The sequence below is a fragment of the Spea bombifrons genome, chromosome 1, assembly GCF_027358695.1.
Source record: "Spea bombifrons isolate aSpeBom1 chromosome 1, aSpeBom1.2.pri, whole genome shotgun sequence".
Lineage (NCBI taxonomy): Eukaryota > Metazoa > Chordata > Amphibia > Anura > Pelobatidae > Spea > Spea bombifrons.
In genome coordinates this window covers 105262166-105334254 of record NC_071087.1, presented here as the reverse complement: position 1 = coordinate 105334254, position 72089 = coordinate 105262166, and the positions used below count along the sequence as shown (strand labels likewise).

Genomic DNA, 72089 nt, shown 5'->3' with positions numbered 1-72089 from the left:
TTTTTATTCAAATATAAACATGCATCTATGTACACAAAGATTTCACTGAGCACCTTTGGCTCATATGAAATTAATTTTAACAAAACAACTATGAAAAAGCAAGCGGACTTCTAGTGAATGGAGAAAACCTGTGTTTACAGTACATGTGGGTGGGCAGCCCCAAATCTGTTTATGTATCCTGGCTTGAAGAGAATCAACATCATACATTCCAACTGCTGGGAACCAGATGAGGAGGTACAGGGTGAGTAGCTGTTCTCTAGTGTGTGAGGCTCTAAATATTCTCAACTGTTCATCAAAATACAAAACCAGTTTACAAAACCATTTATGGTACAATTTGTGTTGTTAGTGTGGTCATCCAAGGGACCAAAGACTAGTGGGTCACTAAATGAGGACTAAAAACAATGTTACTTTGGTCAGTTTATAGTCCAATAAATCGTAACAGTTCTATTCAATAAGTTCAATCAGCTGGTCCAGATAGGCCATTGGGCACACTGAGCAAATGTCCAGTGGCCCAGTGCCCTTTCTGCCTTCCATTTGCCATAAATTCAGCTTGCCCATCTGATTTAATGCACTAGTAGGTGGTCACCCACTGTTCACATGTGACCATACACTGCAGGCCAGGTGATGTCTAGAATGCGGCCATATGATTTTTAAGCCATTGGCCTTAAAGTACCAGGGACAATTTTCATTCCCAATCTTTTCCTTAGTAAGTGATCATCTAATCCAGGCATGTCCAAAGTTCGGCCCGAGGGCCAACTGCGGCCCGCGTTCCGGACTGATAAGGCCCCACAGATAAGTTGCCCAAATATAGATCTGTTTTTTTTTTATATTAAAGGCAGAGTGATTTAACACCTGTTTAGATTTGTCATCCAAGTCACAAAATGAAAAGTATGCCGTTTTCAATAAACTTTGCATAAAATAGTTAATTTGCATCTCATTTTAATGGTTCAAAGAATGTCAGGCAAAAATGGCCGGCCCTCGCACATGTTCACTTCATCAAATCTGGCACTCCTCGAAAAAAGTTTGGACATGCCTGATCTAATCATTGGATCGTTTACATCCATCATTATGGAATGTCCTGATTTAGAACACCGGTTAACACCTGTCTATGGCCACAGACACCTAAAACTGTAAATAAATGGCACACTAATAAAATTTTGTCTATTTTGTCTATTTATATATTCTAAACACAGTTTTTCCACAACAACAATTCAGCTACTGTGCAAAATTAGTAATATTCTAATATTTCGTATTTGCAGCTATAACAGCTTCCATTCTTCTGGGATGGAGTGCTTTTATCCATTTATCCAGTAGAGTGTTTATGAGGTTAGGCATTGATGTTGGATTAGAAGGCCTGGCTTGCAATTTCCATTCTAGGTAACATTCTCCGGACAGCCACCAAATCCACACTTGCCAGACAGAGACGCATGTGTCACCTTCCACCGGCGGGTCCGCCCTGGGACATCCGCTGCTGCCGTGGGTGTGTCACGTGCCCCGCTCCCTTGGGTTGGGGGACCCTCGCTGGTGCCTGCCATCGGGTCGTCCCACACTGCTTCCCATCAAGAGCCTCGTTCCTTGCCGTCCTCTCTTGCCGTGGCCCCGGTCCCTCCCGCTGGATATCTACTGCAGGGGTCCTGGGGACACTCTTGTCCTGTCTCCTGTGCTGCAGGCCGGCTAGGCACGCGCACACGCCATGATGGCTGCTTACTAGCCCCAAACACACGGAGACTGTGACATCACGCTAGGGAGGGGGGCTTCAATCATACACTGATTGGCTAATTAGCAGGCTCAGCAGAATTAGCAGAATTAGTTTGGCACCAGATTTAAACCCCCTATTCACTCTATTCTGAGCCCTTGTGTGGTACAACCTATATTTTTGACTTTGCGTGTTATTTACTGATTTCCTTTGTTCCTGACTACTCTCTCTGATCGCTGCCTGGATTGACCTTGGATTGCTTTTTGGACTTCGCCTGTTTTGCTGCCTGCATCGACCTCGGACTGTGACCTGTTTATTTTATTGGCCTTTTCCTCCTGTCGTTTCTCTCGCACCTGGGAGCTCAACATTCAGGGAAAGGTAGCTGGAGGGTGAAAACCTTATTGTTTCTATTTTATCCACTCCTTTTCTGCATACGGGACCCGTCTCTTTTTGGAACATTACAGCGTGAACACGTTTCCACTGTTTCAGGGTCCAGTGCCGGCGTGCTTTACACTACTTGACCTGACACTTGGCATTGTACTTGGTGATGTGAGCCTTGCATGCAGCTGCTCGGCCATGGAAACCCATTCCATGAAGCTCCCACAGCACAGTTTTGTGCTGATCATAATGCCAGTGGATGTCTGGAACTCTTTAGCTATGAAATCAGCACAGTCCTGTTCACCACTTTTAAGCACGGTGCACCTTAGCACTCGGTGACCCCACTCATTACGTGGTCTTCTGCTTTGTGGCCAAGTTGCTGCTGTTCCTAAACGCTTCCACTTTCTAATAATACCACTTATAGCTGACCATAGAATATCTAGCAGGGATGAAATTTCACAAACTGACTTATTGCAAAGTTGGAATCCTATCAAATACCACACCTGAATTCATTGAGCTATCTATCTATCTATCTATCTATCTATCTATCTATCTATCTATCTATCTATCTATCTATCTAAATCTTGCTGTTAACCTTCCTGTTAAAGCACAAAAAAAAAAAATCCACCCTCCATTGCTGCCTCCGAATACCAGGTTGCTAAGCATAAGGTCTTTTATGGTGGGTTGCCATGGCAGCCGATGTTAACAAAATCAGAAATCCCATTACCTAGTTAAATACTGAGTCTGTTGTATAAAAGGATCTGAACTAATTCTGCCAGTTGAAAAGAGATAACAGAAGAAAGGAGAAGCAATGATAAATTGGGAACATTAATAATGGAAACTAAAGTTACAGTGACTTATTGATTCAGTTTAAACAAGTTTTTTTGATGTAATGTGTAGAAAATAAAGGAAAGCACCCTCTGTTACAAAGACATATTTGGAACAGGGAAAGAACGAGAAACATTGTAAACTCATGGCAGATGTATTTGACCTTAATAGGGAGGATTTATACTATCCTTCCTGCATTTTTGGCAAAAATAATTTTTCCATAAAGATAAGTTTATTTGTTTGAATCAAGTTACCTATGTGCACTTAGTGACCTCATATTCAAGATTGTCCCTTTAGTGTTTTAATTTACCCAGACCGTGACCTTTTTATTGTTAAGTGGTTCATTTTAGAGGTGATCACATTGCAAAAGGATTCTTCAAGTGGCAAAATCCAACTAAAGCTTCAGGAAGCAATGCAGTAATGGCTTTCCTTGTGTCCAGGGCCGGCCCAAGACATAATGCCGCCTACGCCATAATCTACCCCCCCTTTGTACTTACCTTTAAACAGTTCTGCGCGGCGAGTCTCCCAGCTTTGCCACGGTGCCGGCTTGTAATGCTGAGCGCCGGAAATTGACGTCACTTCCGGCGCTCAGCATTACAAGCCGGCACGAAGACCGAGCTAGAGGGCTCGCAGAGGAGAGAGAGGGGCCCCGAGCGGGTACTGACAACTTGGTAAGCGAAAACCACTCGGCACCCCTCTCTCCTCCGCTAAAAAAAAAAAAGAAAGAAAGAAAAAAAGCGCCGCCGCCGCCTGCCTCAGCGCTGCCCAGAGTGCAGTGTTGGGAGCGTGAGGCGTTTGTCTCGGGTGCCGGCGCTTCACGCTGAGCGCCGGGATAAACGCTGAGCGCTCCCAACACAGGAGTTGAAGGTAAGTGACCTACAAAGGGGGGGGTAGGGAGGGAGTGGGTAGATCGTGAGAAGGGGGGGTAGGGAGGGAGTGGGTAGATCGTGAGAAGGGGGTAGGGACGGAGAGGGTAGATCGTGAGAAGGGGGGTAGGGAGGGAGTGGGTAGATTGTGAGAAGGGGGGGTAGGGAGGGAGAGGGTAGATCGTGAGAAGGGGGGGTAGGGAGGGAGAGGGTAGATCGTGAGAAGGGGGTAGGGAGGGAGAGGGTAGATCGTGAGAAGGGGGGTAGGGAGGGAGAGGGTAGATTGTGAGAAAGGGATAGATGGGTTGGGGGTGGGGGGGCCCTTAACAGATTCTCGCACCGGGTCCCTGAGGTTTCTAGTTACGCCCCTGCTATAATTATTTTTTATTTAAAACAGTTCCAAATAGTCCCTCTGGTTTAAAATGTGTTAAGAATGAAACATTCTATAACCTTTAGGCCCAAACCAGTAATACTAATGGATAGAATTAAGGTCTATTACTACAGACCTCCACTTCAGTGCTCATGGTGCTCATACATGGCTTCAGTTTTGACCAGTATAACAAATGTCTCTAGGAACAGACTTTGTTCTGAAAGGTAGGCGCCAGGCAAGAGTGCACATATGCTGGGAGCAGAATAGATTGCCCACTCCTGGAGGAGCAGGGCCAGCAAGTGACCAGTGAAACTGAACAGGACCAAGGTAAGAGATAGGAAGATGGGGGGGATAGGTAGTATATAATAGATAGTAGGAAAAAGACATAAAAAGAAAGGTGTAGGGGAGAGAAAATGAGAAGAGAGAAAAGGGGAGAGATAGAGAAAAGGGGAAGATAATGAGAAAGATGAGAGATGGGAAAAGGGATTAGAGATAATGAAAAAGCGTAAAAAGTATAGAATAGATAGTAAGAAAATGAAGAGATAAATAGAAAGACATAGGGCAGAGGTAATGAGGAGGAGAGAGATAATGAGAAAAATAGAGATAAAGAAAAATAGGAGGAGAACTAAAGAAGAAAGGGAGAGATGAGATAAAGAGAAAGATACAAGTGAAGGGTAGCGGTGGTGGAAGGGAGAGATAAAAAGCACAAAAACAGATAGCGAGAAAGGGGAGAGATAGAGAAAAGGAAGAGAGATAAATAGAAAGGGAGAGATAGGGAAAAAAGGAAGGATAAATAGAAAGCGGATGAAAGAGAAAGGCGATAGATAAAGGGGGTGATGTAAAAGGGAGAGATGACCTTAAAGGGGAGAGATAAGGGAGACATTGTAACAAAAATTGTTTTGAAAGTGTTTGTATGTTAAGTAAGTATGTGTAAAGGAGGCCAGCAAAATTAGGTTTTGCCTAAAGTGGCAAAAATCCTTGCATTAGTCTAGTCCACCTCTGGATAGAGCCGGAAGGGTACAGACACCTGTTTATCTGTGTCAGATAAAAAATAAGCCTTCAAAAATATTATGTTATTTTAGTTTTTTGCATAAAATGTTTTCAGGCAGGTGCATCATAAGCATTTGTATTTGTTTAGCCCAATCTACTTGACAAACACCCTAACTTATTTCCATATTTCCTATGATAAACAATAGAATGATTAAATCTAAATCATCGAGTCTGACGCACATTCTGGCTATTCCTTCTATGGAGGAACAGACTTCATTAGCATCCCCATAAAGAATCAGCTCAGTGTTGTGTTTGAGTAGGGAAAAACATACTAAATATTGTATGGCTGACAACATTAGCAGCCTCCAGGTCTGCAGACAAATAATATTTATCGGAATATGATGCCATAAAATCAGTTTGTATCGTACAATATTGTGTACAGCACATTTTTATCTTTAAATGTTTTTTTTCCACTTAGACACTTAGACAAAAGTGAGAGAAGAAAAAACTAATAAGAAGCTTTTTTCAGTGTCAACAACATATACCTGTTTTTGTCATGTGACAATTAAGTGTCCCCTGCAAATATTGTCAATGAAACAACATTTTACATGGGAAAGTTATATCTCAGAAAAAGGTTTAGACATTCTACAATACTAAGAATGATGTTTCTATTGTGGTTCCATGCGTCAAAGGTTTACTATATTTTCATGCATTTTCAACCACCGTTAATCTTTTGAATCCCTACCAGCTGATCCCACCAGTCAGATATTCTAAGGGTTAATTCACATAGACGCCTGATGCTTTTTATCTTACATTTTTTTTACGTAAAGCATATAAAGCCACTACTGGCTCTGCAGTCCACAGGAAATGCTTGTGCTAGGCTTATTTATCTTGTAAGTAACATTTGTTAACCGCGGATTAGTTGAGCAGGCCCTTGTAATTATGGTTGCTTTTCCATTTGTGGCTACCTGCATGAGGTCGGTGGATCTTAAATTTACAGAATGGCCACCCATGGAAAAAAAAAGAAAGGGAAAAAAAAGAGTCATTGAATAAAGCTACATCTCTGTGAACACTACAGTAGATGATTATCCCAAAATAAAACCCAGTAGCCAAAGAGGTTTTTGCTTTAAGCTTCACAGTCATTTTCAGCTCCTTAGGCAGTTAGAATGTCAATAAAACCCGGGTGGCCTCATATTAATGCTCTCCCGTTAAGTCAAATGTATGGAATCCTTTTATTTTTTTAAAGACACTGTTCATTTAAGTTCCAGAACTGGTTTCTTTGAGGGCTTTCATGGCCCTTTTGTTACAGTTTATTTGAAGTCTGTTTACGCCATGAAAAAAAAAAATACTTTTCTTACTATTGTTGGAACAAAATCATGACTGATTTCAGTAATCTGTCCTCTCTTTCTTTTCCTCTTTGTAACCCATGCAGGAATAAAACATTTTAGGTTTATAACGGCCATCATCTGGGTTAAATTGCAAAAAAAAAAGTTGCAAAAGTCAATGTACACTCTCTAATTGTAAAGTTGTTTTGGTTTACTAACACAAATATGTGAGAAACAGCACAGTAACATGAAAAAAGGTTCAATGCTGTATATTCTATTGTATTCCCTTATTCTGGATTTGGAATCCTCCAGTTTCTTGACATTTAGATGCTCATGGTCCCTCCATGATAATATTGACACTCTCTGTCTGTCTCTGGGATTGTCAGGGAGGTGGGGTCCTTAGATGGTTCCAAGCTATACAATGAGGTTTTCCATTTTGCTTGATTCCCTGCTGGGCCCTGCTTTGGACTAGAATTATAATAAAGATGTTAACTAAAATCATGGTTCATAATAACCTAGGAGCAAATGTTAATGTTGTCTGTCCCTGTTACAGCACTACATCTGTGCAGATGCAGATCCCTCTGTCCCTTCTTCTTCCTCTGATGTCCCTCATGTTTCATGAGCTCAGAATTACTGGGTATGAGTGTATCACAATGTTCTACAACCCTAGTGGTCACAATAATATGTATAAAATGGATGAAAATATTTTTATAGATTACATTTTATAAATTAAGTACTTGATTCTCATTCCAAATTCCATATTTATTTACATAAATATCAATAAATATCAATAAATAGGTCTCAAAGTCCCATCAAAAGGCCATGACTCTAACCACACACTCTAAAACAAAAGTGGCTTTGGCTGTTTGAAATTATATGAGGTATGTCAAAATAACAATGTACAGCTTGTATTTAGCCCTACAATTTCGGATGAACATATCAACCTTTTTTCCCCAGAATACTAATATGTTTCGTATAATCAGAGCCAGCCCTTACATGGGTCTTGTTGGGTCCATGGACCTCAGGTGGCACTTTTACAGGGTCTTTTCCGGATAAATTCATGGAGAACGAGAAGTGTTTCTGTACCTCTCTTCCTCTGTGAATCTATCTGGTCTCTCACGCATTTCCGCAAAAAGGTGAACCAATGTAGACAGCCGCGTCCTATTCCTCTTGTCGGGAGAGAGGGTATCTCGGGAAGCCCTTTTGTGGAAGTACACCAGGAGCAGCGGCATACTGCAGGGGTAGATCAGGGACGCAGGAATGTAGCAGGGTTACGTGACCCCATTTCTAAATGCAAGGCTGCTCACAGCCGGAGGGAAAGCTGTGGTTTAGGTAAGAGGGTCAGTGAGGGAGTATGCATGCAGGGATGTATGTGTGTGTGAATGGATGTGTGTGTGTTTAAACATGGATGTGTAAGTGTTTGTGAGCATGGATGTGTGTGTGTGAACATGGATGAATATATGTGTGTGAGCATTAATGTATATGTGTACGTGTGTGTGATAGGGAGTATATATTAATGTGACTGTGTAGGGTGTAAGTGTGTGTAGGGTGCAAGTGAGAATGTGCATGTGTGTTGGCATAAGTGTATAAGTCTGTACAAATGTAAGAGTGTGTGTAAAAATGAGTAGCAATGTGTATTTGAGTTACTAGGAGGGCATGGGGTGCCAAAATATAGAACCTGTGAGGCCAAGTTCACAAGAGAAGAACCAGATCTATGAGAAAGGACAAAGAAGCAGGTGGCAGAGAAGGTAAAAAGACATTGAGACCATGAATGTGAGTGTGCAAGAGTGAATTTATAAATTGTGATATAACTTAATGGATGTGAGTGTGGTTTTGGTGGTCATGGTTGTGGTGGTGGTGGAGGGGCTGCATTTCATCCATGGACCTAGGCAGCACAATTATTATTATTATTATTATTTTTTGTTTTATATCGTGCCATCAAATTCCGTAGCGCTGTACAATGTGTTGACCCTACAGTATTTATGATGAATAAACTCACAGAAATAAATCATTCAATCAGTTATACAACACCCATGCTGCAGGATGGTACTTGTGATGGTCACTGACTTGAGAAATGTAAATGTCCTAGAAGACAAATATCTGGTTTGGTTACCCTGTCGCAGCTCTTCTCATTCCTATCTGTCTTTTATATGGTAACAGTCTGACTAGTATTAAGGGCAATCGGGCAAAATTATACATGTATTCTGACATACTATATATAGCTGCATGTCTAGCTAACCAGCAAACAATGGACTGGATCATAAACTTTGGCTCTGTAACATTCTGCTAACCTATTGAAATATATTTCTTGTGTTTTATATATAATATGTACAATGACAACATTATACAACAAAATGTCATCTTTAGCGGTTACAGCCTCACCTTTCTAAATGGCTATAGTATAGTATTTCAGGAAACTGGCCATCTAGTGGACATCTTAATATTATATTCTGTTTGTTTAGTGCAGGTGCTCTTTCTGTTTCAGACACGGAAAATTATATTCCTCGTGGACCCGTTGTGAGATCTAGGGGTCGAATAATAGTGCTCTATTAAACTCATTAATACTTTGTAGTTTATCAAACTTTGCAATTTCTCTCTTACCAGGCCTTGGCCCTTTAATTTCGTAGTAATTTTATCATAGTAGTTGAACTTCATCTAAGGGATAATATTTCTTAGATGTCTTCACATTAGAAACAATTTCTTTGGGATAAAAGAATAATTTAAAACAACAGAATGAAATGAAATATCTGAAGTTAATCCATAGCTATTGTAGTAAGCTACGTATCAATGGCTTTTATCATTTATCATTTTTATTACAACATTTACCTTCAGATTGCAGCCTGCTTTCATGTATCCATATTTAATTCACTGCAGCAGTATTCAAAATGCTTGAGACGCAGCTAAACAGATTTAGTTCAATTACATTAAATAGGATGGTATTTACTTCCCAGATGCTGCCATTACTAATACAAGTAATATGCTTTTTAAAAAAGAATATAAGAAGTAGGATAAACATTTCTAAAATTAAAATTGGGGATCCACTAGAAATGTGGCCATTTAAATGTTTAACATTTTATTTCCTGTAGTTCAAAAATCTAATCCACCAATATGTTGTCATCCATACACTGAGAAATCGGGGACACGTTTGTAAATTTGTGAGCACTTTTTGCCAAAAATAAATGTTTAGGGATCCTTTTGAAATAGGATTTGAATAATAAAACCTTCAATATTGGGAAAGAATTTTCCTTCTTACTCATAAATGCTCGCGTAGCACGAAGTTACAAGAAACTTCCTATAAACTTCTTACTCGCTGGTACCGGACCCCTGAAGCGCTTCATGGCGCCTTTCCGGATGTGCCCAATACCTGTTGGAGGTGCATGGAGGGGGTGGGTACGCTGCTGCATATCTGGTGGGAGTGCCCGAAGATAGTTCCCTTCTGGAGAAAGATTCATGAGCTCTTGCCGAGATTCACGGATTGCTCCATCCCTTTCTCACCTGCTGCCTTCCTTTTGCATTACACCACTAGCTCGATCTCCAGTTATAGGAAGTCGGTGGTGCCTCATCTTTTTAACGCTGCAAAAGCGTTAATTCCCCTTCATTGGAAGGACCCCGTACCTCCTTCCTTCAAGGGGTGGATTGTGAAAGTGGAAAGCATTAGAACACTGGAGGAACTAACTATGTCCTCTGATGATCAAATTGAGAAATATAATCAAATGTGGTTCTATTGGATGGAGTATGTTGCAAGCCCTGATGCTCGGGCCATTTTGGGACTCTAGACTTTAGCTGTAGGTATGGCCCTTGAGGTACTTGAGGTGCTGCTGGAGACGCTTTTCCTTCTCTTTTCTCTCTCGCTTCCTTTTCTCTCTCTACCGTCCCTCCCGTTATTCCATACGATCCCATTTCCCTGCTCCTCTCCCCTTCCCGCAATCCCTTGTCTTGTCCTTTCTGTTCCCCGTCTGTGAGGTCCTTCAATCTGGTCAGCTCATTCCCCATTACTGCCAGTCACGGGTTGTGCTTTGAGTATGGTTACAAGCATGTACTACTGTAGTTTTGTATATGTATTTTATTTTATTTTATTTTGTACTTCCTGTGATCTCTTTGGTGACTGTATTACACGCTGCCAGTCCCGCTGCGTCGGGACTTCTTTTTCCCTTCCCCTTACCTCCCATGGAATACTGTACTTCCCCTCTACCCTCTCCCTCACCTACTGTTATACTTATACTTGCGAAAACCCAATAAAAATATATTACCCAATAAAACTTTCAATATCTCCAAAAGCGTTCTTAAAATAATTAATTCCTTTATTTATTTTATTATGTTGGAAAACGGTTTCTCAGATTTTTTTGGAACTATGACAAGAAATAGACTTGTGACTGGGTGAAGGGCAAAACACATTGATTTCAACACTTTTTTATTGTTATTCTGGCTATAACATAGGGATACATGTGGCTACATGAAAAAAAAACAAGATCTGGGAATGTAGCTGCAAAGCTCATTACTTGGAAGATAACACTTGGTGTAGACATGATTTCATAATGAAGGACTTCTCTTTATATTTCTTCCCCACTCTTTTTTGTAGCCTTATTGTTTGAGGAATGAAACCGTGGTTACTGTATGGATGACCGTTTGACAGTTTTTGGAAATGGAGTTAAAAGAATTATCGTTCCCCCACGGGACCCCTACTGGCCTGTGAACCCGATACTACAGGACCACCAATTACAATGGGCTAGAGAAGGAGCCCACACTGGCAGAGGCATTGATGTCTCTCGCGACGCATCAATGAAGTCTACACACTGGGTCTGGATAAGCGTTTTGGACATGATCCAAGAGTGCCAGCAAATTGTTTGAAAAATGCTGCAAATAAGGTTAGGTGTATATTTGTATAATTACAATTCATAATACAGTGCCATATTTTTCCCCAAACAGCTTACCGGTGTCATCTTTGCTCTCAAACAGCCTGCCCAGGGACCCACCAAGACCCATGTAAGGTCTGGCTCTGCTGCAGAGAATGCCATTTGCCTACACAAACATTTTATGAATATTTCAAAATATCTACCCCACATCATATCTATATAACACTTTACTATTCTTGTATTTTTATGGTATATATAAACTTACATGTCCAGGCATGAAAATATTTTGTGGTTTAGCTACAAGTGTATCACAGTCATAGATATTAACACTTATAGATCGCATTGGATAATACACCATGTTAGGACTTTTACCATTCCAAGAGCTGAATGCCCTTTAAGGGATAATGCTGTGTGTGGGGTTTTTTTTTTTTTTAAATCTTGTATAATATAATGTGATTTGGAATGAAGGGGGGGAAAACCTTTCATTTTTCTTTTAAATAGGACTTCTCCTCTAAAGAGGAAGTCATCTAAAGTGTTCACACCAGGTTATGTCCGAAGATAAAAAAATAAGATGTGGAAGTGGAAACAGAAGTAGAAGAGTGGCAGAGTAAGTGAACAGGATTGAGAGTATGGCAGAGTTAGTCAGAGTATAAGTGAAAGGGCTTGCGGATTTCAGACTAAAATTCTGAGCTTTTTGCTCAGATACAAGAAGAATGAAGGGCCCTTTTCCCGCGGGAATTTACAATCTAGGTGTATGAATCGTAATGCACACGTGAACCATGCCTCTCAAGTAATCTCAAAAGACCTACAATCAATCCAAGGGTTCACTTACTTTTTCCACCAGCCCTGTCAATGTTTAATCATTGTTTATGTGTTATTAGCTTATGCACATTGTGTTTGCCTATACATTACGGATCACATTATAGGAAAAAAGAATGCAGAAAACCAGGTAATTTCAACTGGTTAATTTATGTTTTCTTGCCACTGTATCTAATCAGTCACTTATTCTGTATCCTCTTAGACATAGTCATATTTGCCAAATATATTAATGTTATTGCCCACCTTGGATCTCCCTAATATTCATACCTGGGAACTCTCCGGGTTTGACACGGAGTTTGCCAGGTGAGCGCCGCTCCTCCGGTTCTCCGGGTCAAGACCCGAATCATCCCACCAATTTTTTTCATTAAATACATTGTAACATTTATGCCTTCCATGTAAGTGGCATTTCATAAACATTTTTAGTGTTCAGAATTATAATAAAATCACTCACAAGCCCACATACTTATTGAAGTCATAACATTTCTGTATATGTTGGACATAAATATATGCAGAATGAGTCTTCGGTGACAGTGATATATTGAACATTTACTTCTAAAAGATGGAGTAGTGGCCAGTATGTATGAAGTTTATTTTTCAAATCATAGTGTCAGGGTACAGAGCCAGCGCCAAAAGTGGATGGGACCACCTAGAAGTAGGCAGACAATAGGCAGGGCCACCCACCTGCCTTTCCTGACTAGCCACTTTGCTGTGCTATGTGTGATCTGCAAAGAAGGCAACAGCACAGACCTCCATTACTTTTTAACTTTGTCTGGATTGAAACTCCTTACTAATTGGTCTCCCCCTCTCCTGCATATCACCACTCAAATAACCTGAACATTGCTGCCATCCTAATGCCTTTGCACCTGCCTCTCCACTGTGCCAATCACTCCATTGGCTCCTTGTACCCGCCATAATTATACAACTCTGCAACCCCTATATCTCTGTTCTCAAATTTAAATATTCTTCTAACCACCCTTTCCTTTCCTCCCTACTTCCTACCACATATAATACCCCCTTTATCCCATCTCTCTTACCCCCTTTCTCATTATCTACCCCTTTTTTCCATCGCTCTTGTTTCTCATTATATCCTCCTTTTCTCATTGTCTCTCCTGTCTTTTAATTTCTCACTATATGTACAGTGTATATGTACACACATATCACATGGTATTGAAGGGGCCTCTTGTAACAGTGTTTCCCCAGGGCCTCACTTGATCTACCACTGAAATTTTAGAAATAGCATTTCTTATGAGGAACGTCCATGACCCAGTTTCTGATTTTGTCCCATTCAGTTGATAAATTAAAAAATGATTTCAGCCATTTAAATTTCTGCCTAGTTTTTGACAATTAAATAATAATAATTATTATTATTTATTGTTTTATATAGCGCCATCAAATTCCGTAGCGCTGTACAATGGGTAGACAGGACATAACAAGTAGCATGTAATATAACAAATTGACTAACAGAGACAACAAGTGAGGAGGGCCCTGCTCAAACGAGCTTACAATCTAGAGCCAATAAAAGCCAAAAGTTACCGTATTTAAGAAAGTTAACTGGTTTCTATAGAGAGTAATTCTAGAAATTTTTGTAAACTTTTTATTCTCTATAAGCCTATATTTAATATCACTGTTTTGCATTTTAGTGCACTTTATCATTTGTTTTTTTACACTTGTTTAAGCTGGGATATATAAGTAAACAATATCACTTATACATCATTCAGTATTTTCTATGGATAATGTAATCACAGTTGTACCAGAAGCAGTCCATTTACCGGTAGCCCTGGGTATGTTTCTAGAGCTTTGTGAGGCAGATCTATGTTTCCACAAATTATGTCTCCCAGCAGAATTTATCCTTCCATATGGAAAACCATAAAGTCATTTCTGTTGTGCATTTCTCCTGCATTTTTGGCAGGTAGCCTGACACAGCCTTCACAGGACCTAACCGCAGTACCACAAACCTTCCGAAAACACCCTAGTAGAAAGCTTGACCTGTATCCATCACCCATCATATAACATCTCGTTAACAGGACCTGAGGAAATATTTTACAGTTTTATCCTACACTGCTGATGGCTTTACCTTGATACATGGAATCATTTCATTAGTTTTTAACAGACGCCGAAAGTAATCTTTTAAATAGTGAGAATTGCCACTGATTTTCAGGGTTTTTTTTTTTTCTTTTTTCAGTCAGTGTGGAAATACCTCAGGGAATCCTCCAGGTTCTGAGTCTGATTATGAAAACATTTTCATTACCTGTCACAAGTGTGCTTTATATGTTAAATAAATCTTATGAATTGCTGGTAGTTTCTGTGCTCCTTTGTGCTGTTTAGTAGACCTCATTCCTATTTATATCATGTCATATTTTTAACACATTTTTATTGATTCGTTTATTTATTCAATTGTTGTTTAGTTAATTGTGAATTAGTTACATACTTGGCCCAGGTTTGACATGTAGTCTTCATGTGAAGCCCTGATTCTCCGAGTCAGTTTCTTCTTTCTCTAGACAGCGTAGTGGTGTTTGGTCACACCTCTTCCCTGCCCACTTCCCTCCCACTCCATGTCTACTAAAGGTTGTTTGGGGCTAGCCCTGCCCCTTCAGAAAGCCACTCCCCTAAAGAGGGAGAGCTCCGGAAGGCTGATTTCATTGCTACCTACCTTTAAATGGGAATCCTCTTAATTTCAGTCTTCTCTCTTATTATATAAGAGACTAACAGGTCAATTAGCTGTTGACCTGGCTTATTATTTGGGCATTGGAAAAGATCGTTATTTCATCATTTATTTTATTAGCGCCTAACAAAAGAAGAATCCATGTGGCATCCAAACAAATGTAAACATTTTACTGGTAATTAACATTTGAGTATTTTATTTACAACTCTCTTTATTCTCTCAATGACTCACAACAATGTTTCATGGGGGTGATGTTGAAAAGTGTTGCAGGCAATAACAGTGAAAAATAACTAGTCCATGTGAAAAATGCTGTGGCATGATATTTGGTGGAAAACAACAGACACACCAAATGTGGCCAAAAATCACACAGTCTAGGTTGAGTATCATCACTAAATATTTGTCAAGTGTTTGACCTAACAAAACAAAAATATGGAAACATATATATAGAAAAGAATTGTTTTTATGAAGAACAATGATGGTAATTTAGAAAAGGCAATTCCTGTTCAAGGCTTAACAGTTTAATAACTTTTATATTCAGTATAACCCCCATTATGTCTTTGTCCCCTTTCCAAGCATCGAATGCAGTGTCTTACGGCTGAGACCCTTGGACAGTTCTTGATTGGCAAAAATAGGCTTTGGTGCCATCCCTCACAATTAAAATAATCATGTCAGTATGAAAGAAGCTAACATTATTTGAGATATGAGTTACTAGAATAGCATGTTGTTGAATGTCATTGGCATTCCAAAGAGTTTTTCAACCGATGGAAATGTATTTCTACCCCATGAGGTTCAGAGAAGCTTATCGTTTCTACTATATGTTGGTACAATACTTTCTACTCCACCTCTGTAGTTTTCGAGTGCTTTAAACAAAAGGACCATCACTTTACGGGGGATATCAATTTACAGGACTCTTTGCAGCAAACAGGTGCAAAACACTTTGCCAGATGTATCAAACAATAAAGCCCATTGTACATGATGTGATTTTGGATCAGATTTGCAGCTGGGAGATAAATATGCTTCTTGTCTTGAAGTTGTTCTTCTTGCTCTGGATGTCATGGAAATGAAGGACATTATACCACAGGAATAAGTAATACATGGCATAAGAACATAGTGTAGTTTTAGCTGTCAAAAAAGGGCATTCTCGTCCCGATATGAGACTCGTACACCCACTTTTTATTGGAAAAAATTTAAATCTTACATTTAATCATTTTATCATTACCAAATAAATGTTGCTTGTTACTTTAACGCTTCATTCATTTCATTCATTCATGGCTTTCATTCATTTTCACATTTTTATATAGAACTTTTTGATCCACAGTTTTAAAAAGACTCTGGTGTTTGGGGTATGGGTGAGTTGCAGATGAACTATGCATTATGCAGGGCTGTTTCTGCCCTACATGCTAAAGAATCTTGCTTTTGTTGGATCTTTATAACACATAAGTCTGCAATTATTTAACATTATATCTTAAAACATCCTAAGAGGCTAGTACAATCTGAATGTGTTTTCTAAAGCAAAGCTGTACCAATAAACAAAAGAATATGTATGTATTCTTTTAATTAGCATCATCTTTGTTTTAAGGTTGCTTAAAGTCCAGTGCGCTGAATTGTTTTCATCAGAAGAGAGGTATTAACCAGTATTTATGCACACCTGTAACTACTGGCACGGACGGGAAACCCACTGTGAGTTTCTATGGCTAATAAAACATGAACCAGCAGGTGACTGACCACTCTAGTGTCTTATTTCGCCAACCATCATACAATCAGTAGCCAAGTGTAACATCGACATCCTGTCCCACAACGGGGGCACATTGCTCTTCATCTCCTATCATTACTGTTTACTGTGGATTGTTTTTAATATTATTGTATTTTCCTTCTAGACTTATATTTTTGTCTGTGTGCTTACTCATTTACAACCCAGTTAAAATGCTAGTTTTTCATTTTAGACCTAGGGGTACAAACTAAGAATGAGGTCTGATCACCATAGCAACCAGAGTGGTGCTCTATATATCAGAAGCTTTCCATCAGTTGCTGTGTTGATACCATATCACAACCCAATGCAAGAGGGGCTTTTAATACGTAATGATAAATTTATTATGTTTTTTATGGAAGGCACCATGGGTTGTATGTGCATGCATTTGTTTTTTTATATTTTGTAGAGACCAATTTGGACAATTTGGAAAATCATCCTGATCCTGATGTTTGACTTTAATGTGTTCAAAACAATAGAACTGTTTTTAGTACTTTAATAAATCTATAAATCTCAAAATAACAAAAGTTGTATAAGTTAATATTTTGATTTTGCAAGGAACGAGATGACAAAATGGTGACCTTCACAAAAGGATCCCAGATCTGGGAAACCTTTTACATAATGATTATCTATTAAATTAGCATTCATGCTTCCACAACACAGTGATGCATTTAAAAGTGCCATTTTAAGTCATAAGTGTCAAAAGGGTTAGTTTTATCTTCTTATGATACGTGTCAATCAGTTTTTCATTCGAGAAGCGAGTCAGTAAAGATGGAGACAGAGTGCTCTATGAAATGCCTTTTAACCCCCTTAACGCTACTCTGCCTTCTGAAATGCCTTATACCTCCCTATATGCCACTCTGCCCCATAATATGCCTTTTAACCCCCTAAATGCCAGAGTGGCAAATAGGGGTATAAGGCATTTCTGGAGGCAGAGTGGCACATAGGGGGTTAAAAGGCATATCATGGGGCACAGTGGCATATAGAGGGTTAAAAGGCATATCATGGGCCACAGTGCCATATTGGAGTGGCAAGCCTGGGGGCAGATGTGCGTAACTGGGGGGCAGGTTGGAAAATACAAGGAAATAAAAACAAAAAAATATTTTTCTCAATCATAGCTTTTATTAAAAAATGTAATAGTTTACATGAATTGATGTAACATGAACTTTTTTCCTATAGGGTCGTCTTATATTCAGGCTTTTTCTTTTTTTCCTAAATTAATATTCAGATTTTGGGGGGTCGTCTTATAATCAGGGTCATCTTATAATCGAGCAAATACGGTAAATGGCCTGCCCCAGACAATGTACTAAATATTGATGTTACAATTTTGTATATATTTATGCAGTACAATATTGATACAATACTTAGTTTGATCTGCAATCTCCATTTCCATCTGACATTGTTTGTAGCATCAACCACTCACAGTAAGGTTGACAAGGAAGCAATGTCTTGTGGATGTTCTAGTAACACATTTATAGCAATGACATGGATTCCATCTGAAGAAGATACCAAAGAAGATAAGATGTGGCATCGTTATCTGTGTTGGCCAAATAAAAGACTATGCCTTCAACTAAAGACTTTCTATTCCAAATTGACAGCTATGCGTACTATCTAGCTAAATGCTATGAAAAAATGAAAATGTTACACTAGAATATTAATGGTGATAACGGATTAATGAGAGAGTCGGTGTTTCTTGCTCATTTTGTTGCATTACATCTGTCAGTAAACCCCAAATGGAACTGTTCCCATCGGATGTTTCTCTGAACTTTCTTTTCCTTTCCATTCACCCCTAAATTCCCAAACACATTTCCTACTGATCTCACCATCTGCATGATCACTTGCAAGAACATGTCTCTGTTATGTATTCTATATCTCTAGTGTAAGCTTTGTATTAATATTTTGGTAAAGAAGCTAAAAAATATAAAATAATCCTGTATGATATCTCTATTATGATAAACAAAATATTTTTTTCTATCTTGCATCAGGGCTCGGAATTCCTATTCCTATCTATGCAGGTATTTATTGACAGATGGGGCAGGTTATTCAGTTTATTTCTATAAATGTTGTTCATAATTTAAATAGGGAGCTATCACACAATTATTTTGGAGATAATATGTTTAAAAGTTTAACCCAGGCAAGTTGTTATGTTTGGTAGTTTTTGACACAGGTAATACATCCTGAAATTACCTGTCCTGGAATTCTCCCCATCTTCTCATCTACCCTTACAAAGGCTGTGTCAACCAATCATCAATAGTTAGCAACATAAAGAAGAGGCTAGGGATAACCTAATGGGAATGAATAATCAAGCATATGTGGTATATACAAAAGATGGGGTGCTTATTCATATATATTGCTTATTTTAATGACCACTATATGACCCAATTTAGGTAAAACATCTCAGGAAAAGTGGCAATCCACTTTAATGTCATTCTCGGTTTCCACTTATAACTTATAAGCATGTTTACATTAAACACAACTTTGTGGTGTCTTGTAAAGTGGTTTGCTTCACAGTGGTATCTATTTATTTTAATGGGCAGTTATCTGAAATTGCAGTATCCCCAAAATCTTTTATAAATTTACCTTTTATCTTCCTTCCAAAAAGGCAATGTTAACTTTCTTTAAAAAAAATGTAGCATCAGACAAACAAACCAAAAAAGCAAAAAACTAAATTCAGACAACAAAGGCAGAAAACATGAGCTGGTGTCCTTTGCCCATTGTCAGTTGTATCTACTTGTCCAGATATTCTCCAAGCCTTGTCTAATTTGAGAAGTCTAAAGTTTTTGAGTAAGAAATGACTCACCAAACCTTTTTAACCGGATAGTTTGTGTCTCTACAGTACAGAAAGGGGAATTATCAGCATTAAAGAATTTAGTGGAATTTTATGTTTTTATAGATTTTCCTCACTACTATTCAATTTTCTTTTTGCAGTAATCCCACTTTTAGAAATCATGCCTAGGTTTGGAATCCTATTCTTCTCTTGATTTAATGTTGCTTTATGATTAAGAAATCAGTGGACTTGGTTTACAATAGCAATTGGGGGAAGGTTGATGCTTTGGGTAAAACTATGTTAGAAATGTTAATGCTTTTATTCCTTAGTGTATTCAAAGGTAAGCTTGACAGCCTGCCATTCAAAATAGGCCTCAATTGGGGTCAGATTAAGTATGATATGCTGCTCCTTTTCAAATGTTTTTGGCAAGCAAATACAATAAAAGTATCTTTGCATGAAATGAGCCAGGTGTGCAGTAGCTAATAGTTGCACTTTGGATGTATATGTGAATAGACGGGTCAAATGGCTCTGCAATAAAAGTCTAGGTTTGCTATATCTTAGAAAATAGAGTACAACAGGTCTATGCCAACCCCAGGCGCAAGGTCGCCATGGTGACTAGAAATAATTTCCTGGAATCCAGGATTTTGCAAGAGAAGGGGAGGACGGCCCAGAACCTCCACTGGGAATCCAGGCCCCCCTGCTAGGCTACAGGGCATGGTGAAGTGGGTGCCATGATGCATTATGTGGTGCCAAGTTTGAAGACAGGCAGCGGAGCAGCAGGGTTCTCCGAAGTGAGAGGGGTAGGGAGGGGGAGTAGTGTATGTGTGTGTGTATATTGTCATTGTGTCTGTGTATACTGTAGTGTCAGTGTGTGTATATGTATAGTGCTATAGTGAGTATGTGTAAATGTATAGTGCCAGAGTCAGCTTGTCTACTGTATTAAAGTGCCAGGTTTAGTGTTAGACTGTGTGTATTAGTGTATGGTGTCAGCATGTATGTGAATATATGGTATTAGCATGTATGTGTGACCTGTGGCGTTGACTGCATGCTGTTGGCATGTGTATTTGTTACTATATCGTGTTAGATTGTGTGTGTTACTGTTTGGTGTTATCATGAGTGTGTGTGTTAATATTTGGTGTTTGGATGTCAGCGTATGGTGTTATCGTGAGTGTGTGTGTTAGGGGTGAGCCTAGCCTTAATGGCGCCTGGGTGATGGAGAGGAAGGGCAGGAGACTGCTTGAACGATGCATGCTACAGAAAATAAAAATACAGTTTTGGGGAAAATGTGTTATATGACAGTTTTTTACAGCAGTTGTCGAGGCCAGGTATTGCTTCTAAAATAATTTCAGTCAGTCATAAAATGCAGTTGGTAAAATCAAGGAAAATCTATATTTATGCGACACAGTTTTGAAGATAGCAGGGAAAATTCAACTTTCCAGACAGATACATTTTTAGAAGTTAACTTTAAAAGGATTCCTAGAAAAGTTATTCAAGAATCCGCTGTGTTATTGAGTTTAATAGATGATGCATTAGACATCAGAGACCTTCTGTCCACTGTTCAATATATTCCAAATTACAGTGACATAACAAATGTGGAGATCTATAGAAAGAGCTGAGAAGAATGCTCAGAGGAAGGCTTCCAGGGATTCTATAGACAGAGATTAATATAGCTGTACCAAAAAAAACTCAAGGTCAGACATATGTATAGCAGAGGTTCTTTATGCTGTACATTTGTGATACCTTATTCTGCAAAGTTCCACAAAAAATGTTCTCCCATCTGCCCAGTTTATTTTAGTAGGCATGAAAACACGCTTTTCGGACATGTTTTCGCATAAATTTAATATTTTATAAATGGTATTTTTCCCTATGGTTGCTTCATTGAATTACTTAGTTGTTTCGCTTGAGTGGTGCCTCTGCTGCATGTGGTCTATTGGTACCTACATATGCAATTTACAATTTATCACAGATCATTTAAAAAAGCTTATTAATTGTTCAGTGTTAAACATATATACAACAATTACAAAACATTAAATGACAGAATATCACAATAATGCAATATTAATCATATTGTAGATTTACAGGCAAAATATATTCTATTCAGTTCAAAATACAACTACCCAGTAGTGGCTACAGCACTAAGTGTTAAAGGGACAGTTTAATATCCCAGACAGTTCTTTAAAAGTAAAAAAAAATAAAGTCCTAACGTTGAGAAGAACTTGCAGTTCCACTCTTGAACACATATCTCAGTTATTATATGCATAAAGGTTTATATGAAGCTCAGGTCTAAGTGTTATGTCATACCACGTGCCGTACATCATGAAAAGATGTCCCTAGAGGACCAAGGAGACACCTGACACGTCATCATAAAAAGCAGTCCTATGTGATGCGATGGGACTGCTGTAGCTGACCACTGTGTGTAGCGGCTACAGTCAATCACTTGATACAGTTGTAAGCACTACTTTTGTCTTTGCCCTTTGTCTCACTCCTTATTACTGTGATGTGAGTTTGAGAGAGACTGAAAATAGTAAGAAATAGTTATTCCATAGGTCCCAGGACCTAGGTTAAAAAAAAAAAAATATATATTTTTTTTTTATTTTTACCTGACACTAAGGGGTTAATTTATTTTATGTGTAATTTTAATGCATATTGGTTAGTTAGTGTGGAGGAGGTTATTTAGTGAAGAAATAGTTGGGGTTATGGATAGGTTTAGCGTTAAAAGGTTAGGTTTAGAGTTAGAGGTTAAAATAAAAACCTAAAAAAAAATTGAAAACTTAAAAATGATATATGAAGTGATACCCTTGTTTTTGAAAGAAGAGCAAATTACGTCCATTAAAATAACATGAAATAGATTAGAAAAATAGTATAGACATTGTTAATGTTGTAAGTGTTCCTTAAGGGTTTTATAAAAACATTTCTAAAACAAAACCTGTTAAGTTATAAAATGGAGGTAGATGCTGTAGCTTAATTCCACAGGGAATTCTGGATTTACCTCTGAAATATTAGGGGAAAAAATGTCTCTCTTTCATGTTAAAACAGGGATGTACCACCCAATTTAATACAAATAAATGCTCCATCTGTCAATTTAACACAGTAAAACAGAAATTACCAGAATGGTTTGTTTCTTGACTGAAAGAGACAATTTTAAAAGATTGTAAAAACAATTTTACACTCACATAAGATATTATATAATACATAATGTATAAAGAGCATTTATGGGGCAACAAAAAGTAGTGGTGTAGTCACTATGGAAACCAATTAAATGTTCCTGCTGATTGTTCCAACTTTAGCTGTGCCAAAAGTGTACTTTATAAATATGGCCCCGTGTCTTTACTGAATGTTGGTATTCTAAAGTGTGTAGCGAAAGCACAATGGCATTTTTGTTTCCATCTCTATACTTTAAGACAGCATGTTTTTAGTATGATTGTTATATATTGAGAACCATAGAAAAATACAAAAACGAGAACAAGGTTAAAAAGTGATTTGCCCACAAGCTAATCTTAAAATTACTAAGCCTTGTTGTAACCACTCCCAAAAATAATTGTATAGTTGAGTAAACGGATAAAAATCAGCCAAGAACAGTTGTTTACTTTAAAGTCAAACTCCAACTACTTTTAAGGTAGTTATGTTATAGACATGAACATAGGTATAACGTATAAAACTATCATTGTTGCCAAATAGATTTTTATTCAGCATTTATTCATAATTCATAATTGATAGATTCAAAAACTGTAACATAAGTAGGGGCTGACCGCATGGGCAGAGGGGTGATTGCCCCTGAGCCGGTCCACAATTTCAGCAGAGAAGGGAACATGGACACATGACGCAGTAATAATGTGTAGAAAAAGGCTCCAATTAAAATAATGCTGTGATGATGGTGTTATTTGTGTGATAGAGTGAGTTTTAGTGTGTCTTAGCATGAGTGCATATGTGTAAGTGTGTGTTTGTGTTAGCATGAGTGTGTAAGTGTGTCTTAGCATGTGTGTTAATGTGAGTGCATGTGTGTGCATTAGTCTGAATGCATTAGCATGAATGTGTGTTTAAGTGTGTTTGCATGATTTTGTATGTGTAAGTGTGTGTGTGTTAGCATTAGTGTATATGTGTCTGTGTATGTGAGTGTGTATGTGTGTGTTAGAATGTTAGACTAAATTACTGTGTTACTCAAATAAGTAAGTAAGGAGGGGAAATCCTTTGTATTAGTTGTAGTTAGTGCCGCTAAAGTAGTATCATGAGGGAAGATGTTTTGAAAAAGGTTAAGGTCTTTGACAGAGAGATTACAAAGGGGTGAGTTGGTGGAGGACCCCTCATTTAACATCATGGGGTTAAACAATCTATTTCTTTGCTCAGCCAGTGTTGCAGCAATGTCTCAACATCGAGGTATTCAGACTGCGGTAAAGAGAATATGGCAGTGCCTGTCTGCAGTAATGAGTTTAGGAAGTGCTCAACCATCAGCAACACAAAAAAAAACCTCCTCAGTGCTCTGTGATCGCTCCAGAGATCACAAGCACCATAGTGAGAGGTATGCTGACTCTCACAAGGTGGTGGCATGCAATAAAAAGTAAAATAGTTCTCCTAAGACCCTCCTGAGACCTCTGAGCAGGGGACAGGTTGATAATAGGTACTGATATACCTGTGATATCATAAGGGGAACCATCCTGTTCCAATAATTTTTTTAAAAAAATGTCCAAAATTGTCCAGTATTTTAAATACCCTGATGTGTTTAGTTTTTTAATAAAAAAAACACTGATGGGAGTTATGCTGTAGCACTGTCAATGTCTGACTCTGTATATAGTGATAGAAGTTATGCTGCACCACTGTCTGTGTCTGGCTCCGTGTATAGTGATGGGTGTTATGCTGTGCCTAGTCAATATCTGGCTCAGTATATAGTAATAGGAGTTATACTATACCACCTTCAATGCCTGGCTCAGTATAGGGTGATGGCAGTTATGCTGAATGTTATTATTTAAATAATGTTATAATTTAATTTCATTAAATACATTTTTCATTTTATAGTGTGTGTGGGGGCGTTCCCATCTAAAGGATCCACCTGGGTGCGATATACTCTAGATTTTTTCCTTTAAATGCAGTTCCTCCTCAGGTCAGGGAGCCATCCATCCACTATTTCACCTCTCCCATGATTTAGTTTTATTAAATGATCCTGCTGCAGCATATTAAATTAAAACAAGTCTCCCGTGTTTAGGGAAGTTTGAACTTCAATGCGCATTCCAAAACATTAGGCAGGCCAATCTATTGACCTTCTCCTGTATGTTTTAGGGTAAACATTCATGTTCATGGGCCTTTGCACTCCCTAGTTTTAGTTGTTGTTTACAGTGATAGCAAATATATTTACTTTTATATTTTTCAGATTGAGTTTCTGTATTTATATATCTTTATGTATTTACTTGTGCAATATTTTATTTTTCCATTTCTGCCCAAATTAGTTAATATACATTTTCTAAGAACTATATTTATACACATTTTTCACACCTTTTAAAAGTTATTTTTTTAACACTACAAATATTGGAACATTTTATATGTGGGGATGTAGCCACAAGGGAGGGGCTCATGATAGGTGTGGTCATGATAAGACATGGCTAAAGAAGGGACATCTTCATGGGGGGGCCATGACTTTTTATTGTTAGGGGCCCTGGATGGCCTCTCTGCCCCTGGTGCCTCCTAAACACCACTTGAGGGGTGCTGGAAGGATCTGGTCATAACTGGGTATTTTGCCAGTGTTGGGTAATAATTTGCCTAACTTAACAATGACTGCTACTAAAGTCAAACATAGCTCAGTTGACGCCCCAAGGCATGTTCTTTCGGGATGGATTTGTTTAGAGAGAGAAGCTTTTCTGCACCCCACTTTCCTCCGCAAATCTATCTGCTATATTCTGGCCTCTCTGTGCACTTTCGGAAAGGGGTGGAACCACGGGGACAGTCTCTCCCCACTCCTCCAATCGGAGCTCTATCCTTCATGCAACTTATTGTATGGGATATATGTGTGTGTGTGAATGCACGGATGTGTAACATATCTGCAAATAGAAACATGAGATTTGATGCAGATCAAATCAAAGGTATCATTTAGTGAGCCCATCCCCTAATAAATCGTTTGTTAAAGAATTATGAGTCACTCCTTATGCATTAGACCACAATTCCATGCATAGATAGATATAATTTATATATTGACTAAAAACCATGCTCTTGTTTATGTATCACTATATGTGGGAAAAATAATGACAGATCATGTGAAAATAATTATCTGCTTTCATGATTATGTGTTTCTTGTCAAATATCTGTGTGGGCTCAAGATATTAACCCTTTCTATACCAAGGGATTATCAGCGTTCAGATAACATTACAATAGGATTGGGTAGGGAGTACATATAATATTATCACATACATGTGCAATGCAGCACTGGGGGTCTAACAGGTGTTGATAGGAGATGTGGATCTGTGTGAGCATTGTGCTGTGCCCCCCATACAGTGTGTTACAGCAGCTAATTACAGGATCTGTTAGCCACAGGCTGGTTGACTTTATTTACTGTATGAACCCCTCTCACCTCAGTGGCTCCTAATATTTTTCTCCCACACACAGTAGCCACACAAATGATCACAAGAAATCCATGTTCCGACACTTTCATGTCTTCATTTTCAGGCATTTTACCAATTTCCCTATGCACTGTTGGCAGCGAACAGTGATGAATTGAAACAGGATAATAGAGCATGACTGACTGGCATTTCCTCTTAACACTAATAAGCTGACAATCCTTTCTCAGTCGATTATTGCTACAATATTTCCATTCTGTGGTAACTCATTTATCATTATTTATAAAGCTAACCAGCCTTTTATCTCAAACCCCTCCTGTCTCATCAAATTGCCATAGCAAGAACATTCTTATCTGCAACATGCCAAATAATAAGGAATCAATGCCAAAACTTGCTGCCCTGCTGATCATTATAATATATATATATATTTATATATATGTTCATCTCTCTATATATGATATATATATATATTTATGTATGTATATATGTATATAAATATATGTTTTATTGTGGCTCATCTTCCTATGCAATTTTATATAGTGGTTTTATATACTTTTTTATGAGCTGTTTCATTTGCTTTATCCTGATACCCTTCCAATTTCCTAAAGGGTATTGCGTTTTGCAGAATTTAATTGAAAGGTTTTGTGACTGCTTCTGTTAATGTTTACCTAGCATACTTGGGCTGATGTATATAACTTGTTAATGGAGTTTACTCTGTCTTCCCCTGTAGATTTTTTATTGTTTTAAAAAAAAAAGGCAAAGTGTTTTTTTTTTTCTTTTTCTTCTTCTTAGAGTCACGTGATACTGACAGGTCCTGCCTATTGAGAGCCAGACCACCCACATGGAAGACGATGAAGCTGCTTAATAGAAACAGTCATGTAATTGTGAGACCTTCCAGTACTCTGCAGAATGCCTGCAAACCAGAAGGATTATTACACTCTGATGGCAAGAAACTGATGGGATTTCAAAGGGTGGTGTAATACCCCCTTCTCCAGCCCCCCTTCCCCCCCAAAAAACCCCAGGAAAATAATAATAATATCATCTCAACTGCAATATTCACCAGGGCTTTGGCACATTGGAGAGGTGGACTGATGGTGAGTAATGATGATGACTGCAATGCACTGAAATAAGGAAGTCTGGAGAGTCAAATGACTCTCTGTGGAGTGGGGATCTTGGCAAAAGGCACTGGTTGTGTTGTGATCAGGCTACTGTAGCTGGACTTAAGTTTGGGAGCAGAGAGAGGGCAGGGAAGAGTTGGCAGGGAATTTATGAAGCAGTGTGTGTGTAGATACAGGATCTGGGGTGAGGATTAAGCCGTGTAATGAGTACATCCTTGAAAAGGCACAGTGAATGAGAAGCTTTTCATTCCACCATAGTAAGTGCCACTATGTAGCCCTATGTGGCCTCTGCAGGACACCTGTGAACACCCCACTCAAACATTTAACATCAAATGAAGACAGAAGTGGGTGGCTTTGGAGTCCAGCATTACAAAATGTCATATTTCCTTTCAATGTATTTCTATAGGGTGGGTGAGTCCTGCAATAATGTTAAAAATATTCACCCTGAGTTTAGAGCTGCTAAAAATGTGTTTTTGTTACCTCTGAGTTTTAGACCATAAAATCCAGAAACCGGGGCTGATTTCATGCAATCTTAATATGGAGATAAGGCTGATTTAATGAATTGTTTCCTTTTTATAGAAAGTAATTGTTTGCAACCTTTATGGTTTATGTAAGTAGATTATTACTGGCATATTTTTAAAAATGGTTAGTGTTGGAATTGTTATTAAATTGGAAAGTTCACATAATTTGGATGCAGGTATGGACAGGATTATTATTGTTGGTTTTATTATTATTATATGTTAAACATTAGAAATAACCTTTTTATTGCCTGCATTCCAAAGTAGATAATACTTAAGGTTTAACTGTTTGTGGGTAAGAGGGGTGACCATGGTGCTGGTGACTAAATTGCTAATCCTCGTTTCAGCCACAAATACACACACTACATACCTTTTCTTATCCTATCTTGCCTCTGCTCCAGTTTATAAAGTCCCATTGAACGATGTAGGCGTGATGTGTAAACCGGATTAGCTGAATTAAAGAAGGACACACAATGAGGCTGGATTGTTTTACTGGCTTTTCAATTCTCACGCTTATATCTCTAATAAATGTGTTACTCCAGCAGTGAGTCAAAGGGATCATGTCACAGAGATCTGGATAAATACTGAGCCTGTGGCAGGAATCAGCCATAGCCATAGTCTTCCTCTTACACACCTCTGGGGGAAGATGCTATGATTACACCTAGAAGACATCACATTGATTCACCCACATGCAGAGCATACATGTGTTTTACCATTTGTGATAAATACATATAGTAAAAGCCCAATCTACATGACCAGGGTGTCTGATTTCACTAGAATATATATGATCCACAACAAGGTGACAGATCATGATGCCAGCTGATGAGGTGGGGTTACTTGTCTTTTTTGATCATACTGGTGGTCAGTAATGTTTTAGACTCTTAGTCAACCAAACCATATGTGACATATTTGTTAATATGTAATTGATCAATAATGGTTCCCATAAATATACTGCATTGTTTGTTGGCTGGCCTTGTGTTTTTTGAATAAACCTAAGGGCTCTCTCAGAACTATTGGTGATGAAATGATTGCTGGTCATTGGCTTCTATTGTTGGTTACTGTTATGACATTAAGTTTGTGAATTGTAGGTTCCTTTCCTTTCCTTTCCCTTCCATTACATGGCAGTATGTATGCCCTTGGAATTGTTTTGTTTGGTTGTGCCTTATTATCTAATGTGTACAGATAGTAGCCTCTAGTAGATAACTATGACATGTGTGGTCAATGTTTTTAAGATCAGGTACTAATCGTGTGTATTAGCTTCCCATTACTCTGTTTCACAAACTAAAAAGTTCATAATAGTAAAAATGACACATTGATTTCAGTGTAACATAAGTCTTCAGTAGTGGAAAAATGGTGTGCCTGCCATATTTGACAAATGCATGAATAATCACTACAGTTCTTGTATAAATGGAATGTTCTATAGAAGAATGTGCCAATACATGGCAAAAGTTTGGGTCAATATGCAGTGACTTTTCTATATGTATCATAATAACCAAAGGGCTCATCTTAATGCCACATATTTCTGAAGAGACACAGGAACCAGTTACAGCCATATAAACCATCCTAAGCGCTTACAGAAACATAGTTTTAGTAACAGCAACCACATCTATGATGTAGTTTTACTCATAAATATATGACCATTAGTTAGAGCCATATTACAATGTTATACATTGCCCAAGACGGCAGGGTGATCCTCTTTGAAGAAGTGTATGATATTAATTATGCTAATGTGACAGATCATTCATGGCCACTATATAGATGTATGCCCCCATGCATACCGGCATTGCAAATATCGGTTCATTTATGAAGTCGCTACATACAAGTGATATAAGATTAAAACCTGATATAATGTGTTGTGTCATCATATGCTGTAATACCAGAGGAATTGCCCACACACCATATCAGTGTAGATGCACTATGGCACACTGAGTAATGTTGTATTAACATTATTGGTTATAGGAAAAACATATGCATTGTGTAGGTTACCAAATCTTCACTTATATGTAACAGCTGTCAAAACCATAAACACAGTGATGTAAGTGGAATAGACACAAGGTCTGGATCCTGATATACACCCGACATACATATTATATATATAAATAAACTTACACTTGCAGGGTGTGTTCCCAATGACTAGATCCACATGTTACTATTAAAGTAAATTAGTGTAGCTGTGAGTAATCCAATAGGTCTGCTTTCACAGGGACAGCCAGACTTTTGTAATGTCAGCTGCTGTAGACTACAACCCATATCATGATCAGACACTTGGTTGATTGAACAAGGTGCAGGTTGTAGTCCACAAAACAGTGCCACAAGTTGTCATTTCCTGCTGGTGTTAATGCAGTGTTACTTATGATGAGGGGATGGCATATATGACACCAGATATCTTAACTCTACCAAGACTGATGACTATGGGTCCCTATTTACCCAACAGCTCAAAACAACACACTCTAGAAAGTTCAAGATCCATTCAAAACCAGACTACGCCTTATAATACACGTCCAAGGGATTCTGACAAGTTCTAAAGATTTAGTGAACAAGACACACACATTATGTTTAGCAGTACCCTCCAATGTGGACTGAGATCAAGACTCTAGACTAAGATGACCATCACTTGTTGGCAATGCAACCCTTGCTCATCAATGAGGCAAATTGGGGGCAGGCCTTCCTCTGACCACCCAAGTTGAGACAACCCTTCCTTTTTTTTTTGAACATTACAGAAACAAGACCAATTACATCCTCACAGTAAATCATCTCTTGTGTTTGAGGAAAGCAGACCACAGGGAGAGAAACGATTAAGATAGTGTTTAATTCTATCCTCCAGATCAGGCTCTGCAAGACACAAGAATGAATTCACTGGCAGGATTGTTGCTTGAAAGAATGAAAATGTAACCGCTTCAAAGAGTCCTGTGCCCTCTACAAAATACTACCCACAGTATAGTCAGGGGAACTTGCCCCTGCCAAAATGTGTCTGGTTTATGCAATGGCTCTTATTTTCATAGAAGGCCAAGTGGCAGCAGTTTTAATTAATAGTCTGCCCAGCCTGTGCTCAGTGTGCCATTCCCCATCCAAATAAACTGTTCATAAAAGACTGGGGAAGTAAAGGAATACACACTGCCCTAGATGTGTGGCCTGGACTGTGTGAACCTGGCTCTGAAAGCAATATGGCCTTGGCTAACTACTAATGAAATACAAGACGGTAATGCCCCTAAGATAAATGTCACTTTGGGACTTGTTTATGTTGGTGCAAAATGGGCGGAAAATCCAAGGCATAAAAGCAGAATCACATTGTTACAGAACGGTTATGATGTTTAAAGACCAATTCTGGTACAATCACAATTGAATGTCTGCTCGTTGCTGCACATTGTACCACATTCAGTATTTATGCATAACCACTGCAAATCCTCTACATACCAGAAATATATAATAATGTTTTCACCGACTTTGGTACACAGCCGCTATGCGTTTCCGTGGTGGCCAGTGTACTTTGATTTTTCATATGTCTTTTTTTTTTATTATTAAACAGGGGATTGAGTTTTACTCCTATACTCACATTACAAATTAATAGAGTTAAAATAAACACCATATGGAGCCGTTTTGAACAGGCTGGAATAATGTTATTGCAGGTTACCACATGCTTTTGGTACATATGAAACCTATAATTATTAAGCAGTGATGATGTGTGTGTCAAGCAAGTGGGGAAGATCATATAAGTATCTGAATGACATTACTTTTGAGGAATAAGCGTGTGACAGTGGATGGTAATGGAACTGATGTTTAAGATGTGGTACCCCTACCTTTGAGGATTGTGGTGCATGGTAAACATACATTACATTCAGACTCCTGTGCTGGTCTGTTCTCAGTATGAATGACCCATCTGCCTGCATGCTTTGCCTTAATAGTAGTGAGAGTCTCTGATCACAGTGGCAACGAGGAATAATACAGTGGACCTCCAATGTTCTAAATCCACGGTAACAGCGGTCACCCATTTTATTATGGTGGACATATATGGTGATAGATCGTTAGGTTGTGTTGCAGATCGTTTGTAAATCAGTCGTGCAAAGCAGTTTTTGTGTGTGTTTTGGAATATGAACATCACTTGCAATCGAACTTCAAATCGGCATTACTTCTAACACAAATGACGTCACCTGCACCGTAACACTTTGTAATGGCGCCAGGTGAGTGTATAGCTGCCGGCTCTGTTCGATGTCAATGGCTAGGGATTCTTTCGCTCGCCGGTAGTAAGGGAGCGACCTCGCAGATGATGAGGAGCATTAAGCGCCTCACAAGCCCACTCCTTTCATCTCGCTATTGGCCGGTTGCTGCCAGCCCCTAACGGTATTGGGCAACGTAAAGGGGGGACGGTAGCAGAGTCCTGGCTGAGGAATGTACTATGGCTTGCATGGTATTTCTTTACGCAGCGGTCTAAGCATGTGTGTGTAGGGGGCAAGCGCAGCCCCCCCCAACTGTACAAGTACTCTCATTATATACTCATTAAGGAAATATAGCCTTGTTTGGAACAGAAGGTGTAATAGTATATAATATATATATATATGCATGCATACATATTTATCTATATAACAGACGCAGTTGGTCCCCAGGGGGCTCCATGCTCGAACAGTTTAGACGTGTAACCCCCACCGTCCCGTCTCACATAATGAGCACAGAGGGGAAGGTCAGAGAGGCAGCGCGCCTCTTCGGTCACGTGACCAGCTCCAAGCGGCCCCGCCCTGGTACATGTCTCCTCCCTCCATCCCGCCCTCCTCCAGTGCCTGAGACGCCCCGGTTTTTTTTCTTCAATGGACACACACAGTGTTTACCTTAACCCTCTCACTCCCGGAAGGGCCAGCCACGCACCGCTAGGCTCTAAGGAAGCGTGGGATGTGCTGCTTCTTCAAGCCCAGGTTCAGTTTGGCTAATGTACAAGAAAACAGTAATCGTATTGAACTCCAGCTATAAATCATCATTTTACAGCATGGGTTAATCCAGTCCGGGGTCAGACTGCTTGGGTCTTTGTTGTTCCATGCTTACAATAGGATCCCTGTTCCAGGTCAATCTGAATACTTTAAAGGGTACTGGCACACGGAAACCTATTTATCAATGTAGCGATATTGTGAACAGGTTGGATTTTTGGTAAACTCACCTGTTTTCTTGCTTGAACAGTCAAAATGCTCTTCATAGATGCCTGATTTACCCAAGAACATGCGCACCTATACTATAGAACAGTACATGGTACAGTAATCACTGTGACCGGTCACAGTCTATGGACCGTGTAAATGACATGCCAGAAGGGCAACAGGATCTCTTGGGTCAGGTGGTGCAAGTTTGTAATGAGGCCACTATTTTGGTGCTAATGTGTGCACCGTGTAACCACCATGTAAGCGCCGTGTAAGCATGCACCTAGATGGCCATAATGGCCATCAGCCATATAAAGGACTACATAATGGGGTCTATTCACTAAAGGTTGAGTTGTGGCTTCAGGTCCTTGACTTCACTATTCATTATGAATGGTCCAACCCTACTGAGCTTCTGCTGCCAGAAGAGCTTGGCTGGTCCTGCGAGATTTCCTCAGTCCTTACACATTGAGGTATGCATTATACAGGGCCAGCTCAGCCCTTCATGCTGGAGAAACTTGCCGGTGTCACCCGTCATAATGAATAGTGACACGAGAGCTCTGCCAGCTCTCTTTAGTGACTGTACCCTGTAGCTTAGTTGGGCACATGTAGGCATGTTGGAAAAGTGACAACTAGTTTTATTTAGCCCGGTTTTAGTATTAACCATTTGAGACGCACAAAGAAATGATATGTAGGCAAAACACTGTTGATAAAATGTATCACATACAAGCGTAGCCTAATTCACAAAAATGCATGGCAATATAATAATGTATCGATACAGCAATGTATCAATATAATGTATCAATATATCAATAACAATGTACCGGTATAATAATGTAACAATATAAAATGTATCGATATAATAATGTGTCGATATAATAATGTATCTATATAACAATGTATCGCTATATCAGTAGCAAAGTACATGATTTTTTGCCGTGTGTTATTCTGGAATTCCTTGACATGGCTTGGAGTGATTGCTTAAACTATCCCATGCTGTGTGGGGTCTGGGGCACGCTAATAATACACGCAAGGCGGGTATACCGATAGGGAACATGTCCTGCTTTTCTAGCAGCACACGCAGAGAGGACTGGGGCGAAGAAGACGGAGACGAAGAAGAAAGCACAGATGCAATGGTTTTGGTTAAATGTGACATTGCAGGATAAAGATGATCAGGAAAGACAAAGGGATCTCGATATGTACGGCTTGGAGGAAAGAAAAGAGAGGGGAGGTGTGATAGAAACATTTAAGTACATCAGGGGAATCAGTAACACGCAGGACAGGAGTTTATTTGAGAAATGCTAAAACAAGAAAACAATCTATATATAAGGAATCTTTACTATGAGGGTGGTAGATACGTGGAACAGCCTCCCATCACAAGTGGTACAGGTTTACACATTAAGGGAATGTAACCGTGTATCGCATATCCTAAATGTAAGACAAGACCGAGGACTGATTAAGGTCTGAGTTTTTACATCAGGAATAACGGGCAGACTAGATGGGCCGAATGGTTCTTATCCTCCGTCCGATGTTGTGTTTCTATGAGTAAAAGAGTTTAACAGCAGGGTTTTCTTTCTGCCAGCAAAGAAGAAAGAGGATCTGGCACTTCCCCGTACTCTGCCGCGAGCACACTGTCAGTGTTTGTGCAAGACTGGGAATACAGACCGGACCTCCCAGTATCTGCTCCAGTTTGGGGGCCAAGGTGCCTCTGTAAAGAATCCCCTCTCACAGGGGGCTCTCTAGGATGTAAGATGTGTACAGAGGGGTAAGAAGAAATGAAACATAACATCGTGTATTTAGTAAGGGATGGAAGGGGGTGCTGAACGGGATCTTGGATTTCAGGGAGAATGAGAGGGAGAAGGGCTACTAATGGCTGCATTGCATGCGAGAGAGGGCTGGATCTCTTTAAGGCTCCCCCTGAAGCTGGGAGATACACACAAGGCTTGTCTGCCTGGGTGGTCCTTCTACTTTGGTGAGCTGTTGCTAAGCAGCTAATAATAGTCATGTTTGTTGAGTAATTTCTACCTTCCTCCAGCCAATGATATTCCAGAAATCCCAGCCATCTGACAGCCCTGGGGGCGGCTCTTCTTGGCTTCTCTCCTCCTTTCCTCTTTCTCCAAATGGAGAGAGTGAGATTTTTTTTTTAAACCTCCCTCCCCCCCCCTCTTCTCTTGCATCTCATCTATTGAAGCAAGGAAAGAGCCAGGGAGAAAGAGAGAGCGCAGGCAGCCGAGAGAGTCTCCCAGGGCCCCAGAGCTACACATTCGGGGATTCGGGTGCTATCCGGAAAGCCCTGATCAGTGCCTGCATCCAGAAGAAGACATCTAGATAGAGGAGAAGTCCCTCCGTGCCCCTGATCTTCGATCGTGCGCTGAGGCAGGCACACTTGGGTGGTGGATCCAGAGGAGGGAATCCGGGCAGCTTTAAGGAACATCTTTCTTCGCTGTGCATGTGTCTTTTTCCTTGCATTTCCCGGGGATCGTGTGTGCGCAGCGGCCGCAGTTCTGCTGTTCGTGGCATTTACGCTGCGCTCCGGTCCTTCCCCGCACTTGGATCGATGCAGAGTAGTGTGAAGATCCAGGTCACAGGGCGACCCTTGGAGTGATCCTCTGAAGGGGGCAGTCGCCTGTCGCCCCCACCCCGGCTCTCCCACATAAACAAACAGTTTCTGAATGTGCGAAGCTGCAGAGACCTCCGGATCGCGAAATGTGGGGATGGAAGGCGCAAAGTTTGACTCGCCGCCCTCCAGCTCCTCGCCTGGAGCAGCATGAAGAAGAGCCCTACGCGAAGTGCTGTGCCAGCCAAGGAAGAAGAAGCTACCGCCTGCGCCCCTTCTCTCCCCCGACCACGATCCTCGCCTCCCTGCACCAGCTAAGCCTCGGGGGTAACACGGTGTGCAATCCCCGGGCTGCCCCCCATCACTGCCCAAACCGGCCACATCATGGCCTCGGCTGCCTCCGCTACTGAGCCGCGGGGCAGCGGGGAGCCGGCTGCCCGGCCGAGGGCGATCAGAAGAAGGGGTAGAAGCCAGGGAGACCCGCACTGCAGAGTCGTAGTACCGCCTGACCTGGACTACCTTCAGCGGCCGAGCTACTGCGATGCGGATTTCGCTCTGCAGCAGATCTCGGAGGTGAGTGCATTTATGATCGGGTACCTACCGTAAAGAAGCACCCTATTAGCTGCTGCAAAGTCGTCTTTCGTTCGTCCTGAACGGGTTAAACGCCAGTCCTACCGACGGTCAGGGTGATGGGAGTCGCGGGCTTTATTTGTGTAGCCCGATGTGCACTCGCACGTGTTATTTGTCTCCCGTATTCTCAGGACCTGGTGGCAGTCGGTGGCGCTGCCGTGGATGCGGCGCGATGTCCCCGCTTCCACTCTGTGCCGTGTCCTCACTGCACACACAGCTGGCTCTTCGGTCGCCGCTGCCGCAGTGTTTGTATTACGCCCCCCCCTTTATATGCCCTTTTTTTAATTCTGTATCTGAATGGCTGCCAGGCAGATTTTGGGGGGGTTTAAATGGTGTATTTTCCTGGCCCCGCTCCCACTGGTGTCGGTGGGGGTCGTTGATTAATGCCCCCAGCGGCTTGGAAAGTAAGAAAAGTGAAAGTTGTAAACAAATTGACACCTGGGGTGATTGTTATGCTGCACAGGAGGACCCTTTCTCTAGCTGGCTGGAGTGGATCTGGGGTGGGGGCCACAGGTTGGGGAGAGGTTATTTGCCCCCCCACTATGCCAGCACACAGGTCCTATTGTAAAGCCTCTGAGGGTAACTGCCACAGGGTGTGAATTGGGGAGAGAGAGAGGCTAGAGGACCATGTGGCTGCCCTCTCCCCATCACAAATAATGTCTGAAGGCTCTGATCATTCACAGCACTGTCTGCAAACACTATGGGAATTACTCGTAACTTCATTTCTAACCACGTGGATTGCACTACTACACAGCCGCTCTGTTTGCACACACTGCCCTGATCATGGAATGTTAGGAAGTTTTTCTTTACCGCCAGGGTGGTAGATAAGTGGAACAGCTTCCCATCAGAAAGGGTATAGGAATAAAGCTATCCTGAATCTAAGATGAGACCCAGGAGTCTTCACATCAGGATTAACGGGACAGAATAGATGAGCCGAATGGTTCTTATCTACCGCCACAGTCTATGTTTGCGTGACACAAGTAACTCGGTGCGCGGTACCCTGTGAGTATAATACAGAGTCGTAGGATGCTGCTGGGCCAATACCTTTTACACTTGGCTTTTAGTGATGGGTAGTTTGTCACCCCGAATCATTATATGTGTTTTTGGAGCGTAAGCCTTTTTAATGAAGCTAATTTGTAGCAAAGACAAAAGATTAAATGAATTCTCCATCAATGTACATTCCACCTCTTACTGACCTTTCCACCGTCTCCCTCGCAACTGGATCTAGTGATCCTTTAACCGCTATATGAGTGTGTGTGTATATATATATATATATATATATATATATATATACATACATACATACATACATACATACACCCAGTGTGAGTGTCGGAGGTGCGTGACATGAGTGTAGATGGATCACAGGTGGCTATGAATGACCTGGTGTAGTAGAGAGTAGAATTTTGGAGTAAGGTCACCTGATCTGCACATCAGCTCACATTAATATTTTTAACTTTTTATTCTTTTTTTCCACCGGTCTGACAGTCCGCAGCGTCTTCTAAACCACGTATTCTCTCTTTCAGGGGAAGGCTACGGGCAGAAAAGCTCCATTGTGGCTCAGAGCTATGTTTCAAAGACTATTATTTAAACTTGGTTGTTACATACAAAAAAACTGCGGAAAGTTTTTGGTGGTGGGCCTCTTGATATTTGGTGCTTTCGCTGTGGGATTAAGAGCTGCGAATCTAGAGACCAATGTTGAAGAGCTTTGGGTAGAAGGTAAGAAATCTTTTGTTTTGTCTGTCTGTCTGCCTGCCTGTCTGTCTGTCCGTCCTTAAAATCTGCGCATCTTATGATGGTGTTTGATGATGTCATCTTCGATGCATCATAGTGGTGGTTGCAGTCCACCAGGAACTTGGAGAGCCTTTATGGAGAACATTCTGGTGCAAAAGTACAGCAGTTGCCACGGTAACCAATGGACTGTTTCTGCCGAACGGTCCACTTTTAGCTTGCCATAACATAGACATGAGCTCTACTGGTTTCCTGATGGCTGAACACCAAGTGGCGGCGTGCAGCTGGACCACCTCACTTTCGGGTGACTAGATTGTAACTTTTGTACCAGTTTGTTATTGTTTGTGATTTTAAATGTATCCAACCACCATCTGCTGGCGCTATATAAACAAATGTAATGGTATGGACGTTGTAATGGGTTCAATGGACTAGTATGGAAGTAGAGCAAGAAATGCTTTCATTGGGGCAGGTCCTAATATCTACATAAATGCCTTCTGGATATCATTGTTAATCTTATTTTTTGATGCCAGTGACAGTTTAACAACAGTTCTGTGTAATCTTTGATAAAGGCTTTGCTTACAAGGTGATATGTGTTAAGGCGTGTGTTAACACGTTGTGTGTTTTGTGGTGCGTGTGCGTGTGTGTGTGATTTTCCTTTGCTGGCAGTGTAGGCCTCTAGCAGGAGAACTTGCACACTGCAGCATGCAGAGCCCTGTGTGTGGTCCGGGTTTGGAAGACTTTCAAGTTTTAACTTCTAGGGGGGAGGGAGTGCGGAGCATATGTCTCAAGGTAAAATGAGGGTGGGGGTGCGAAAGCGAGAGAGAGGAGAAGCAAAGCATAGGCCAGAACACATGTTTGGAGAGTAGATTAATGCTGCTTTTGGGAGGTGGCTTGTTTAGTGAGATTATTCATTAAATGATTACTTCTCAACAGAAGAAGTCTGGAAAGGAATTTGTGATTTATAAAAATTACTTTTCACTTTACATTTTTTATTTTTTTTTTCTGTATATTTTTTTTATCATTTGCCAAGGAATCTAAATCTTTTAAATGCAAATATTTTTTTATTATTAACTACATAGCTGTGACGTGTAGTGGCTTTAACCTTGGCTCGCACTGGTAGTTTTACGAAGTGGGGTGCCCTTTCATACTGTTTACGATAAATAAGTATAAACATAAATAGACGGTTGCCCTGAGTATTTGAGCCCTAGCTTTCCAGGTGGGGCCATGGGCCACCTATAATATTAAACGGGCCCTGGGCAAGCTTCCCCTAGTGACCCTCCTAGCCATGTGAGACCTGCTGCCAGCAACCTCCTGGGACATTCAACAGGAACATCCTACTAGTTTCTGATGGTTACTTTATGCAAATACCACAATTTGGTTTGTTTTTAACTAGGCATGTGGTGATTGCATTTGTGTAACAGTGTTTTGTCTCTTTTATTAGTAAATGCTAACAATGAAGTTAGGATAATATAAGATTTTAGAAGAACATCTTAGAACCATTATGAGCGAGAAATCCTGTTAATATCAATAGTCGGCATCCCAACTACAATAAAAGGCGTTGCCACCTTTAAGAAATGGGGCGCTGGCATATGACATCATATCTCAGCACGTCCTGTCTTTTCGCCTTTTAATGAACTCTATGGAGGCTGTATTGAGCGGGCAAAGTCTAAGTAGGCCAAGTGGGGAGATCAAAGATGTGCAGCTGGACACCGGGAGACTTGGTCGCCCGAGAGGGGGAATTGCCCCAAATTTGGTACCAGGGGGACTGCCGGTGCCTTGGAACTGCCAGCTTAGGTCTGTAGTATTTAGTTGTTAGTTGTTAGATTAGTGAAAATTTGGTATGATGGCTCAGGTGAATATGCCATATTCGCCAGGCTATTTAAGGACATTATATGGTTTCTTTTGCTTACGTCTATTACATAAAAGGTGGAGTATTAATGGTAAAACCTCTCCACGTAAAAATGGTAAAACCTGTCCATGGCAAAAATCTCCACGTGTTCCCTGTTTGTGTGGCCTTTTCTTCTATTGTGAACTGGCCAATTATTATGTCGCACTCCTGCTCCATAAGGTGCACTCCATGGGTGGCAATGTGTTTATCTTCACTTAGGGGGATATCAGGACACTGACTCCTCAGACATACTAAACAAAGAGGTTCTTTCAAAATATTGAATGATCTTCATCATGCACAGGACTTGGTCTAGCACAAATAAGACCATAAGGATAATATAACATTTTCTTCTCTTGTGAACCTTCTAAATGGTAGCATAATCTGCATATCCGTTCTGTGTTTTTATGGTCCTTTCAATTAGTACTTTCCACTTATTTCTTATGTAGATTTTATGTCGCTGATTCCAAAGCTTTCTATTGCTAAATGTATTCAAAGGCTGAATAACTGTAATAAAAAAAAATACTCAGCTGCAAACCTTTATGCGTCATACAGTCTGTCCTCAGATACCCCTATCTGGCCAGGATTGAAGGATATCCCTTCCTGGGTGATTGCGTCTAAATGACTAAGCCGGTTGTTTATCCCACCAGATCTGTAAACTATAGTGCTTTAAGGGTTTATCCTTGCCAAATGATTATTCAGTTGCTTAGATATTGTGAAAATGTTCTACAAACAGTTCAGTCAAGGAAAACCCTCTTCCTTCTGATACCCAAAATGGACCAAGGTTTAATGGCTACTAAGTCAACCTAAACATTGCTGTTCTCACAAGTAGTGTTATGGTTGGTGAGATACATGTGTCAGTTCTTCACTAGCGCTAGAAGCTACATAACAATTGGCCCTAAAAGAGTCTTTATTGTGAGGAAATTTGGTAGAATGCACCCCAGATTCCAAATAATATCAGGACAACTCTCAAACATTCGGTTCTAATTCCTGTGACGTTTGGAATCTTCTGTATGAAGTTAAAGGGTAACAGTTTGGATTAGTCTGCACGCCCTAGTAATTCATAAAGGTGGGCTTTCATGGTAAAGTGATTACTCCTATAACAAACAGCTCTCAAATCAAATGATCCTAGATGCCTGTTTAACAGGTGACATTGTATGCCCCTCAAAGAGCCAGCAAACACTTAATAATTTTCTGTAGATGTCCGACTGGCATATGATGGGCTGCATACGGATGCTGATGTCCTTGCACATCTCAACCAATCAGCTTCACAAATGTGGAGGAGATCTAGTGAAGATCCTCTGTACCAATCATGGTATCAAAATTTGTTGACCAGTGACTGTCACAACCAGCTTATGGCAAGTAGACAGTGCCTGCTGCCCTTAATAACTGCTTCTAACTTCTTAAGGACATAAAATGTTACTAACACCTTAAGTTGACTTATTAGGGTCTATGTTTAGAATGGTTGCCTGGTGGTGCGCATGTGAACCCGTCATTCACTAAAGAGATGTGTGAACCTTTATTTACATATTCAATGGGGACATAGTAGATGAGTAAGGTCACTTTAAATCCTGCTCTGATCATAAAACACCATCGTTGAACATTAATTCACACGTAATTCTGTAAAATGACTTATTATTCTGTATAGTCGTAAACTATGTGTATGTTGGCCTATAGTTTTTGTTTAATCCATTAAGATGCAGGCACAGCATTGCATATAGTCACAGTACTGCTTGATAACATACTCATCCATTGACTGTTCCACCCAAGCAGTTACTAGTAAATATGGTACTTTATGTTTTTAACTCGACATTTTAGGCCACAATGAAAAGATGAAGATTTCCAGATGTATGTATCTCAACTGATCAGTTTGTTTAGATTATGCTCTATGTCTGATGCCTAGATTAGTGCTGTCCGGACAAAGCTGAGGGTGATTCGTCTGGTTTCCACAAAGCCATGTTTATATTTAATTTGGGCTTCCCTTTGAAAGCTGGCCCTTCTCTGACCTCATAGATTTGCATCCACAAAAGATGCAAACTAACCAATTCCTATTAAGAACCTGACTTGTCATAAGTATTGGGGGTCCCGTCACACTATATGGCCATATACCGTATTGTTTATATTGTACATATTGGTGATATAGCTTTACATAAGGGAACAGTGAAATAGAGGCCCAACATAAAAGCTTACAGTCTACAGCTTAATACAAGCGGGAAGTGATTTGTGAATCATCACCACCTTTGATTTATTTCACAATTTTATGTTCAAACAAAACAATTTCTTTTTCCCAAGTGACCTGGGGTGATCTTGGTGTATCATTGTTTTGGGTCACTATATGAAGTTTATATATGAAAATGTTTACAGTGTTATTTTGATAACCGAACAAATCCCCAAATCAATCATAAATCACTCTTTGTATTAAACAGAGTTGAGAAGTTCATGAAGAGGTTGGGGGGCTTCAGGTGGACTGGTGTTCTTTGCGACCCTTCTTCTTTAAAAAGAAAAAAAAACTTGCAATAAGAATGCAGCGTGTGACACGCATATAATGAGCTGAAGCTTGCAATTTATTATTCTGCTTTTGTGAGCAATGTGATATTTCCTGGGATAATTTCCTTGGATTCTAAGGGGGGGGGTTGTTTTATGCTGGCCTTGTTCCCGTTGACCCTTTCCTGGAAGGGCATGTGGCTTCCTCCCTGGCATTTAAATGGTTAAAATTGTCTCCTACTCTGTTGCAAACCATACTTAATGGGCTCATTCAGCACTACCATATGCCTTTATCAATGCATCAGCCGCCGCTTCTTTGTTAATGAAGATTCCAGCTGAATAAGTACACATATATACGTTATAATGTGTAAATAACTAAAGCGTGCATCACTTTTTTTTTTTTTGCCTCTTGAATTCATTGCTTAAGGTTTTTTTGGCCCCCAGCTCAGGAATCCTAACCAAAATGCCAGAAGTATTACACAGTCAAAGACTGCAATGTAAACAGTGCTCTCTGCCATAAGAACAGGGTGGTCCATTTTTTTCCCCCCTCTAGGAGGGAGGGAGAGGAGGGGAAAAATGCCTCTGCTCACAGCACAGTAGTTGTAGTGTTATTTGTGTTTTGGCTGCGGTGTTGGCTTTTTTTTTGTGCTACAGTATGGGAGTACAGATGAATTAATATTTTGGGGCTGGCAGAATCACGCAACTGAAACCGAGATGGTGGATTGCAAAATATGGCTTGGATATAATTGTGTATCTTGGCTCACCGATAACGCAGAAGAAGGAAGGATGTGTGGGCAAAATGTATATGTGCGTGTGTGGATTATGGATGAATACGGCACAAAGTGTATCCTTGTGTGTGTTTATATATGGTAATTATTAGACTAAGGTAGCCTAAAGACACAAATATACACATTGTGCTAAAGAAGTTGTCACCATGGAAACCAATAGGATGCCCTTGCTGATTGCCCCACATTGAATACTTCTGCCTATATTTACAAAGTGCTTATTTTGTTTCAAAGTACATATTTTGCCGTTTAATACCTATGGCATAGGTAACCTTTGGCACTTCATATGACCTCCAACTCCGTTCATGCTTAGCCAGCCAACGGGAGCAGAAGTCCACAGCAGCTGGAGTACCATTGTAGCTCGTGTTTATTGCTAGCTGCTATCCGTATTGGGCTAATATATGGGAACAGCTGGGAAGGAAATTAAGGAATGTTAAGACTCAAACAAGAGTCGGACTTTTGCAGGAGGTCGCAGGGCTTAGTGTGGAAAGGAAGATAAGGGAGGTGTGTGTGTTCAACATGTCCTATGAAATATCCAGTGCCAATTTTCATCACCTCCATTTTTGTTTGTGTTCAGAAATGCCTCTCCAGCAGCTGAACTTGGCTTTAAAGACTACTAATCGGCAAACTGTGCAGACCACAGAAAAGTTGCTGCATTCCCTGTTGCTGTAGTCAAACTGAAACATGTCTTCCATAAAAGTGTGGCTCTTATATTAGTTCTGGATTTTTTACTTTACTACTCGGGATCGCGGGGTACCGTAAGTGGTCGCGAGCCGTTCAGATGTCACATCTGCTTCCATAAGTGGAGGGAAGCACAAGGAGATGTAGAGGCATTGCCACCAGTCTCTCACCTTGCAGTGCTTGAGGCGACTTGGCCCAGGCGTTGGGATCTTCTGCTGAGACCTGCTGAACACCACCACAGCTTCAACAATAGACGTGTCCTATGGTAACCTACTCTGTTAGTGATGCAGTACTTGCTTGTGTGCAGTGATCAGGACTAAGCTTCCTTTCAGAAAGTTGAAAAGATTTTTTTCCTTGGACATTGGGCCAGATTCTATAAAGAGGGGATTCTGGTGCACTCAGTAGAACATTCCATCGATTGCTATGGAGACTGCGCCGCGTTTGGAACTGTGCAACGTTAATATGGCCATTTGTCCGTCTGCACGTATAATATCAAAATTTTGTTGAATTTTTCCATGGATTCTTTTTTTAAAAAATCAGATTTTTTTTTCCTTTTTTGTTTCCCACACCAATTGATTTATCATTTTGCTTGCGAGCAGCCTAAGAGTGTCAGGGCAGGAACACACTCGCTTCTCTATCGTAACTTTTGTTGCGGCCCGAAACCAGTTGACTTGAATACATTTTTCTGTGGCCTGAATGAAGCCAGCAACGTGGAAAAATCTTGCCATTCAGGCCCGTCTGAATGTACATTTCAGCCACACAGTAAGCTGCATTGGTAGGCAGTGGACTGCTAAATGCAACCATTTTTCGTGGCAGAGAGTTAGACAGGTGATTAGCATAATTAGCACAGAGTAGGCTATACATATGGTAATGTTAAATGTGTAAATGCCAGCTGCGGTGTAAAATTTATGTCAGAGTTCGACAGGGCTGTGCGAAAGTATTGTGTTACAGCTGCAGGTCAAAGTCTCCTTTGCTTACACCCTATTCTCTTTTTTGGTGAATGCGGCATCAGAAGAGAGAGAGAAGGAGAGAGAAAAGAGCGAAACAGAACAGATAAGGCTTTGATTTGAGCAGCACAGTCCTACGCAATACAGGGGAAAATGTTTCTGTTTTGCATCAAATCTTCAACGTGTCACACTTTGTTTTGTGTGCCTTATTTCTAACACATACGTGTGTTATCGTACAATTCTTTATATATTTGTGCGACTTTTATTTTTCTTTCCGCGGCCTGGTTTGCACCAGCCGTATGTTAAAGGCGCACGATGAAGCCGGTCTAAAGTGACAGGTTTAGATGTAATGGGAACTTGTCAGTGTCACACCGTTTTGGGGCTGTCTAACTGAATTTGGAACCGCAGCCAAAACGTCCCTCCGTGGTTTTTATGTCTCGATTGCTGTATAGAATCCCCATGTTTCTAAACCACAACATTCTTTATAAATTAAAAATGACCTTTACTGATTTGTACGTATTCTTCACATTAAATACAAATCATTTTCTTGAAGGCATGTTGAAAGGTAGACCTGTTGATTTTTTTTATTTTTTTTTTAAACTTTGTAATGATTTTGTGTGTCAAATATTTCATTTTTTTTTTCTTAATCTGCTCGTAGTGGTGGTGTTGACAGAATATAGTTCACACCACACTGACCTTGTGATGAAACTTCCTCATGGCCGCAGGGGGTCCTTATGAATCAAGTCTTAATCCAGCTAATCCTGATCGCAACAGAAATCATGAAAGTGGCCCCCATCGCACTGTGTTTCTCCGCACAGATGCAGAGGGAACAGTGCTTTTGGTATAAATCAGGGCAGCGTGATCTTCCTCACAGGCTGTGAAGCTGGGTTCTTCTTTTGTGTCCTGCCCCATGTGGCTTCAAGTAGGAAGCCAATGAAAAGAGAGTCGGGGGGGAATAATGCTGAGTGCTCAGAGCCATGGAGTGATGTCAGCCTTATACAAGTAGAGAGAAGAGAAGCAGGGTTAACGTTATACAACACTTTAAATAGACCAAGAAAGGGGTATGGGTTCTGAGTTTGTTTTTAGTTCTTGCATGGGTCGATTACCTGGCCTAATAACTGATTTTTTTTTGTATTACATTTCCTTTACGTCAACTGTTTCAATGTGTTTCTTGCCTACTACTAATACGTTAAATTTATTATCTAGATCGTATCTGCATGCTAGTGGCAGAAAATGCTTGTGTATGTATGAAATGATTGTGTGGAACGCAACTTCATAACTGAAGAGGAGGAGTCGTTCCAAAAGTGTAGGGTGGTTTAGCCTGGGCCGACAAGGGTTTCTTGTACCTGCAGTGCGGTCCGTTAAGAATTTATGACACATCCAACTTTGTGTTTTGGTGGGAATGTTGGAAATAAGGAGATGTGGAGATCTATCACTGGCAGCAGTTTCAGGCTGGGGGAGCACCGTTCTTAACACCAGGAGCAGTTGTGTTTTACTACAAAGCTTCCAGTTGGGAAGTTCTTTCGGCGATGGCATAAAATCAGCTGGCAGTGAATCCTCACGCACAATCCAGATAATTGTCCTGCCAACCATCTTTTTCTTTTTTAGAATTTCATGTTGTAAGTCACATATTTTTGTAGGCTCATACCCTTCGTATGCATTTGTCTCATTCTGTGTCCTACCAGCTTCTGGGCTTGCAGAAGATGTGTTTGACCAAATGCCCATCCTGCTTGCAAGTACGCAGGTGTAGAATACGCCGGGGGGGGGAATGAATGAGGGGACACTTTTTATTTGGGATGGATCTGGCTATTCAGCTGTACACTTGTATTATTTGAAAAATGCTAAATTCAGCAGGTGGAACAGCACCTATAAAGTAGAAGACTACTGCATGAAGAAATGAGGTAGAAGAAAAACCTCTTCCACCAAACAATAATATTGTATAAAATCCTAACTTCTGTCGGTCTCAAAACAATGACACACATGTTTGGAAATACTTTGAAATGCAATGTTAGGAGGAGTGTTTGTTTTAGTTAAGTTTTTCTTCTTTTTCTCCTTTAAGCTAATTAAGAAGAATGTTGTCAGGGTTAGAATGTCGACTACTATGAATGCTTCATGTACATCTTTTCTAAAGGACAGAACAATGTCCCATACAGCCTCATGAACAAAGAATGTATATTTAAGTACTTTGCTATTTAAATTCTTGGTGAAAATGTCTGTGGTGGATTAAAAAAAAAACCACATTATTGGTTCCATAAGGTTATTGTTGACCATAAGCCTATTTTGAATGCAATGCCAGCTAGTGACATCACTAATGATGGCCCTAAAACAAATTCATCATTTGTCTATTCACCAAACCCAACCTAACAGTTAATTTAGAACTTTATGGGTATAATTTTGGCGTGAGCTTACAAAAGGACTTTTACTGTGGTTGTATTGCTTAAGTAATGCCAAAACATTTAGGGATTTAACTTGCCAAACTATGTAAGCCATTCTGCTAAAGTTCAATACAAGCTTCGTTAGTACTCGTAGAAGTACCAAGCCCTGTCCATAATTGCACCTGAGCTGTAATGTCCCAGATATTCCCTGCTTTTAGTTTTTTTCCCCCAGCAAATGCAGCCACTCCTTTGGCTGTAAATTCAAAGGAAGAGCAGTAGAAAAGTAACACATTTTTTGTGGGTCACTATAGTTTTTAGATGTAAATATTCATGTGTTACTGTTACTTTAATCTTTTCATAGTGTTAATGGCTATATAAATTTCTGCTGCCCCTCGTGGTCCAAATTGGATGGGATGTGTCTTATTTTATGTTTCCTTGGCTGACTGAGATGCTGATGATGTATACTATACAATGGTTTGATGTCATATGCCTTTAGTAACTATATCTGCGATTCTTGAAAATGTAATGACGCTTCTCTTTGAATAGCTACTTGTAGAATAGTTTGCTGGGGATTGGGCCATACCATTTCATCTTGCTAACACTCTGTGTAGACAAATAAGTCTTTCAGGTATCTTTATTTTAATTTCTTGTCAAGCCTAACTTTTGTAATGTTGGTGCCAATTGTTTTTTTTCTTTCCTTTCCTTTTTTTTGTCCGTCTTTGTTTTTGGTGGGAGTCTGTACATGAAAACCATTGATCGTGAAATGTGCTATAGGGCCAGACTGTTTATACAAGTGCAAGAAATTGTACAAGAAAATTTCAGTCTACTCTGCAAGGAAAACCTTCCTCAAGTGATTTAGTTTCTCCATATGGAAGTCTTATATTGGAGAGGGGGGGATGGAAAAATGCCAAGTGAAATTAAACCTTTTTTCCCTTTTTTTTGTAAAATAATATATTTAGTGTGGTGCTCCAACACAAGCTTTAAGTATATAATTGTACTATGAATAGCAAGAAACCTTCACAATAAAGTAGAGTTTGTATACACTGAAATACTAACCTAAAATGTATTTTGCTTATTAGTTGGGGGACGAGTAAGCCGAGAATTAAATTACACACGTCAGAAGATAGGAGAGGAAGCTATGTTTAATCCGCAACTTATGATCCAGACTCCTCTAGAACATGGTGCCAATGTTCTTACAGCTGAAGCTCTGAAGCAACATCTCCACTCAGCACTTGAAGCCACCAAGGTGCAAGTCCACATGTACAACAAGTAAATGTCAAATCTTCAGACAATCCGTTATTTTCTTTATTTTCTTGTTGTTTTGTTATTACCTTCATTAGAAATATTATTGACAAGATATATTTTGTTTGTGCCTTTCAAAAGGCACCTATGACCACCTTGACTGACTTTCAGAGAAATTACCCATAGAAATTCTATTGAAATCACCTGTTTATTTAAGATATGTGAAACCTACAAATGGAAAAACATTTGTATTCTTTGAATAAAACTAACTCATGGAGTGTTCTGAGTTAAAATATGCATTGCCAAATACCCATTGGTCTCCCTATTGGTCTGTTAATGTATTGTAATGTCAAGTGGGAGTCTTTGTCATCTCTTTTGTCTAAGAGATAGTACATTTTTATATTTCTTTAAAGTAAGCAAAATATACGATATATAAGATTTTATAATAAAAAGGATTTGTTGCATGATTTAAGATTTTTATTTTTCCATATAATTTTTATGTTCTTTCTTATATATATATATTTACAATTATTTCATATTTTCATAAATTTTAGACATTGGAAGCTGGAAAAATTATGCTTTAAATCAGGAGAACTTATTACTGAAGCCGGTTACATGAGCCAGGTAAGCCTTTATTTTTTAGTTTTTTAATAATTAATTTTTATTATTTTTAAAAAATTCATAAATTTACATCTGTCTGTGATGTGTTTCCTAGATTATAGAATCTTTATATCCGTGTTTGATCATCACACCTTTGGATTGCTTTTGGGAAGGTGCAAAACTCCAGTCTGGAATGGCCTATCTTCCGTAAGTATACTAGATTTTTAAATAATAGTAACTAATAACCAAAAAGTTATTTTGTTCTTATCAACTACATACATTGTTCTTGGTAGAATCACATATTTGACTTCCTTATTGTTCAGAGATTCTGTCATTAAAATCCAACGCAAACCAAGTACTAACGGCGAAATAGGGGATGACACACGAGATTGAGTTGCCTTTAAGAGACTCCTGCTGTTTGGATGCCAAATATCTAGTGGGAACCTTTTACTAGGATAGCTTGGGAACATGCTTATATAATTGAAAGCATTGATGAACCAGAACATACTGGGATGCTTTTCTTTACTTAGTTTAGTTTTATTGAGACACACACATTGCACTTTCCATCTTGGGAATCTTACAGTTGAGCAACTTTCTTATTTCATAGTTCTTTAGTTAATTGTTTTGTGTCGCTGGCATGTGCAAACATTTCTGGGAAATTGTGTCTTATTTGAACTTGTGAGTGAGTGTCTGCGTAATTGCCCCTGTTTTTATTTGCTTGTTTTTGAAGAAAAAAAAGTGATTTGGTATGAGCATCCCCTGCTTGACAGTGTACCGTTATGGATGGATAAGTGGCAACAATGACTGAACCACAAAATAAGACAACCAGGAATTCTAGTGCTCCTATTAGTTGACCCCTTTGATGCCTCAAAAAGGAGAGAGGGTGACAGCAGTCTCTGACTCTAGTCTCTGTTCTTATTTAGGCGCGGGATATGCTAGGTTTATTTCCTTTGTACGTTTATTGTGCTTACTCTGATTTTACTTCCTAGAGGTAAACCACCTTTGCAATGGACAAATTTTGACCCCATGGACTTGCTGGAGGAGCTAAAGAGAGGAAAGTTTCAAGTAGACAGTTGGGAGGAGATGTTAAACAAGGCAGAGGTGGGTCACGGTTACTTGGATCGCCCCTGCCTGAACCCATTAGATTCGGACTGTCCAACCTCCGCACCCAATAAGAATTCAACCAAAGTGAGTAAAAAAACACATACACAACTTGGTTGTTTAGGGTTTCTTTTAGATGTTGTGGTCTTGCGTTACATTGTGTTTGATTAACATTATAACCTCATAATTCATACGTTTCTCCCCATATATATCCTTTAGCCTCTAGATATTGCCCTTGTCTTAAGCGGTGGATGCTACGGCCTTTCAAAAAAGTATATGCATTGGCAGGAAGAGCTCATCATTGGTGGAACGGTTAAGAATACGAGTGGAAAACTTGTCAGGTAATTGTGCTGCAATATTATAATGTGGATTCTTCATCAGCCGCCATGTAGGTACCTGGAAAATATGTTCCAGGCCACCGTGGCTACAGTGCATTCGATTGATTACAACGTAACATAATCTGTTACACTCACAAGTGTTTTCCAGTCGAAACTTGCCAAACAGCTGCTCAATTAAAATCATGAATAGGACATTTATTTTCCATTGATATATTGCGATGGAAAGGTCCTTAAATTTAGCACGCTTTCATGAACATGTTAATGATGTGCATGTGTTTGTGGCTCTGCCTTAATCTATCAAAGTGCCAGGTTTTCAGATATGTTTGTAGGCCGTATTTTGATAACGCCTCCGTTTTGCAAATGGCCTGTGGTATACCGCCTGTGTGTCAGAGAAAGTGTAAAATACCATTAAGTCCTTGGTGCATCTGGAATGCTTTTGATGCTAGGGACCTCCTAATGGGGCTGTAGATGCATATCTTATTTATCTCAGTCTCTTCCCTGATCATGGAACCTTTACACTTAGGTGTGGCTTGATCTATTATCACCACAGTTGGGTCTCTGGGCTGCATTCAACACACTAAGGCCAATAAAAAATGAATTCTCACCTTCCTTTAGAAGATGACAGAGATAAATTCCCACCCATTAGTTCTAAGTAAACTTGTAATCAACAAGGCACCTCGTATAAGATCTCTAGGAAATCTCTGCTTCTAGGAAATCAATTTGCTTGCTGGCTCCTGCAAGCAAATTTTGTCTATCTACATGTTGATAGAACAATGTTCATCTTTATAAAAATCACTTACTATTTTAGCTAGACATTCCATAATAGTTGAGTTTTTCCATCACGATGCACTTTTAATGAACTGGAATTGCGTGCGTGATACGCTTTATTAACTACGGTATATGGTCGCAATGTACCGTACATAGTGTGATGGCTTAGTATAGGGACGCATACATTTCTGTTTAAGCAATATATACACTTTGTGTACATTACAGATTCCTGCAGCGTGTCAAGAGTTTAGTCTGGTATATCTCTAAAGAAAGACAAAAGTATCTCTGCAGACAAATTATTGCTTATAGCACAGAAAAAATATGCTTTAAATATTTTATGTACAACAACCACCTTCCATTTTTATGATAAAATATTAATACTGGAAATACTATAAATAATATTTGTTTTAATAGTTTCAAACCATTTGTTTAATTTGTTTTTGAGTAATTTTTTTTTTTTTTTTGCAGTGCCCAAGCATTGCAAACCATGTTTCAACTAATGACTCCTAAACAAATGTATGAGCACTTCAAGGGATATGATGAGGTTTCCCACATAAATTGGAACGAAGACAAAGCCGCAGCCATCTTGGAAGCCTGGCAGAGGACTTATGTTCAGGTATGCCAGACAGATTGTGTATGATTTCTGCTTGGGTATGCCTAGCAGTGGGTCATTTAATTAGGCTTAGAATCTCATACATGGTCTGCTAGACTTGACGGTGGGCTTTTCTTCTCTTAGTTCTTGCCACCATAAGTGACCTTCACACTATTCCGACACAGCAGCGCATTCACATGATCTTTCTTACATGTTTGATGAATATTTCATGCTCACATGTAACATTTGCAAAAAATTAGATGGACAATGATGGACCTTTTACCATGATGCTTTACTGAATATAAATGACACTTTTTATTATTTTATTTTCCTATCTGAATGTCTTTTTTGTCAGCGCAGCATCTTAGCTCTTCTAATTGCATAATACAAATTTGGAGTTCTTCTGTTAAAATGCTTTCCTTTGATGAAACATGGTAAGCTTTACATATATAATAAGTGTAATGTTTAAAAGAAAGATAGATTGAGCTTTGAGGCATTGTTGGCTTTTTCTAATGGTACAGCAGAATTTTATTTTCTTACATTTGTTGAAGTACTTTGCCAAGGTGACATTTCCTACAGTGGGGTGTAGGCAAAACATAGGAGAGCCAAGACAGAATTACAAGTGAGACTTGTAAGTCAAGGTGTCTGGAACACATTAGTGAGCCCTAGAATCTGTTCGCAGCTGCAGTCCCATTGGTGAGGTCATGTGACATTTTTTGCCCTTTTTGTTTCCCAGGCAGTGACCTCTGCTGAGTTGCATGTGACCTCTGTGAATCAGCCATCCAATTAAATACAAAGGCATCCCCTGAGTTTATTCACCTCTTCTAGGCAATGTCCTGTGTAAGACCACTGCAGAGTTAGCATACTTTGGATGAATGGTGACATGCTATGTGCCGCGGAATTGATACTGCGCAACAAATCTTTCATTAAACACACCGTTCCTGCTTTTAACCCCATTACATTACATTACAAGACACCTTAAATCACTCGCCAGTATCTGGCAACAAAGAACATATTATTCAAACAATGTATTACATAATAACGCATTTCTCGCGTTTTGAGGTGTCTCTGTTACGTATTACAATGTTTATTTTGAATTCTTTTGTAAGGTCGTACATAAAAGCATCCCACAAAACTCCACCCAGAACGTTCTTCCCTTTACCACGACAACACTGGACGACATTTTGAAATCTTTCTCTGATGTGAGCGTTATCCGAGTCGCAAGTGGCTATCTACTTATGGTGAGTTAAATCATCTGGTAGTTGATTGCTGGGATAAATCTAAACATGTTTGGGGGATGAGGGTAATCAGGTGCATCCTAATGCGGTTCGCATTTTGTTTTTCCCTACTGTCCCATTTGCAGCTTGCCTATGCCTGCTTAACCATGCTCAGGTGGGACTGTGCCAAGTCCCAGGGTGCCGTGGGGCTGGCTGGAGTCTTGTTGGTTGCACTTTCAGTAGCTGCAGGATTGGGCCTGTGTTCATTGATTGGAATTTCGTTCAACGCTGCAACAACTCAGGTATTTCTTTCTGGCTCGTTTGTAGACCCCCCCGGGTGATATACTATAGAGAAGCAGTGCCAGTAAATAATTGGAAGTGTGCACCTTAGATAACCAAAGAGTTTGACCTGTGGTGACTGTCTACATTGTTTCCAACAGGTTCTGCCTTTCCTTGCTCTCGGGGTTGGTGTTGACGATGTCTTTCTATTGGCACATGCGTTTAGTGAGACTGGCCAAAATAAAAGGATTCCATTTGAGGTAATTACAACAGTCTCAACTAAAAAATTTATTTTGTTCACAATGGTATTTTTCTTGAAGGCACGTTGTTTTAATATACACCTTTGTCTCTCAATCTGTGAATGGTAGCGAGTGTATAAACTCTGAATGCCTCATCCTTATGATATCTCACACTGTAGAACATTTGGCCTTTGTGGAGAAGAGCTTGAAGATCCATCAAGACAGGGAGTACATCTCATAGGAAAATAAATGTTATTAGGAGTGTCCCTAAACCATTTGGCATGGGAAAAACAGGTGTTATTTTACGACTAGAACAACAAAAATAAAAGAGGACAAAAAATAACTACACCTGTTCCATTGTGTAATTACATAGTGTAATGACATAGATAAGGCATATTCACTATACATGGTAGAGCTTCAGTTTCATGGTAATTTCTGCCTGTATTTCTATGGATAGAACACCTGTTATGTGTAATCTGCTATATGATAGGATATGTGGGTTCTCTCTTTTACCAGGACAGGACCGGTGAATGTTTGAAACGAACAGGAGCGAGTGTGGCCCTGACCTCCATCAGCAACGTGACAGCGTTCTTCATGGCTGCTCTAATACCAATCCCAGCACTTCGGGCATTCTCTTTACAAGTAAGGGGCAAACAGAAGCTGCTATTCTGCCTGGTTTCTATCATATTGATGGGATTTATTGCACTCCTATGCCAAAATAAGATACTCTTCCCTAATGAGTTTAGTAAATGTTATTTTTTTTTTTTATAATGTTAATATTTTTATATAGTTCATTGCTGGCCTATAGAAACAAATATTAACATAACAAAACCCATTGGCGTTATATTTATCACTCATTCAGGAATAAATGTATTAGTTTAATGATAATTAAAGCTATATTGTTTGCCTAATTATGGATGACCTTTAAGTAAAGGTTTACTCCTACCTAGAATAAGGTTAGGACAGGTCTTTAGCAACGGTTTAGAATCTGTCGGTGCCAGACGCCAAGCACACTAAATTTTAGCATCTTTTTATTTTTAAAAGAATAACAGTACTTTTTTATTTATTTATTTTTCTCAGCCTCGGCCCCGCAGTACCTTTTTTATTTAATATCTTTACTCAGCACAGCCTTTGTGGTGTTGCCATATAAACAGATTAAAGAGCTGCTTAGGGCCCCCATTGATCTAAGGGGCCCTTTACAGGGTAAAGGGGAGAGACCTACAACAGATTCCACGCAAATGTGTATTACTCTAAAACACATTAATATTGCGTCCCTTAGTTTATACACCATTATTATTTTTATGATTTGTGTTAAAGATGGGACCACAAATGGTCTTTTTACTGAGGGCCCCAAAACCTAGAGCCGCCCTGCCAGCTCCTAACGCACGGTTTGAATAATTAAGGGTTAAAAGCCGAGGTCTTGTAGTGGACAGGAGGAGGCTTTGCTCCGGAGTGGTCTAGAGGGGGCAGTGCAGATGGACAGCTGTGTAATGTGGATCTCTGGCTGACAGGCCTCCTCCTCTGCTCATCACCTCAAGCTATGGAGTTCACCCACACTCTCTCTGTGTGGTCTGCCAGGAATGGCAAAGAAAATACACATACCTTGGGCGGGCCTCCATCTGAGCTGGCTTGCTAGATTTTCCCTGGTTAACTCTAGCACAGACTTCCCATTCTTCTACTGACATCAGTTACAGGCAGCAGACTCCACAATTTCAAACAGTGGAACACTGAAAGCTCGCAGAGGGAAATTATTTCCAAATATGCAGAGGTCTTGTATAGTCTGGCGGATCTTAGCAGATATTTCTGCAGAAGCAACCCGAGCCCGTTCTTCCCGAACATGGATTTCCCACAGAAAAGGAAAAAAAAAAAAAGAACTGATCTCAGTTGTAAAAATCACAAAAAGCACAAGTACATTATAAAACAGCTGCTAGTTTCATACAGAAACCTATACCTTAAAAGGACTCTGTTAGTACCGGAATGAACTCATATGGTTCTATGTATCTACCATACTGTCTACCAGAGTGTTTGTAAATTTTAGCTTAACACGCTTTGTTTGTTATTAGTCTGCACTGATTGGGTATACATTCACTTTTTCATTTATAGGCAGTATGGAGTGCTTTACACATCAATGCTCAATTAACTTCTACCTTATATGGTAGATCTAGAAATTAATACATTTTGCATGCTTGGGATAAGCAGAAAAAACATGTAAGAATGGAAGACAAGACTCTAGACCAAATAGGGTTTGAGGTGTTTGCTAGAGGGGGAAAAAAACTAGATGGGCCGAATGATTATCTGCCATCAAATTCTCCTCCTGTAACCTTATCAATCTTCGTCCATCTCATTCTCTAGGCTGCTGTCGTTGTGGTGTTTAACTTTGCAATGGTGCTCTTGATATTCCCTGCAATTCTCAGCATGGACCTCTACCGAAGGAGAGACCGCAGGCTTGATATCTTTTGCTGTTTCAGCAGGTACATTTCCCTAATGTCTTCTTGCTCCGTCCCTCCCAAGAATATGTCAGAATATAACAGAAATCTGATCAATACAGTTTAACATACTTTGCTCCAAAGTTGCGTTGCTTGTGTTTTCTCGTATGTAGGCCATATAGGTCATATAGAATGTTTTGCCCATGAGAAATGCGGTCATTGTTATGGCTAAGGTCAGCTGAATCGCCCCAATTTTTTTTTTTGACTTCCTCCTGTTCTGCTTATACATTCCCATCCATAAGTCCTGCATCTGTTGGCTTGTATGTAATGTAAAAGGCTACAATGATCAAAGCGCCAATAGAACAATGACTTGTTATCCTTGTTTAGTTTAAACGTTTCTTCCTCCATGAGCCATTTAGGTGGCTCTGTCCTAGTATCTGCACATTTGCATCAAAGTCTCCAGCATTGTGCGAGTAGATTGCTGGTAAATTGAGTATCGGTCATTATAATTGTTACCCAGTGAAAAGTCAGACAGATATCCGGCCATGATATTGAGTTTATATACCAGCTTTAAAATGAGGCAGAGTGGCTTTGGGTTAAAATCTGTTTTTATTTTTTTGAGGTTTTTTTTTTATCTACATTTTACTATAAAAACTGTGTTTGAGGCTGAAGTGACCTGCATGCTAACAGGTGTATTTGTTTTGTCTTCCAGCCCCTGTGTCAGCAGAGTGATTCAGATTGAACCCCAAGCGTATGCTGATAATACTGAAAGCACACACTACAGCCCCCCTCCACCGTACAGCAGCCACAGCTTTGCCCATGAAACCCAAATCACCATGCAGTCAACCGTACAGCTTCGGACAGAGTACGACCCACGGACACAGTCGTATTACACCACAGCAGAGCCGCGTTCTGAAATTTCCGTACAGCCGGCCATTCCTGCCCCCCACGAAGCGAACCCGCCAGTCCCTGAAAGTACCAGCTCCACCCGGGACCTGCTTTCTCAGTTCTCGGAAGCCGGATTGCACTGTATTGAACCGCCTTGTACGAAATGGACGCTTTCTACATTTGCAGAGAAGCATTACGCCCCTTTCCTGTTAAAACCAAAAACCAAGGTAAAGTCACAGTGTGTCTTTTAAGCCCTTTTTTATTTATCAATTAAACAAGCCACTTAATGTTGCCTTTATTTCCCCCCACACCTTTTAAGTTACCCACTTATATCCAATGGTTTGTTGTTCTATGCGTACATCATGATTTCTGTAGACGCCTTTGGCAACCAATGTTTTTTTTTAAATTGCCATATTCTCCCCTCCTTGAAAACATTATTATAGAAATGTGAAGGGAAGCACCCATGTATGTTAGCCCTAAGTATAATCAGTTGTGTTCTTTCCTATCCGCAGGTTGCTGTAATATTTTTTTTCGTGGCTTTGCTTGGCCTCAGCCTTTACGGCACCACTCGCGTGCGAGATGGCCTGGATCTGACGGACATCGTACCCCGAGAGACCAGAGAATACGACTTTATCGCGGCACAGTTCAAATACTTCTCATTTTATAACATGTACGTGGTGACGCAGAAAGCAGACTACCCCCGTGCGCAGCGACTGCTTTATGAGCTTCACAGCAGTTTTGCCAATGTAAAGTACGTCTTGATGGAGGGTGACAAACAGCTTCCCAAAATGTGGTTGCATTACTTTCGGGACTGGCTGCAAGGTATGTACCATCATCATAATATATATATATATACATATATTATAATAAATAAAAATATAAACAATGTCATTTCATAAGTGTAGATCTGTCAATCTATTTTAGTTTGGTATTTATGCAAGCTATTATATATTAGGACTGGAAATGTGGAAATAATAACTGATAAATCCAGCCGCAATCATGGAAGGAGATGTGGTGGTGTTTTTTTTATAACATGTGCAGTTGCTTTGGTCTTGTGCATATCCTGACTTACTCTAAATGACGTCGCTGACTGTTTACCGGGAGTGCACTCTGTGTAAGTTGTGGTTTTGTGGCTGGGTAGACTTGGGTGGTATTGCATTTCCAGCCACATAATCCTCTGGGGTAGGTCTAGCTGTGCGTAATCTCTGCGAGACATGCTTCATTGTTCTAAGATCTGTGCAAGTTTTTGCTAGTTAGATTGTCTCGGTCTTTCACTGCCAGGGGGACCATACAATGCAAAGAATGCCTCTTCTGAGAGAAGCCAAAGACAACATTAAAGGGAAAGTCCTACGGAAAATCTAATATTTTCCTCCTTGAGCATAAACTGCAGTGCTGTATACAGCGATGTAGGTTTCGCACAGACAAAAACCTGGTTTTAGCTCATTTTGTTCCTATAAACTTCCTTTATCTGCAGACCTGGAGGCTGCCATTGTTGTCAGTCACGTTACGTTTTGGATGGCTTTCCCCTGCTCAAACACCACACTAAGCAGATTTTTATTGCAATGCTAATAAAATCCATCCCTCCATAGACTTCCCATTAGTCTTCCGGCTGGGTGATTAAGACTAAGCCATGCTATTGTTTACCACAGGCAGTATAATAAGGAGTCTTCTCGTCTGGTAGATTAGGCCAAGACAGCTAGAGCACATACAAATGGCTAATATGCGGCCGACTGACATGCATTACATTATATTAAGCAAAAACCTGTGTTTTAAAAAGAAAATTGCGATTTTCTTTTTTTTTATTTATTTTTTTATTTATTTTGGAAAACTCCATTTTTATTCTGATACTAGTAAAATTCGGAAGGTTGAAGAAAAGGTCCTGAGTCGAACGTCCTGACGGCTGCATTCATGTCATAGAATCTAACAGATGCTCTATAGAAGCACCCTGCAAAATATTGCCGTGTTTTACCAGCTTTCCGTAAACGCAATGTTTCAAATAGGATTGGTTATTTACTATTTAAAAGAAAGTAGTATTTTTTCATCCTCAAATACTGCTGCAGAAAAAAGTGACAAGATCATGCGTGTTTAGCACGTGGCACCTCCTCTTGTGTTTACATCTTAATTTCCTTAAGCTGAAGTAAGGGCTATTCAGCCTGAAAACATCAGTAACGTACCTTATGACGTTGTGTATTTTGTGTCAATAACTCACAACTCTGTAAAGCTATTTGCAACAAAATTGACGAGTGTAAATCGTTATTTTACACCTTATTTTTATTGTCAAACCCATCAGAACAAGATACAAAGAGTTTTCCAAGGAGCTTATTTATGGACATATCTCCTTTAAAGTCTCCCCATTTTTTGCGTGCTCTTCTCTTTTAAATACCGTACATCAGTGCAGAACCGTACAGCATTCTGTAAGCACTGGGCTATGACTTTCTGTTCCAGACATGCTCTAGATCACCTGCCTGCCACTGACTGTGTGTGTGTGTGTGTGCGTGTGTGCGTGTGTGTGTGTGTGTGTGCGTGTGTGTGTGTGTGTGTGTGTGTGAGAGAGCAAGAGAAGACTCATTCCCCTCCTTTCAGTTCTCTCGCTCTGAAAGGATGGCAAAGAGCGGAGAAGCAGTTGAGAGTGAATAGATGTTGGCTGTGATCTTTACACATGCTGGCAGCAGATCCCACTTCTTGTATTAGCTGCACAAGTTGAACAGATGGAACAAATTCAGAGAATCGTTGTTCACTCACACTGTGCTCAAGAAGCAGCTGAGATGCTATTTGAAGACCAAAAGTTCATGTTTTTTTTATTGGTTTCTACATCTTTCTTTTAACCTGCAGCACAGTAGCCAGAGGTGGTTTCTTGCCTCCTGCTCAATATGCTCAACCAGAGAGTGTCCTGTTATCCTGACCGAGTGAACGCTTCTTCTCTGTTGCTGTGTCTCTCTAAAGCTGTTCTTACCTCTCTGTCTCTCACTGGGTCACAAGAATAATAGGACCACGAAGAAACAAATCATAACATCATCTTCAGTTCTCGCACATGTATATTTAATTACACATTTGTATTTCCTGAAATGTGGAAATATCTGTTCTTCTAAGCTCCCCCAAACATGGAACGTAAAGTCCATCAGATTTTATTTGTGCTGATGTGGTAGCTGTTGTTTGCTGGGCGTTTTCTAGTTGAAACTTCATACACGTTTTTCTTTCTTTTACATTCAGGACTGCAAGATACTTTTGATCGTGAATGGAATGCTGGGATAATTACCTATAACAATTACCGGAACGGGTCAGATGATGCAGTCCTTGCATATAAGCTTTTAATTCAGACTGGCAATTCAGATAAACCCATTGACATCAGTCAGGTAAAAAGAAGTTCTGTGAAATACTGTTATCGGTTATGATATCCATAGCGCTGTACACTAGACAAGCATGACATCCAGAAATTTGTGATAAAACAAAGGAGGCTTTGTTCACTAGATTTAACAATCAATTGTGTACCTTTATCTGGGGTTAGTAAGAGTAAAAACAGCCAACTTTTTAAATAACGGTAATGTTCTTTTTTATATTTTCAGTAATGGTATTTTTGTTTCTTCTGGAGTATCCTGCTTTCCTCTAGAAAGTCCAGGAACTCAATTAATTGACTGTTTTTTTTACCATTTCAAACCTGATTCCGTAAGAATAACTTGCATTTGTCCCGAAAAAAAAAAAAAATCTACGGAAGTACAAAAATAAATCTCTCTCCGCTGTGGCCTTTTTCAGTAGAGATGTACATTGCCAGACACATCCTGAAGACACGCTGTTATTGCATCCCCAGACAATTAATAAACTCCAGATACGTCAAATCTTTATGGCAAAAAGAGTCGTGCTGCTGTCACTGTTTCTCATTTCATTCAAAAGACCTCTAGATTTGGATTTTTGCCAGGAATTTTCCTTTTTTTTTTCATTGAGATTCTGTAGCCTTCCTTGTAAAAGTAGTGTCCCCAAAGTATTTGCTGGTGCCTTAGGGAATTCTCTGGATGCTGTACGTTGGCTTCTTGGTTGACCCGGAGTCACACGTTTTAAATGAAGCAGCCTACCTGTCTGATTATCAGTAAGAGATATTTGAGATTAGATCATGGATGGAAAGTCATAGCAGCATTTCTACAGATGGTTTATTTTTTATTGCTCTCTTTCGTTTACTGGGTGGCATTTCCTTCAGTGTTAACAACAGAGGTTAACTGCACCCAGACGTGCAGAAGGATGTTTGCCAGGCTTTTTCTTTTCTTTTTTTTTTCCCCCCTGCATGGCTTTGTTTCTGCAAAATGTTTCTCCAGCTTGGTCATCCCTCCCCAGAACCCCCTCCACCCAGCTGTGGACATTTGTTGAACATGCTGGTCCATTAGGAGGGGCTTGGATGCAACAAGGAACATGGTCGCTAGTGTAATTAGAAGGGGAACGAGGGGGGGGTTGTTTTTGTTAGGTGGGGAGTCGTATTTCTCTGGAATGCAGCAACTGTTTATCCACTGCCATTCCGTTTGGATCCAGTGTAATTAAAAAGCCGAGATGTTTATCATTTTTGTTTTAAGAAAACAAATCAACTTCATATGCTACAGGCTCTTCTGACTTTTTGAATCCTTGTTTAAAGAGGGCAATTAAAAATAGCATACTTAGAGATGTACACATCTGCAAAAGTTATGTGGCCTTAAAGAGCTTTATGTTTTATTGGCAAACCGTGAAGAATGAATTTCGTTGTCCAATTTTTCTAAGGGTGTGCCCCCCCCCAGTAGATACTATTGATCACCATACAATACTGGCACAAAAGCTATATATCTCTAGGCTTGGGGCAATGATATCCACTACTGGCAGACTGTGTGCCTGTGTAAATAAATGAAGCCCAATCAGATTGTTTAATCGATATCTGCTTAAAATGTGAATCGGTCCCACGTTGGTCCTTAAAATGCTTGGGACATAATTGTGTCTTAAAAGGAAAAAGAGAAATTGGGATCATGAATACATTTGGCAAAAATCCTAGAAAGACGCTAATACAACTCCATTCACAAAATACTTCCAACAAAACCGATCTTCGGGAAACTGGAAGGTTAACTATGAGTTGTTCTTAACTATGAGTTTGTTCTGGTGGCTACAAACATGGAGGCTGCGTTTTTAAATTCTTACTTCTTTTTCTCCGGCAGTTAACTAAACAGCGCTTGGTTGACGCAGATGGGATCATTCACCCTAATGCTTTCTACATCTATTTAACGGCCTGGGTGAGTAATGATCCTGTAGCGTACGCGGCTTCCCAGGCCAATATCCGCCCTCATCCCCCTGAATGGGTCCACGACAGAGCAGACTACATGCCGGATACCAGGACAAGTAAGTAGGATTTTGCCTCTGGCTTTAAAATGTTTACGAACAGTTTCCTCCACCCCAGCTCTGCTTTTCAATGACATTGCCCAGATCTAGAACGACTCTCGGAACACTGGTGTATTTTATTTCTGACAACCATTTTATGATTACATTTTATGTGGAACAAAAACCTGCTTTTTTAAATAAAACCCCAGAATCTATTAGTTTTTTAAAAGAGCCAACAATGCTAATTAACAAGTAGAATATCCTATGCATATTTATTTCAGCATGTTCTGTGTGTTTTAAGAAGCTAAATGAAAAAGTTCTCTGCTGTGTGTGCCAAGCTTGGAAGTTGGAAGAGTGCTTTTTTACTTGTGTTCTAAAGGATTCCAGCTCCCATGCCTGTTCTGTTTAGCTTTTACTCATAGCTTTATTCCTTGCACCTCCGCTACTCCTTTCTGGCAGCGAGGGTATTGTGGCTGGCAGACGCACACTTTCTGTCTTCTTGTAGGTTAATCCCTGGTCGATCTGATAACTAATTACACCTAGGTTATTTCCATTAACTCTAAGAAATACAGTATTAAAAGCAAAAAGGAAAATTTGTGCTTTACCGTAGCTGAACCCTGGGGCCACATGGCAGCCAGCCAAGCTTTGTCTTAATAAAAATTTATAGTTGAGATTATAATAAGGCAAATCGTGTTTAGCAAGTCACCCGAGTGACCCAGCATGCCTTGGAACACACAACTACACTTGCTTAACTCAAGTGCTGGTGTGCACATAAATATGCGTGTGTGTGTGTGAGAGTTATTTGCATGCGATTTTCATTACTGTTTGTGGAAAAATCTAAGACCGGTCAAATGGTCCAATTCTATATTTCCCAAAACAAAGGTGTTTTTGTCAAAGTATCCCAATTTCAATGTCTTTGTATTATCATTCATTTTTCAGTCTACGTCTGCCTTTTCCAAAACCCACTAACCAAAGCATATATATCTATTAATTCTTTTTGTGCTTTTTCTCCTCTCCTCTCGGCAGTTCGTGCAGCTGAGCCCATCGAGTACGCCCAGTTTCCTTTCTACCTCAATGGTCTGCGTGAAACGTCAGATTTTGTGGAAGCCATCGAAAAAGTTCGAGCCATTTGCAACAACTACACCAGCCTTGGGCTGTCAAGCTATCCAAACGGCTACCCGTTCCTGTTTTGGGAGCAGTACATCGGGCTCCGTCATTGGTTGCTGCTGTCCATTAGCGTGGTTTTGGCCTGCACGTTTCTGGTGTGTGCCCTTTTTCTCCTGAACCCCTGGACTGCTGGAATCATTGTAAGTTAATAAGGTTCTTTGTTGCAGTTAAATTCCTTTTGGCATAGATCTTGCTACAGCCAGCAAGGCTTGTTTATGTCTGGATCTCTGGTGGAATAAAGTATGTTACATCATTCATGATATGTTTATTCGACTTCGAAGGGGAAGAGGAGGGAGGGTTCATAGCTACAGAGTAAACCTTTACAAACGTAATCATTTATACCCCTTGTAACACACTTCTTTTTTTTTTTTTTTCTTTTACATGTTCAATCATGCTGATTGTACTGTAAATTGCTCGTAAACAGAAAAAGTTAAATATTTTAAAATTCACATATGCTGAAAATTGTAAGCTGAATTATACAATACGTATGTTGAAAACTTAACTCCCCAAGTGCAGAGTGGTTGCCCAACAAAGATAATAGCAAGCATATCTTTCAAAAAGTCTAAAAGTGAGATCACAAATTTTAGTTGTGCTCCTTCTTTTTTATAATGTACACAAACACTTTGCAGATGATGTATAAAGAAGAAAAATAAAAAGGTGAAGCAATCACCATAGCAACCAGTCGAGCGGGATTGCTCCACCAGAACGGACATATCCACAACCCTCATTATATATTTTTCCGACATACATTGTTTAAATGGATCATGAGTGCTTCGGCCATATCCCTTGGGAATCAGCTGGATATTTTCTCTTGTAAAGTTAGACCGCTAATGTTGTCGTAGGCTTTTCACAACACTTTAATAAATGGGTGTAATTAGATGACTTGGAATTTAGCGTGTAACAATCAACCTTTGCGGAATTTGCACAAGGATTATATTCCTCTCACAACCCCCGCTCCAGCTTCTGTTCCCCTATATAAATGACATTGTTGAATGAGAAGGTTACACTGACCAAGAACAGACTTTACTTGTGCTTTCTTTAAAAAAAAAAATGCCCTCTCAGTGAAGACTTGAGAGTGAAAATTCGTGGTTGGTTGTAGACGACCAACTATGCAGTAACTAGCTGTAGTATAAATGTGCAGTCACCATAACAACCAGTGAAATGTTCCTTCCTCCACACCAGGCCTGGAAGCTCGGTTTACACGATGTTTCTTCTAGGCCTCACATACAGTGCTTCTGGTGAGAAGTACCCAAAGCACGCAGATGGCTCCAATAAATCCTGCTAAAAAATCTGCCGTTAAAACCGTAAAAGTTTACTATTTATGGGAACGTATTCAAAGTGGTGTTATAAAGTGCTGCGTTGATAGCATGTTGTATTTCTTGAAGGAGCCTCATTCGTAACCATGTATTTGTTCTTATCAATTCCAAACATGTTCCATCAAACCTAAGAGGCCTCTCTGTAACTTGATATTCCTCTGTTTGATATGTTTATTTTTTTTCTGCCCCTTTACTGGATTATTTTGCTTTCTTTCTTTTCCCAGGCTTTTTTCTCTCCTTCACTTGCATCTTCTCCCTCTTATTTCAGTCTTTTCCTTTGTTCTCTTTTGGTCTTTTAAAGCCTGTTTCATACGTGTTCCCTCTCTTGCCCTAGTGCCCTTTCTTTGCTTATTTCCTTCCTTCAGCTAAATCTGCGATACATACTCTACAGTAATTCACTAATCTCTGTACCCCAATAATCCACTTTATATGAGCTAAGGAAGAGGGCAAACAAGGTCGGGATTATTTATAATCCCTCTTGTGGCTAAACATGGAACTGTCAGAAATGCTATACAAAGTGCAGTATTGTTATGTTGTTGAAGAAACTAAGTTCTGGATCTTTCCATGAGCAACCCAATCGAAACTGCATGCCATCCTTAGGTACAGCACTATTTGAAACCTAGGTTAGAAGCTTTCAATTGAGAATTCATCGAAATAGTTAATTATATATGCATCTGGCTAAATGATTGGTTTTTTTAGTATCCAATTATTTTGATATCTGACATTTCCGTTTTGCATTTTCGGTATAGGTTATGGTGTTAGCCCTCATGACAGTAGAGCTTTTTGGAATGATGGGTCTCATCGGAATTAAGCTAAGCGCAGTCCCAGTAGTAATCCTGATCGCCTCTGTCGGCATTGGCGTGGAATTCACTGTCCACGTAGCTCTGGTAAGTACAGCTACGTATTGTACCTCTTAAGCTTATAAAGAATATTACGTGGAGAAAAACCTTCGTTGCCAGCATGGTATCTAATTATTAGAACTTGACCTAATGAGGCGAGAAATGGTAATGTATAATATTTAAAAGACTAATATCAGGTATACATATCTTCATAGCAATAGCGCAATAGTGTCTCATTTTAAGGCAAACTAGATTTTTGATCTACACTAGCTGTTCTCTCTGCTCGTTTCCCTTTTTTCGAGGAAGTATTTAACATCATAAGTATCCTTAACAGGCATTTCTTACTGCTATTGGTGACAAGAATCGAAGAGCCGTCCTTGCATTGGAACACATGTTTGCTCCGGTGTTAGATGGGGCTGTTTCTACTCTCCTGGGCGTTCTCATGTTGGCTGGATCTGAGTTTGATTTCATTGTCAGGTAAGAAATACTTCATTGTATTCCTCCTCGCAAAGTCTTGGCCCGGTCTACTAGACAAACACTCTGACTCCTTATCATACAGCCTTTGGTAAAGAAAATAAATAGAAACTCATATTCGGATACTGACGCTGACTAATGAAAGCCTATGAAGGAAAGCATCTCATTGTACATGCAGGACTTCATTAACTCTGCCATAAAGAATCTGCTCAGTGTGGTGTTTGACATTAGTACTAGTTTGTGTGACTTACCTTGTTCAAACACAGTAGTAAGCCTATTTTTTTAACAATTTAGAAAAATTGTGAAAGGGCTCAGCTTAATAGCATAAGAGCACAGGTAAAAATAGAGGGTGCTGAAACTCATTCAGTGTTGCAGGTAGTAGATATAGCAACATTATATTTAGTAGATAAGTCCCTCTTTTTGAGTCTTTTTGACTATACACCTTTTTAAATTGATGCCTATGAATTAGGTACAATTTATTTCTGTAATCGGTGCTAAAAAAAACTACAAAAAATTAACATTTCTGGGTAGCAGGAAAAAATCGTATTCTATATTAAAATAATAATCTATGCAGTGTTGGGACATTATTATTCATTAATTTATATAGAGCATCATATTCCGCAGCGCCGTACAATGGGGACATTATCACTGGTGTTCATTTTAGGAAGCAAAATGACGTTGGATGCTTAGGAGAGGGCCTTAAAGGGAAGGCTGTTGTCTTGTGGATTTAATTAAGAATGTAAGTTTGTCAGCTCTGAGGAGGTTTTCTTTTGAAGGGAATTTGATAAGTGCGGCGTAATAGATCCCTTTCTATTACAAACAACCTGTGGAGCTCTGTGAAATGACTAATCTTAGTAGTAACACTGGCTCATTGTAGCTGAGTGCTGTGACAAAAATGGGAAAATAAGCCTGGAAAGAAGGCTTAGAACCCAATGGAGGATGGGCAGACGAAATTGTTCCAGTTAAAATAGACAAACCATTGAGAAAATAACTTGCATGACGATTTCCAGTCGTTCTGTGACTGTGGATTTTAGAACACTCATTTTTATATGTTTTTAACATTCGGGGAAAGTTCTGTATACAAAACTTGAGAAATGGTGTGGCAAGAACATTACGTCTCTAGTGTTTCTGACAACGTTAAGCCTGGGAAAAATCCCCAGCATTTTGGAAATTTGCCGTTCCCATGTGATATTAGCGATTTCAACTTAATTGTCGAGGGCAGTCGATGATTTTTGAAGGAAATCTGAAAACATCTTACTAAACCAGGAATAAATCTGACAAAATGTGTTATTGTTCTGAAAGGATTACCTGATGTGTCTGGAAAAAATTGGCTTGTTTAAAACACATTTTTTATATATTTTATATATATATATATATATATATATATATATATATATGTTTTAACTCATGGGAAGCCTGGCTTTGTTTGCCCCTATTTTATCCAGGGTGGATGTGGAGTGATCAAACGTTATTGAATTGTTCCAGGGGATTACCAAGAGTTCCAAACTTTTGGAAAGGCATAAAGATTAGCTCAGCTATGTGCTCTACTAAAGTGGAGCAAATTAATAAACATTGTATATGCGAAGCAGACAGAAATATAATTTGGTTGTTTATTCTAGCCTTAGATGGATGACATGCAAAATGTTTCTGGGGCCCATTGTTGATACAAATCCCAGTCTAAAGTTCTGCATGGTTTACATTTGAAGAAGACATTGGCTTGTTGATTGTGCTAATGGAGCTAAGATTTTCCAAGATGTTTACGGAACCGGGATATTTGTATGTTTGTGATTTAATATGAAATCTTGTTTAAAAAAAAAAAATGAAAACAAGCATTCTAATTGAACCAATGAGTGCTTAACCCGTTTTGTAATAGATACACTTATAATGATTACATTGTTACATATGATTTATGGAGTGAGAACAGTTTCCCTAGTTATGTTGCCTTTAGAATTTTATGTATTAGCGGGATTAATGTAGCTGGAGCTAGGAGTCCATGGCTCTTAGGTTTTTGTCTGGCTTTTACAAATACCAAGCTTGTCTTTGCATACATTCATCCATCTCTGGTTGTTAGGGTGTTGCGTTAACATTGAGAAAAGTAGCATTTGCTAATAGTTTGAGTGAGCTTATGACTAGTAGTAGGCCCATCCAGCCAAATGTGCGTACTGTCCACGTTCGTACGTACACACCAACTGGGAGTTGTTTAAGATGGACAGATAGGGCGTTTTAATCTGCTGCACATCTAATTATTAAAATAACGAGTTGAGGAGTATTCCAACATGGCGTTCATAAATGAGCCTGATCATAGATCTTCGTAGTGGTGAGAATCATCTACTTGTTCATTTTTTTTTGCTTCTTGCTCGTTACTTAAGCCTTTATGTTTGGCTCAAAACAAGTGTATTCAGAGATGCTAAATTGGCCAACAAAAGATTAGCCTGCAATGCAGCCCCACTATTGTAAGGAACCCTTTCTCTATACAATGCTGAAGCACACAGAATGGAAAGCATTTTCTTTTACAAAAGCGTAGTTCCCCTGTCCAATATGTGTGCAGTTTCTTTTTTTTGTTTGTTTTTTACTGAAATACACAGAATTTTAGAAGGTGAATAGTCATTAAAAGACGGCATAAAACACCCTTACCTGATCTACTTGAGATTTAATTAGAGATTGTGCGGTACATTTCCACGAGCATTTCACAGTGGATTAGGCACTGGGAGAAGTGGTCCTTATTCCCCTCTATACCAAATTGTTTAAATTCTCCCCTCCGCCCCCACCTTCTTGTCATTTGTTTCTATCTTTTGGGATCCCGCTAATGGGGAAAGCAGGGGAGGGATTGGTATTGTATTTGTGCTTTCGGTCTATTCCTTCTTTTTTTTTCCAGTTTTCGTTCCATATTTTGTGTCTTGTGTAACACTTCTGTGAATGGCTGTGTGACGTTTAACCATATAAACAATTTTTCTTTTCTTTTAACTAACACTGATGTGTGGCATGTAGCGGCTAAGGTAAAAACCTAAATGTTACTAATATCTTTCTCCTGTCATGACGTGTTTTGTAGTTTTTATATTCTGTGTGCATGCGTTTATATTTTGTGAATATTTTACGTACTCCGCTTGCATATGTTTTTGTTTTATTCATTTGATCACCGAAGATGCTAAAATAATGTTTGGATCACGCTCTTCTTTAGGTACTTCTTTGCAGTCCTGGCGATATTAACTCTCCTTGGGGTCCTAAATGGATTAGTTCTGCTTCCTGTTCTACTGTCTTTCTTTGGACCTTGCCCTGAGGTTAGTAAAGATATCAAGGGGGTATCATGAAGCACACAATAAATACAATTACAATGTTCTGAAGTATTCTTGGCTTTTCCGGTGCTCTTTTATATACAACAGTCCCTACTTAAAACATGAAAGTAATGTTATTTTAAAATCTTAATGTGATTTGTTAAAATCTTTTGGGTCGGAATAAGTTTTCATATTTCATTTTGCATTGTAATTTACTGGGGCTGCTGTAATTTTAGATTATTGTATTCTTGTTTCATTGTTGCATACCTCAGATATATATATATATACACACAAAAAGAGCTGTTTCATGTTTATTTAATACATAATGAAAATTGCACGATAGTTAACTAAATGTATACGTATACCTTTTTAGGTATCTCCAACCAACGGAAGAGACAGGTTGTCTATGCCAGATCCTCCGCCAAATATTGTGAGGTTCCCGGTGTTCCAGAGGCAACCACAGAATGGGTACGATTCTTCTGACTCTGAATACAGCTCCCAGACCACAGTATCTGGAATCAGCGAGGAGCTGCATCAGTATGAGGCACATCAAGGTTCTGCTCTTCCACCCCACCAAGTTATTGTGGAGGCAACAGCAAATCCAGTGTTCCCTAGATCCACCGTGAGTATATATTTTTTTTAGTGTTGTTGTTAGTGTGTTTACCAAAAGTGAAGAAGCAACAACAATGGTTTATATGCCCTTAAGAAATAGTATTTTATATCCAATTGCTTTTTTACATATGATCTGTAGCCGAACACGTCTTGTGAATGGCATCTTTCAAGACATGACCATGCCTGTTTCTGTAGACCTTTGTTCAAATAGTATATTTTAACCTCCAGGTTGTCCAACCAGACAGCAGGAATCTTCAGTCAAATCCAAGGACGCACGCAGAATCTAGACCCCAACAACAGTGGCCCCCAAGCCGGAATCAGAGGTGGGATTCACGGGAAGCATCGCGGCCACCTCCTTACAGACCTCGAAGGAATGCTTTTGAATCTTCTACTGAAGAACATGCTGGTTCTAATACCAGGGACCGCTCAGGGCACAGATCTCATGCACAAAACATTAGAAAAACTGCATTTGCTCCAAGTGGTACTTCAGTGCCAGCATACTGCCAGCCTATTACTACTGTGACTGCCTCTGCTTCAGTTACTGTTGCTGTTCACCCTTCTGTGTGTAGCCACAATGCTCATGGTAGCCACCCGTTCTACAGTGGCTACAATGAATATGACCAGGGACCTTTTGAGGACCCCCATGTGCCTTTTAATATGCGCTATGAGAGAAGGGACTCTAAAGTAGAAGTGATAGAGCTGCAAGATGTTGAATGCGAAGAAAGAACACAAGGAAATGGCTCACAATAAGGTAAATTGATCACCATGTGTTCCTATATATATATATATATATATGTACATACATACATACATACATATATACATATATGTGTGTGTGTCATTGAAATGCCCTACTCTATAGCTCACTTCACTTTTTCAAAACACTATTATGACTATTAAAACACAAATTATGTTAATAGCAATCATGTTAACTATCCTTGCATCATTATTCCTTCCTATTATGTTATCTCAGATGCTAATTGAAGAAAACTTCAGGACAAGAAATTAGTTATATAATGAAAGCCGTGCCACCTTCTTCAGACACATATCTCATCTTCCCCCGTGGTTAACATTACTAATACTAAATGATCTGAAACAACTACCCTTCAATAAATTGATGTTAGTTGTAGTAAAAGCTGTGATGGCAACATTTTGCCTTCAAGTCACCAGTCAGATATAATGATATCTGCATTTTCTAGATGTACAATGCACACTTCGTGGCTCTCGAGATACCTTGAATGGGTGCATCAGAATTAAATGTCAAAAATAAAATGGCTTTGTATATATTTTATTTTACAGAGAATGCACCTGAATCATTGATGGCCAAAGATGGGACAGGACTTCCAGAATGGTTCATGATTGCTGCTGAAGGTTTTCTAAGAAAGGATATGCTGCATCAGGAGAAACAGTTCACTGTTACTGTAACATTTTGTAAAAATGTGTTAAATATTGCTATAAATATTTAAAAGGTGTATACATATGTAATATACAAACAGTGTAAAGTTAGTATAATGTTGGAGATTTTTTTTTTACTCCGTTTAACAGATGGGGTAGACATGTTTGCCCTCTTTACACAATGTACAGGATTTTTGCCACAGTTTAAGATTAATCTAGATATTAAATCCAGTGTATTTTTTTTCTGCTGCTTAAATATTGTATAATTTACTTGTATAATTCTATGCAAATATTGCTTATATGATAGGTGTTATTTTATACATGTAAAGGTACATGTTTGAATGATTTTTTTATGTTCATATCACAACCCTGTGGTAGTATGTTACTGAAATTTTCACACACGCTATGCGTGATTTTATAAATAGTTTTTCTTCCAAATGGGCAGATATGAAGAATTTTGTGTTAGCTGGTGTCCTGTCTGTGTGTGAAGCTACTTGCAGGTTCTCTTTCTTGTCACCATGTCATAGATTTGTGATTTATGTGTCACGTGACACTGCCATTTTAGATGTTTGTGTCATGTTATCGTGTCTCCCTCTGTGCTGCACCCTCTTGTACCTGAAATATGCTTCTCCCTGTACTCAGGGCCGGATTTACATTTGAGGTGCCAACGAGCACAAGCATTAACGGTTCCTACTGTCAAAAAAGAAAGGCCAAAAATGGGGTCCAAGATAAGAAAGAATAACATGTTAGTTGGGGTGACTATGACGACAAGTGGATAAAACATTGTGAGAGGTTGGTTCAGCTACGCTTGAGCACCTCCGTCTTTCCCTCAGAAAAGACCCCTAAGCAAGCGGCTAGTGTGCCTTATTGAGAATCCGGCCCTGTTCATACTGAGCACTTACTATCAGGAGACTCGTAATCTCATTAGCAAGCAAGCTACCGCCGACCTTCACAACTGTCATTCGCCCCCCCTAAATGAGGCTGCAGTACTTTAAAAGTATATATTTTTGTAACAAAAGCACTTCCAAATTTGAGGACCTCAGAGGAAAATCATTTAATCATTTTTTTTTTTTTTTTGGCATATGTTGGTGCTAATACAAATACTTCTAAATAGTTTCCCCCCAATCTACCTCCCTTTCTGCGTTACATTCATATAGATATGTTTTGTTTCTCAGAGTTTACCTATGTGCTGTTAATTTAATGCTGAAAATGTTGAAACTTATTTTCTTTTTTTAATGTATATGTGTTATACAACGATATACTGTATAAATGTCTTTCTGTGCTCGCCGGGAGATGCGAGACCTCTTGTCACAAACCGATTAGCTGAGAATACTCTA

At 39.6% G+C, this 72089-nt stretch overlaps 1 protein-coding gene across 3 annotated transcripts; it reads left to right on the top strand.

Annotated features, from left to right (window-relative positions):
• Window positions 1-26618: 26618 nt before the first annotated feature.
• Window positions 26619-71190, top strand: PTCH1 (patched 1). Of its 3 annotated transcripts, none has more exons than XM_053467480.1 (24): window positions 26619-26934; window positions 37304-37496; window positions 47745-47934; window positions 48462-48531; window positions 48623-48714; window positions 49497-49695; window positions 49828-49949; window positions 51183-51330; window positions 52416-52547; window positions 52670-52825; window positions 52964-53062; window positions 53558-53683; window positions 55394-55512; window positions 56180-56582; window positions 56868-57177; window positions 59566-59708; window positions 61518-61698; window positions 62704-62984; window positions 64910-65047; window positions 65334-65476; window positions 68652-68751; window positions 69119-69367; window positions 69586-70108; window positions 70657-71190. In XM_053467480.1, the coding sequence occupies exons 1-23, from the start codon at window positions 26932-26934 to the stop codon at window positions 70105-70107; spliced, it is 4119 nt and encodes a 1372-aa protein (XP_053323455.1). In that variant the 5' UTR covers window positions 26619-26931; the 3' UTR covers window position 70108; window positions 70657-71190. The 3 variants fall into 3 exon arrangements, with proteins under 3 accessions (XP_053323455.1, XP_053323448.1, XP_053323463.1); XM_053467473.1 differs by lacking the exon at window positions 26619-26934 and adding an exon at window positions 34796-35720; XM_053467488.1 differs by lacking the exons at window positions 26619-26934; window positions 37304-37496 and having other exon boundaries at window positions 47800-47911.
• Window positions 71191-72089: the final 899 nt, after the last annotated feature.

Coding starts and splice junctions, on each gene's coding strand:
- PTCH1 (XM_053467473.1), top strand. CDS start 35,532: ATGGCCTCGGCTGCCTCCGCTACTGAGCCGCGGGGCAGCGGGGAGCCG. Junction 49,950..51,182: donor ACGAGTGGAAAACTTGTCAG/GTAATTGTGCTG, acceptor TTTTTTTTGCAG/TGCCCAAGCATTGCAAACCA. Junction 52,548..52,669: donor CAAGTGGCTATCTACTTATG/GTGAGTTAAATC, acceptor TCCCATTTGCAG/CTTGCCTATGCCTGCTTAAC.